At 41.2% G+C, this 71,713-nt stretch overlaps 1 protein-coding gene and 1 long non-coding RNA gene across 2 annotated transcripts; both read left to right on the top strand.

The window, feature by feature from the left end:
• The first annotated feature begins 49,468 nt into the window (after positions 1-49,468).
• Positions 49,469-60,378, top strand: LOC124973943 (uncharacterized). Its single transcript, XR_007106726.1, has 3 exons — positions 49,469-49,664; positions 50,526-50,646; positions 60,361-60,378. It is a non-coding gene; the product is annotated as an uncharacterized LOC124973943 (long non-coding RNA).
• A 71-nt stretch (positions 60,379-60,449) lies between these two features.
• Positions 60,450-69,357, top strand: LOC124973927 (ral guanine nucleotide dissociation stimulator-like). The gene is made up of 6 exons (XM_047537560.1): positions 60,450-60,571; positions 63,058-63,177; positions 67,555-67,748; positions 68,727-68,935; positions 69,163-69,265; positions 69,321-69,357. The coding sequence occupies exons 2-6, from the start codon at positions 63,085-63,087 to the stop codon at positions 69,355-69,357; spliced, it is 636 nt and encodes a 211-aa protein (XP_047393516.1). The 5' UTR covers positions 60,450-60,571; positions 63,058-63,084.
• The last annotated feature ends 2,356 nt before the right edge of the window (positions 69,358-71,713 follow it).

Below are 71,713 nucleotides of genomic sequence, written 5' to 3'. Positions count from 1 at the left end.
GATAACTAAGCATTCTGACCACTAACTGGAAATTGCCCTCTCTAGCATGAGGCGTTCTACAGAGCCCCCTCACAGAGCCAGAACAGAGATAAGGATCAGAGAGACGGCAGTATGTCCATGACTGCTTACTTTTGTATACCACTAGCCTGTCTCAGCTCTAAACCTAAAGTCAGTGCCCAAAGGCAAGGCTGAGATGAGTGAGCTTACCTAGCCTTTCCAATAAGGCCATACTGATTAAAGCCCCTGTCCTGCTTTTCACCATGACCTTTTCTGTTTGGTTTTTGGGACTAGTGTTCTGACATGGTTTGTTGGAACCCCTAGTTGGACCTCTGGCCTGGGACTTGGTAAGAGCTTCATGTTTATAAAATATGCAAGGTGAAAACCATATATGTATTATTCATATCTATGTATTAGTAAACATGGATACACCCAAATAGGCATGGATGTACATGTAATCGTAACTATGTAGGGCAAAAATAAAAACCAGGAAACCAAACTTACCAGCGAATATCTAAGAAGCAAAATGCAATGGTTTTCACTGATAAACTTCTGAGCTATTTGCAATTAACAATACTCATGTCATTTTGAAAACCCAATCTGACAAAGTAAGGAGTATAAATACTGTTACAGAGGATGAAGAGTGCAATGAGTGAGCACAAAACAGAAGCTCGTCACCGTCACCTCTCATCTGTTTAATCTGCTCATCTTACAGTCTACAAACACGGTCCAACAAGACCCTATGCATCCTGCAATTTATAACCCCACCTAGTGGCAAGCACAAAAGGAATTTCAGAACCAACAATTAGAAAGAAAATACCTACTTTTTAGGGGGTGGTAAAAGGAGGGTGCTTGTGATGGATTTCACAGCTAAATGCTGTAAAGTGCCAAGATTTGTGATAAAAATGGATCCTGGGGAGTCTCCTCACCTCATGGGGTGTTGAGGAGAAAGTGAGCCAACTGCATGCAGAGGTTGTGATTCCCAGTTGTGCAAGAGACCCAATCTCCTGGTTTTCTATAACCCAGCTAAATGCCTGTTTTGAACTCCTCTTCTAAAACCATGGCCAAAACACTTCCAAGCAATATAGTGTCACCTGTTACCTCTACACCACCCCATACATGTTCACACATACAGCAACAGAAAGTGTTCAGCAGAGGAGGGGTCTCAGAGAACCGTGATGCTGGGGTCAGATGCCCATGTGTCTTGTTAAAGGCAAATTATTCAGACATATGAAAGATGTTGAGGGGCTGGGAAGATAGCTCAGCTGGTAGAGTGCTTGCCTTGCAAGCACAAGGCCCTGAGTTCAATCCCAGTACCGCAAAAAAAAAAAAAAAAAAAAAAAAAAAGATGTTGAGGCATGGAGGCTGAGGCAGGAGGAGGACTGCAAGTTCAAAGCCAGCTTCCACAACTTAGCAACTTAGGAAAACCCTATCTCAAAATAAAAATAAAAGGGCTGGGGATGTGGCTCAGTGGTTAAGTACTAGTGAGTTCAATCCTTGGTACCAAAAAAAAAAAAAGATGTTGAGTCAGGCTTCATTCAGGGGGACACCTACAGTGGGATTTTGCAGCAGGGGAGAGCTTAGGCTCAACTCAACAGAAACAAGTGGGGACTGACAGCCAGGGAAAAAGGTGGGAGTCAGTGAATGGAAAATAGCTAAGAGAAGACAGGAAGGTGAGAGGACTCTTGCTGGAACAGAACCACAGAGTTCTGCTGAAGGCAGGTTGAAGTGATAAGATAGTGAAGGCAGAGGACAAGGAACTCCTTCAAGTTTCAAGAGTTACCAAGGGTAGGAGACTTTCTGCTAAACTGACCCAGCAGGACTTTTGATAAAACTGAACTAAGGAGGCCAAGAACCAAGCCCAAGGCCAGGGTCTTGAACACACAGAAGAGGCTGATTAGAGCTCAAGGAGTCTTTGTCAGCCTTTGCATTTTATGCCTTCAGACTCTCTTGCTTCTGAGTCGGGAAGTCCCTACAACAAGCCGCCCTCCAACAAGACTGGTCACATTATGTTTTTCTCTTGCTATTCCCTGCTGGAGGCTGAGCCCAGGGGACAGGACATGTCCACCCAGCACACTGTTCTTACCACCTCCGTCTTCACTCTCCTCCCTACTGTAGCCTGCATAGGGCTGCGGGGAGTTGTAAATCTATCCTCCAGTACAAAATGCCTGGAAGCTCCGCCTCCCAGTCCCTGAGGTGAGGAAACACAGTCCTGAGTAGAATAGGATGTAGCACTAGAATGGGGAAGGAAAAACACAAGAGGAAGCGGGAGGGCTGATGTACTGGAGGCCAAAACTGTGACGTAGTGGCTGACGATTTGGTTTGGACGTGTAATTGTCTGGATTGAGTCCCTCTCTCCCAGTGAAGCAGTGGTCAAACTACTCCACTTTTCTTCAAGGGCCATAGGGGGCCATTATGAGGATTAAGTGGGGTAATGCAAAGGGACAGCAGGCACTGAATCAGTCTACCAACCTTCCCCTCCACTTAGAGCTAAAGGCTAAGATTTGAAACTGGTCCACTGCAATTCAGTGCAGAATGCTTTACCCACCACCCTCTGCCTGGATGTGGAAATGTCAATCATCCCAGCATGAATCTCCTGCTGACATCACCAATGCATCTGAAGGATGAATGTCAGAGTGGTGTCACCTTCTACAGCTCAACCTCCATAAGGAGTTTCCAGGCCAACATCTCTTCAAGAATTACAACTTTCCCCACAGTTGAGAGAAGCAAAGGTTGGAGCTCACAGCAATGTCAGCTCCAAGTCTCCTCAGGGCTCCATCTCAAAGACCTTGCTCAAAAAAGTCTTCACAAAGAGGTATCCCAGCACTCCTTGAGCCAAAGGATAAGCCTCTCCTAAAGACAGGGAGGCAGTAGTAGTTCTCCTTACAATACATGCAGAACCCTGGAGTGTGTGTGTGGGTGGGGTGGTAAAGCCTTCTGGGCCCCCCGACAGCATCTGGTCTGGAGATGGAGTGGAGGGAGACCCCATGGACTTGCATTTCTAGCAAGCTCCCAGTTAATGACGACCTGTGGGTGGGAGACCACTCTGGGAACACAGGATTAGGGAAGTTCACTGCTCTCTAATAGGGAGGATGGGGGGGCCTCTAACTGCAGACAAGGGATTTGCATATGTGACTCATCCCCCTGGGATAAGCTCACATGAAAGAAGCTGTGATCTCTGCCATACCTTGCTCCTTGCTCAATAACTAGGGCCTCACATTTATCCACACTCATTATTCCTATTCAAATGTTAGAAGGCAGACTGCCCAGGAAATTTCAGGCCTCAGTGGGAAGAGTTCCCCCCAAATGCCCCCAAATACCACTCTAATCTAAGCCATCTTGAGGAACAGGAAATCCACTAGTTCTGTAACTTCTCCCCGCCCATCTTCAGAAGGCAACCGATGCCCTCAGCTCCCCATCACCCCTTCTGCAGATTGACTTCTTCTTGCACATGCAGCTGGACAAGGCACCCACTGAACTGCCTGTGTGCCAGCTCTCCATTTTCTTCTCTAGAAAAGTCCACCTCACCTGATCCACAAGAAGAAGGGGTGCCGCTACGTGACCCTGCTTCCTAACATTTCCGATTAAGGAGGGGATGAATTCCTGACCCAACGTCAGCCAATCATATTCACGCCTAGAAATTTGAAATTGGGATTCAGGACATCAGGCCGGTATCTACTGTTAGCTGGACTAACAATTTCTAGGTGGCCTGAATTCACCAGATGGCCTGAGGAGCAGAGGAAAGTAATCCATACAGAGAAAGAACAGATCACTGGGCCTAGGTGGGGAGAGAAGCTGTGTGTCCCCATAACAGGCCCTGCTTGTATCTCTTCCTGAGGCTTTTCTTGGGCCTTCCTCATCTCCATCTTTAGGTTCCTTGTGACACTTTGTGTCCTCATCATTACTCTATCTTTCCTACTTAAGTTAGTGGTTCCCCTCACTCATTCACTCAGTCACCTGCCATTTGTGGCACTCTCATTCTGAACTAGGTGCTGCTCTTGGTGCTGTGAACACAACAGATACCAGAGAGCCCACCCGCAACCCGTCCTGCTCCCCGTAACCAAGACAGCTAGTAAAGCCACTCACACCCCATGCAATGTAGAGAAATCCACACACAGAGAGGAAAACAGAAAAACACAATTTGCTGAGCACCTACTATGTGCCAGCCACCCTGACATGCGCCTTCTTTCACAACTCAATGAAGCAGGTAGTACTGTTGTTCCCTTTTGATCAAGGATGTGCAGGACTCAAACCTAGGAGGTCTAACTTCTCAGAGCCACTTAGAGAAAAGGGAACGCACACTCACACACACACTCACACAGATTCAGGCCCAGCTATAGCTGTGTGGACTCAGGCGTCCTCTTGCTCTCCTCAGGCAATGGCCATTCTGCTCTGTCCCTACCCTAAAAGTATGAGGAAAAGTCAACCCTCCCTCTTCAGAAGCAACCTTGAGAAGCCGCTGGGCTCCATAATACTCTAATTGGACAAGAAGCCTTCCCAATTCGGCTTCCTGAGCACAGCAGGAATGTCTTTCTCTCTGCCTTTTAGGAAATGTGCTGCCCTGGATTGCATATGAATGCTCTCAGGGTAATGCCAGAGAGCCACTTACATGCTCTCCACCAGCAGGTCAGCACTTACCCACTGGATGCCTCCCTGGGAGACCCCATTCAGGCTCCTTTTCTGTTCTGTTCTAACCTACTCCCTGCCAGGCCCAGGAGAGCGGGAATGTGGTCCAGGTAGACAGAGGTGTGGATGGCCCTTGCCAACAGCCCTTAGCTCCTCCAGCTGGACAAGCAGAGCACCCAGGAAGAGAGACCTGGGGAAGCAGGGCGCCCAGGCCCCATCAAGCTATGTGCTCTTGCCTTCCACATCTGTAAAGATGGTGCTCTCAGATCCATCCTGTAAGTGCAACAGGACGGGAGGCAGACCACGACGGATTCAGAGAAGTCTTTATTCCTTCGTGGACTCGGACACTGTTGGGGCCCATTTTCCAGATGGGGAGAATGGCCCCCAGTTACAGAGGGGATTTTGGTTTTATAGGGTACAATGATGCAATCATTGGGAGCCATGTATGTGCAGTTTTGACCATCAGGGGCTAGTTGTACAGGTTAAAACTGCAACTTAGGAGGGTGGTTGTAAAAAGGTTAAAACTCATAGTTCTTATTCTGGAATCCATTGTTTCCCAGAGTTTCAATATTTGCTGTGCCTCCATTTAAGGCTAATTTACAATGGGGAAGGTCTGAGTTTAGGGCCCATTGTATTAGGAATGGGTGCACTAGGAGAGGTTTAATGTTTGACCAATTTCTCCTCCCTCCTCCTGATCCACACTGTCCCTCTGGTTTTATTGGGGAGCTGTCTTTTAAGAATATCATTTTCCATAACCCTTCACACCCTATCTAGACACAGGCATGACTTCTTGAGGAGTTCATGAGTGCAGGCACAGTACTAAACATCATTTGCACATTATTTCTTTCCAAATTCCATCTGTTTGGCTAATAGGGGACTTCCTCTGACTTCCATTGGGAATGTAAAAGAAGCACCAGACATGCGTAGGGCAGAGTCGCCAGAAGGTCTTCATCGTTTACTACATTAAACCCAGTTTAGCTGGGACTCTGCATCCTCACCCACTCCAACCTCGGATGATCTCTAATCCAACCGCAGACTTTTTAGAACTCTTTTCAGGATCCTAAGACAGGAAACCCAACCCCAGAAGCCCTCAGCTGCCACCCAGCCCAGAAAGCACACAGTGCTCTGAAACAAATCTGCTGACAAAGTCACACCCCATCGTCACACCCAAGGACTTTTAAAAACAAAACCCAGAGATGTGCTCAGGGAGTTGAGGAGCAGGAATTGGTACCGAGTTTAGGCACTGACTGTGTCTCTAACTGCCACAGGAAATGTTAGTCTTAAAGACCCACAGAGGAAGCTTTATGATAAATTTGGGCAAACCTCTTTGAAACCTCTTTTCCCATCCTCTCTGCTAGTGAGAATCACACTCTACACTTGGTGTCTCTAGCTTTGCCCTCACACAAGTTTCAGAGTGGACTCCCTCTCTCCTCAGTACTTCCTGAATGATCACAATTCTCAGTAGAAGAAAAGCAAAGAAGGCAAACAGCCCAACATCCAGTCTTCTGTGAGAAAAGAAGTCCTCATAAAGACACATCTCAGAAACAGAAAGATGTTTCCTACCCCACATCAGATCAAGTGTGTTTCCAGTTACAAAGAGAACAACCAGTATCTTAGCACCAACTGAAACCCAGCAGTCAGCTAGGGTCTCTCTGCCCTTGTCATCCAGAGAAGGTGAAATATATTTTCATCCTTTTGTCCTACTACTGCGTCTGCAGATTCTAGAGGAGTGCAACTATATTACAGGTATGTGATACACACGTGTGTACACACAACCTGCATGCTGTATGTGGTAGGACCCTGAAGATTCCTGCCTCCTACGATTCATATCCTTATACCTTCCCTTGAGTGTGGACTTTGTTTAACAACTCACATTTGACAAAAAAATATATGGGCAAGATGATGGAACATCATTTCCATGACTGATTAGATTACGAAGGATGCTTTGGATCTCAAATATCCCCAAAAGCTCATGTGATAAAGCCTTGGTCCCCAGTGCATTAAAACTTTTGGGAAATAACTGGGTGGTGAGGCTCTGACTTCATCAATGTGTAATCCATTCATGGGTTCATAATTCAGTAGACTATAGTGGAAACCAGGTGGTAGGGTCTAGTTGGAGGAAGTAGGTCATTGGGGGCATGCCCTGGAAGGTTATATATTGTCTCCAGCCCCTTTTTTTCTCTCTCTGTCTCTGCTTCCTCGCCAACATGAAGTGAGTAGCTTTGTCCTGCCATGCCCTTCCACCATCATATACAGCTTCACCACATGCCCAGAAATAATGGAGCTAGCTTACCATGGACTGAAACCATGAGTCAAAATAGATCTTTTCTCTGCTAAGATGCTTTCCACTGGGCTGGGGTTGTAGCTTAGTGGTAGAGAATTTACCTAGCAGGTGTGAGGTCCTGGGTTTTATCCTCAGCACCACATAAAAAAAAGGGATTGCATCCATGTACAACTAAAAAAATTTTTAATGCTTTTCTCTGGTATTTTGTCACAGCAACACAAAACTAACAGAGGTGGTGATTTTTGTCTTGCTAACAAACTCTCTTGTTGACTTTAATAAAGGAACACAGAGTAGCCTTTAGCCGACAGCTCTCAAGAAAACACAGTCCTAAGTCCAAAAGCCCTTGAGGAACTAGGCATTTTATAAAAAAAAAAAAAAAAATCAATACATTTCTTCCATTCAGCCTTCAGATAAGTCCCCCAGCCTCATGAGAGCCCTCCAGCAGTTGACCCAAGTAAGCTATGCTTGAATTCCTAAACTACAGGAGTATGAGATACTGGGTTTTGCTTTAAGGTTTGAAGTAATCTGTTATAGATCAACAGACACGTGTGCCCTTGTAGTCTAGAAATCCAAAATCTTCCCCAAGATTTTTGCAAATCACAGCCTATTTATGTTCTCATGTTCTTCTAGATTAAAACTCCCAGTTTAGTTTGATTTGCAGATCATTTCATTTTTCCACTTCTTCAATCTCCAATCTGTACCCTCATAACCCAGTCAGGAACTTGTTTCTAAAAGCTGAGAGAAGAAGTACAGTTCAACAAAACAATCAAAGAGAATATTAGATATCAATAGCTGAGTATGGGGACCCCACCCAATCCCATCAGACCTTACATGGCAGAGCAAGATGGCTCAACTTCTTTGGTCAAAAGACTTCCTCTGATGGCAAAGCCAGCTCCACCTACTCCCACAGGAGGTTAAAGTACTAGAGATTTAACAGTTCCTACACGTAATCCCCAACCAATAATGGACAGGATTTGGTATATCAATGCCCCAGATCCCTCCCTTCTGGACCAGGATAATTCTGACAAATGTTCTGTAAGTCCCAGAGTTAATCAGCAGAATTAAATTTGTTTCCCACAGTAGCAAAAGTGACTTAAAATGCATTCCATGTTGGTAGTCCTTTCCTTGCCTCACTTCTCCACTCCCCTACTGATGTCCTGGAATCACATCCTAAATAAACTACTCACAGAGCTGGAGATGTAGCTCAGTATTAGAGCACTTGCCTAGCATCCACAAGGACCTGGGTTCAATCCCTAGTAACTACACACAAAAAAAATATATATATATACATATATATACATATATAATTAAACGTACTACTAGATAAACTACTGGTTTCAATGTCTATTTGTTATATAAGTTTAGCTGGCATCTTTGTTCCTGAGATTTCATTTGTACTACATTTCTAGAAAATTCTTACTGGTTACTTACCCCAGCTTTGTGGCCTCTCTTCTCTCTTCTCTGTGGGAGAGACTGCTAGTCATTCTCAATATTTGTTTTCCCTTCTTGCTCAATAATGGGATCCTTAGTTTTTACCTGGGCATATGATCTCAGGAAAGACAATTCTCAGTCTTCCATGAAATCATGTGAAGCCATATAGTATGGCCAATGGAATGAAAGAGGAAATCAGTCGTGTGCATGACCTGGGAAATGTCCTTAATAAGAGAGGCATGTGACCCTTTACCCTTCTACTTCCTGCTGGTTAGGATGTAGAGACAATGACCAGAACACCCGAAGGCATTTGAACTTGAATAAGTGGCCCCAGAATAAAAGCAAAAGAGCCTGGATCCCTGATGACACCACAGAACTACATCCATTTATACATGAGAGAAATACCTTTTTAGTTTATAGTAAAATTGTTTTTTCTGTTTTCTATTACTTGTTACTAATCTTAAAATGGCTATGGCCCTTAATCTGTCCCCTGACCCCACTTCCTAATTTCTATTTAATTTAAAAGTAAAATAGTTCATTCATTTGCTATGATGGCTTGTAGCCTTGGGATTTCACCTATTCTGACAAGTGGACTCAGATTATTTCCCTAAGGTAAAACAATTCCTTCCCAAAGAGCAACTATAGTGCCAACTAATGGAGACTTTACCATCCTACACAATCATCATTTTACTGGTCTACTTAACATTTATGCCAGAGACTATGCCCAATACTTACATGATTAAGTCAACTTAATGAATCCATATTTTCCTTTTGTAAAAATGCCAATTTATTATGCTTACTTTTTTTTTCTTTTCCATAGGGTCTCACTGTGTTGTCCAAGCTGGCCTCGACTTGCAATCCTCCTGCCTCAGCCTTCCAAGTTGCTTATGCTTACCTTCACTGAACTAGCTGATGAAGGCAGTTTTTCATTATACCAGAATTCCAAGTATGAAATTATGAATAAATGAAATCATTGGAGTATTACCATTTTGCAAGCCCCAATGAATAAACAGATGTTTGTAATGATCCACTAATAGTATTAAAAGCATTTTTTAAATGATCAGCTTCATGTGCCTCCTCTTGGAAGAAAACAGCAATTTATGAAGTAGTCTTGAAAAACAAAGCAAATATCAAAAGGATCACAACTATTAACTCACAAAATACAGGAAATTCAGAGATAGAGTAACATGTTAAGTGATACCACATGGATGCAATCAGCAAATCTAGATTTGATAAAGGAAACAATCTGATTTCATCAGCCAAAAAATACTTCAAAGATTAATGATGGTGTGGGAAACTATAGATTAAATGAAACTTAAAATGAATCAAACAACATTACCCTATGTAGATGTATGATTACACAAATGGTATGCCTTTACGCCATGTACAGACAGAGAAACAACATGTATCCCATTTGTTTACAATTTTATAATAAAAAAAAAGAATAGTAAATACATCTCTAGGTATGACACAAATTCTAGAAATTATAACAAAAATTGATTCATTCAGCTACATAAATGTCAAAGGCCCAACCAAAATTGGGCAAAAAAACCAGCAATTCACATTACCAAGAAAGTTCTGAGGTTTTGTTGTTGTTGTTATTGTTGTCATTGTTTGTATTTTATATGATGTGAATAACTCAAAGATATCAAATATGGAAATGGCAATAATGAACTTAATAAAAGACAAAGAATGTGAAAAAAAAAAAAAGGGAGCTGCTCTCAGTGAAAATAGTACAGTAAAAACCTCCAAAAATCTTCTCCATAAAAGCAACGAGAATTGTGGTGAAAATTGTCAGAATCATCTTTTTTAGAGATCTACAAATCTGCCAAAGTCTTGCTGAAATCTGAGGAGAATTTACCCAGGAGAAATCACGGGATCCCAGTAAGAACAGTAAGCTTTGTGATATTTTGAGTTGTCCTAGTTTTTCCCTTTCCCCAGTTGAGCAATACTGGAAAACCAAGAGCCTGCCATCATGTGGAAGGGCAGCAGCCTGGCAGTTCATGAAGGGGCACAATGGGGCTGGAGCTCCTTCAAAACCCCGTGCCCAAGGAATTATCATTTAAGTTTAGTTGTTCCCTGGGAGATCCTACTTGAAGTCCATCTATCTTAGTTCTGTGTTGGAGCTCACTCAGTGAACCTTTTCTCCGAGGCCTTTATCCAAGCAGTTGCTGTTTAATATCCTGGGTGCTCAGGGTAGTGGATATTAGTTGAGGCAAGTAATGGGCTAACCAAAAAGTTCAAGAGGAATAAATAAGAAATAAATGTCTATAGATAGTTATGAGGAGCTCTAATATATTGCTGTCCATTTAGAAGTCTGCATGCCAACACCAGGATGTATGCATGCTGAAGGTCTCAAGTTCTCATCTCTGGCTAATACTGAGGCACTGTTCAAAGTTAAGACTAAAGCAAAGTTTTAAACTACGTGGCTGAACATTGAAGTTGTGCCGCAGCAGAAACAGAGCCCTTCACCAAGAGCATGGACACATTTTTTGATACATTTATGAAAATCTCTAATTGTTAACTGACCTAACTAAGCTAACTGACCAGAGGCCTTGATGGACCATATATGAGAAGGAATACAAGCTTCAGAGGACTTATTTTTTTTAATAATCACTAAACAAACAATAGCAAATGGCAATAAAAACAAATCTTTGGTAAAGGGGAAGAATTGTCATATTACATTACCTTTCAACAAAGAAAATGAAACATGCAAATAAATAAGAAAACATGGCCAAACTATGGGAATAAAGCAGATCAATAAAAACTATCACCATGGATGTCCAGACATTGGATTTACTAGACAAAAACTTCAAGCAGCTCTTTTAATTATTACTTAAAAACTAAAGGAAAGTATAAGAATGATATCTCACCAAATCAATTATCAATAAAGAGATAAGTTATTTTAAAAAGCAAATAAAGATTCCAGAGATGAAAATTACAATAATCATGTGAAAATTCTCTAGAGGGCCCAACAGAAGGTTTGAACAAGCAAAAGATAATAATAATTAAATGGGAAGGTAAGTCAGTTCAGATGATCTAGTGGGAGTAATACGGAAGGGAAATGAAGGAAACGAACCTGGAGAAATGTGGGACACATCCACTGAGACATGTGACCATACTGAGAATCTCAGTAAAAAGAATGAAAGGCCAAAAGTGCTATACAGATTCAATGCAATTCCAATTAAAACCCAATGACATACCTTACAGAAATAGAGCAAGCAATAATGAAATTCATTTGGAAGAATAAGAAACCCAGAATAGCTAAAGCAATCCTTAGCAGGAAGAGCGAAGCAGGGGGTATCACAATACCAGAACTTCAACTATACTACAAAGCAATAGTAACAAAAACGGCATGTTATTGGTACCAAAATAGACAGGTAGATCAATGGTACAGAATAGAGGACACGGACACAAACCCAAATAAATACAATTTTCTCATACTAGACAAAGGGGCCAAAAATATGCAATGGAGAAAAGATAGCATCTTCAACAAATGGTGCTGCAAAAACTGGAAATTCATATGCAACAGAATGAAACTAAACCCCTATCTCTCACTCTGCACAAAAATCGACTCAAAATGGATCAAGGACCTTGGAATCAGACCAGAGACCCTTCATCTTATAGAAGAGAAAGTAGGTCCAAATCTTCAACATGTCAGCTTAGGATCAGACTTCCTTAACAGACCTCCCATAGCACAAGAAATAAAAGCAAGAATCAACAACTGGGATATAGTCAAACTAAAAAGCTTTCTCTCAGCAAAGGAAACTATCAGCAATGGGAAGAGAGAGCCTACAGAGTGGGAGAAAATCTTTGCCACTCATACTTCATATAGAGCACTAATTTCTAGAATATATATAAAGAACTCAAAAAACTCTACACGAAGAATACAAATAACCCAATCAGCAAATGGGTTAAGGAAATGAATAGACACTTCACAGAAGAAGATCTACAAGCAATCAACAAACGTATGAAAAAATGTTCAACATCTTTAGTAGTAAGAGAAATGCAAATCAAAACTACCCTACAATTCCATCTCACCCCAATTAGAAAGGCAATTATCAAGAATACTAGCAACAATAGGTGTTGGAGAGGATGTGGGGAAAAAGGTACACTCATACATTGGTGGTGGGGCTGCAAATTAGTGCAGCCACTCTGGAAAGCAGTGTGGAGATTCCTTAGAAAACTTGGAATGGAATCACCATTTGACCCAGCTATTCTACTCCTTGGCCTATACCCAAATGACTTAAAATCAACATACTACAGAGATACAGCCACAGCAATGTGCATAGCTGCTCAATTCACAATAGCCAGACTGTGGAACCAACCTAGATGTCCTTCAATTGATGAGTGGATAAATAAACTGTGGTATATATATAATAGAATATTACTCAGTCACAAAAAATAATAAAATTATGGCATTTGCAGGCAAATGGATGAAATTGGAGAATATCATGCTGAGATAAGTCAATCTGAAAAAAACCAAAGGATGAATGATCTTGCTGATAAGCAGATGATGACACATAATGGGGGGTGGGAAGGGGGCAAGAATGGAGGAAGGAGGGACTCTATAGAGGGAAAAGAGGGGTGGGAGGTGTGGGGGGAAAGGAAAAAATAACAGAATGAATCAAACACCATTACCCTATGTAAATGTATGATTACACAAATGGTATACCTCTACTTCATATTATAAACAGAGAAACAAGATGTATCCCATTTGTTTACAATAAAAAATTTTTTTAAAAGTGGATTTCACATAGCTATTTATTTAAATGTTATCAAACTAAGCATAAAATAAAAATATAATTAGATAAAAAAAAATGAAAGGAACAAAAGAATATTTGGAGAAATAGTGGCCAAAATTTGCCAAATCTGATGGAAAAGCATTGGTACCTCCAAAATTCTCAACAAACTCCTAGTGGGATCAATTCAAAGATTCCCCACCTAGAACATCATAACCAAACCACTGAAAGACAAGTAAAGAATCCCAAAGGCAGAAGAGGGAGCCCTTCTGTCACCTATAAGGAATCCTCCATAAATGAACAGCTGGCCTCTCACCAGAAGTCTTCAAGACCAGATGGCAGTGAAGTGACATCAACAGAAATTCTATCAACTAAGAATGCTCTGTGTGCCAAATCTGTCCTTTAGAAACCAAGGAGAAGTTAAGTGCTTACAGATAAACAAATATACAGAATTGGTTAGCAGCAGACCTGCCCTACTTGAAATCCTAGAGAAAATCCTTTGGGTTGAAATAAAAGCACACTAGATCATAGTTTGAATTCACATGAAAAAATAAAAGGAATGGGCTAGTGTGTAGCTCATAGGTACAGTACATGCAGGAGGCCTTGGGTTCAATGCTCAGCACAAAAATAAACAAATAATATACATATAAATTAATAAATAAGAGTACCAGTAAAGGTAATTATGTAGATGAATGTAAAATCCACCATAGAAATATTGTTCCTTTGAAATTCTTTCTCCTATATGACATAAAATACAACTGAATAAAGTAATTATAAATCTGTGTTGACAAGCATACAATGCTTAAAGATTTAATTTGTGGCTCTCTGCAGTAGCACACACCTGTAATCCCAGCAACTCACAAGGTTGAGGCAGGAGAATCACAAGTTCAAGTTTAGCCTCAGCAACTTAGTGAGATCCTGTCTCAAAATAAAAAGTAAAAAGCGTCAAGAATGTGGCTCAGTGGTTATGTACCTGTGAGTTCAATCCACGATACAAAAAAAAAAAAACTATAAGGAACAATGTTATTCAAATTAAGTTGGTACTAATACAAACTAGTTGTTTTAAATCAAGATGCTAATTGTAATCTCAAAAAATTTAAAATCAAAACTATAATAAAAGAAATATCAATGGAATTTAAATTGTACTCTGGAAAATATCTGCACCTAACACAAAAGGTAAAAATTGAGGACAAAGGAACAAAAAATAAGTAGATTTCTAGAAAACAAATAGTTAAACTGCACAAACAAACCCACTTTATCTGTAAATATGTTAGAGGCAAATATATCAAACATCCTTTTAGGCAGAGTAGATTTTTTTTAAATAAACCAATCATATGCTGTCAATAGGAGACATAATTTGGATTCAAAAACCCAAATCAGTTGAAGGTAAAAAGACTGGAAAAGACAGCATGCAAACAGCAAGCAAAAGACAGATGGAGTTTTTACATTATATCATATGAAATAGACCTTGGAACAAAAACTGTTAATTAATGTAGACAAAGAAGAACATTTCATAATTTTCATCATCTATCTAGAATGCATAACAATTATAAAAATATATGCACCTAAAAACAGAGCCCCAAAATACACAAAGAAGATAACTGACAGAATTGAAGAGAGAAAAAGACAATTTAAGAGACTTAAGGGACATGTCAACAAAATACAAAGCAATACATGTACCTCATTTGAGTCCTAATTCTGATAAACAAATTGTAAGTATGTATATAAATATGTATACAAAAAAGTCAGGGAAACATGAACACTAAATTCTCAATAATATTAAAAATATATTCTCATTTTCTGGGTGTGTTAAGGGTATTGTTACACATAGAAATCCCCTCCTCTTGGAAGTACATTCTGAATTTCTTCTACAGAACTTTATGTGATGTCTTCAATTTGCTTAAAAACCTGAGGGGAGGGAAGGGTGTGCAGACTAGATGAAACCAGATTAGATGTGATAGATAATAAATGTTGCTGAGTGATGGGCTCATAGCATTCATTTTGCTATTCTTTCGTCTTAGGGACATATTCAAAGTTACCTATAATAATAGATTAATAAAAAGCACAGCATGCCAACATGACTACTCACTCTGAGATGTACGAGGAACAGAAACACTCATAATTGTCCAACCACTCAACAAATCTTTAATGAGTATTTACTATGAGCAAGTCAATGGGGTAAACATGATCATGAGTGGGTACAGATGAAGATAATTATAACCAAAGAGTGGGACACGCATCATAAGAGAAGTCCAAAGGCAGGACCATCAGGAACTGGGAGAAAGAGGTTATGACTGATGAAGGACACAGTAAGACTGCAATTCTAGAATAACCAAGTGGCAAGAATCTTCCTGACAACTGTCTGAACTATAGCTGAAAATACTGAGCTTCAGAGAGAAGCAGCATCTTTCCCCAAATCAACATTCCAAAAAGGTCGAAGGTTTTTCTTTTTTCCCTGTATTTAAGTGACTCACCCAGATTGACAACCCAAGGAAGTAGCAGAGCTGTGCCTCAAAGCTATGCAGTTTGTATTCAGAGCTTTCTTCCTGCCCACTATCCTGGGATTGAATCCAGGGTTTCCTTCGCCACTCCATGTTGGATTATGCTGTCATAGCATGTACAGAAAGAGCAATCGATGGGAGGAAGAGGAAATGGAGGAGATTAAACTAACACTAATACTTAGTCCTATAGGGACTTTGGAGACTGACGAGCATCCTGAGAAAAGCAACTCTCACATTAATTTTGTGAATGGCTGCATTCACATGGCTGCAGAAAGCTTGCCTGCCATCACCACTTTCCAGACAGTTCCTTCAGACTCCTTGCTGTGGTTTTCTGCACTTGATAGTATGAAGCTTTCAGCCTTGCTTGTCTCCGAGCCTCTTCTGGCAATGGCTTGCCACTCCCAGCCAGGCTGCAGTGGGAGACTTCAGAGCTCCCCACAAAGGCATCAAGGAAAGCTGGGCTGGCGTCCCCACCACAGCACTAATACACTAAGTGACCACAAGGAAGCCCTCCAGTCACTCTGAGCATCAGACTCCCATTGGTCACATAAATGGGGTTAGGCCACATGAGCTTTAGACAGGCACATTCTTCCCTGACAAGGCAGAATTCCATGAAGTCAAAAGAGACCCCTCTGTGTTCTAACAGTGAGGTCAGGGAGAAAACAGTCCTGTATAAAGAAGGAGACCCTTACCAGGCATCTGACCTGCTGGTATCTTGGTCTTTGACTTTCCAGTCTCTTCTGTTGGCCATGCTACCTGTCCATGGTACTTTTGTTATAGCAGCCCAAGTTGCCTAAGACAGAACTGAAAAAGGAAAAAATATATTATTTAAATATATATACCTACACATATTTATACATATATATTCTCTCTATATATATGAAATAAACACATGTATGTTTATTTAACTAGAGAATGTTTGGCAGTGGCATTATTCTTCGCTACTTCTGGACTCATAAAGCAGACAGATGGGTTTGTACAGCTTTGTCAATCACTTGCTTTGGGACCTTATCTAATAACAATAATAGTTAATGTTCATTGAATATTTCATACATACTGCAAACTCAACAGTCTCCTGTTTCGCTCTGGGGCAGATGGCATGAGACTCAGTTGCCACTATAATAAGCTTTCTGCATCTATTCCACTATGATAAGTAGGAGTGTGCCCAGCACAGTACCTGCAACTTGACAGATTCTCAGCAAACACCTTTAAAGTTCATGTTATCTTATTTTGAACAATGTATAAACTTGTTCAGAACAATTACTCTCTAAACATCCAGGCTAGTGCAAAATTTGCAGCCATGTACATGCGAAAAAGCTATTCGAATATGTATGTCTTTACTTTTCTTGAAAATTCGTGTTTTCAAATGTCATCTTTAGAAAATGTCATCTTATATTTTCTGGGTTGTTCGTTCCAACAGCACTAGTAATGATAAATGTATTGTTTGCTTATTTCCTTTTAGAATGCCTTAATAATTTCTCACAAATTCAGGTAGCTTGTCATGAGATCCCACAAAGAACCAATGAGAAAAATAAAACATTCATGGGGAAAGTTGGATCCAAATTGAGTATTTTAAAACCATATATACCCAACTGGAAACTCCCAGGCACTCACATAGTAGTGACATTATTCCCGTGACCATTGTGCACAGGGGTTTTAGTGTGTCATGATTCAACTGTGGACTCAGAAGTGCTCATCGGCCAGCTCAGTCCCTTTCAGTTCCACCTCCCTTGGCAGAAGAGGAAAATGAGAGCTAAATGTTTCAACCAGGCAGTCCGTCTGCTCCTAGTTGTTGAGTACTTAGAATTCGTTAGGCTGTGTCCAAAGTTCTTGGGATACTTCAGCAAACAAAAGAACAGCAGAAAGAATCCCTGCCCTGGTGGCCCTCACATCCTGGTCAGGGAAGTGACCTGCCCAGGTAATGCTCCAGGACAGTGACAAAGCTGGGTCACCCAATGTCCAGATCTGGGCTTGAACCTCTCATCCACATTCAAACCACATCTTGAGGGGTTTGGTTTACCTTAGGGTTACGAATATGCTGCCCATTTTTTCCCCAATAAGACTTCAGAACTTTCTTCAGTTCCATTTCTGGAAGAAACATAGATTTCTTATTGTCAGATTACTCTAGATTGACAGCACTGCACTTCAGCCTATTTAATGAAATTAGGTAATTCAATTTTGTGGACAAAATAAATATGCCTTATAATGTGTGCAGGGCTACTGAGGTTCACAAAGATTTTTGGAGTCACATGGAAGCTGAGTGTCCATGCTACACATTTCCATATTACACCCTGCTTCTGTTATTACAGTATCCCACGTTTACATTACTGTACTTCTTTTCTATCTTCCTTTCTATGCTGTAAGCTCCGTGATGGGTTGGGGCAAGCGTGTTCCCCATTAGATTAATATCTAAAGCTCTCTGCCTGGCATGTGGTTAACACTTGATATATATATATTTATAGGTTGAGTGAATGAATGATCTATTTTCTCTCTAAATCTTCTCAATGACCCTATGGAGTGGGTAGAAATTACTATTTCATTTTACTTGCCTGAGAACTGAGACTCAGAAAGTTCATGTCACTTCTCCAAGGTCACATAGACGGTTATGATAAAATTTAATGTCTATTCATCATCCAGGTATTTTTTATGAGTTACTTAAGCACTACAACCACATTTTTTTTTCTGTCTCTAGGTCCTTTACAGAGTGGACTGCAGTATCTGGCCTATATTTAGTAAACCTAATTATTAAGAATTATTTCAACTAAGAACAATAATTTTTTTAAAGACAGGAGCTTTGGGATCAGAAGGTTCAAATCCCAACCCTGCCACTTGCTAGCTAAGAGATCTTAGGTGGTGTTCTTCATGTTTTTCTTCGTATTACAAAAGGAGATAACAGGGAGTTTGGGAGATTAAATGAGAATCATGTAAAGAGATCAGCGTACTTTGGCATTTCTCAAGTAATGCTTTCAAGTCAAGGCCCTTCCTCACAGAAATGGCAAAGGCTTCAAGAAGGAAGCAGAGCCAGTTCTGCACCAGGTGCCACTTCTTCACCACTTCATCAGATGCACATGTGCCAAACCAAGGGGTTCCTGATCTGGATGCTCACTGGACACCTAAAAGGCTTCTTTACCATCTCTACTCAGTTCAAAGTCTGATCAACAGCTCCCACAGGTCCCTGCAGCTTCCCTGTGTGAATCACTGGCCTTTCTGTTCCATTTCAAAAAGTCTAGATGTTGCTAATCCTCAGTTTGCAAATGAACAAAGGAAATGCTTTTGGTTCAGACCAAAACGTCTGAAGAAACAAGCCAGGAGCTGATGTAGGAGAACATGCTTGCAGCCAATGGACCAAGCCAGCAGCCCAGCTGTATTAACAGAACTCAGAGAACAATGCAGGGCCTGTCACTCCCCACATGCCAGAAAATAAGCAAAGCCCCAACCAAGAGCTCCACAGACTAGATGACAGGAGGTTAGAAAATGCTGCACACAAATCAATCACAGTCTTTGCTCTGTTCCCCAGTCATTTAGCAAGGGACATGCACTGTATTGGACCTCAATAGGAAAGCTACTTCCAAACAATGGTGGCCATGAGTGGGTACTCTTTGTTACAGTTTATGACTTCTACCAGGGAGAAGTTTGGAGCTTCTCTTTAAAACTCAGCACTGTTTTAAATTTTACTTTATTGTGATAAGAACACTTCATATGAGACCTCACTTCCACAAATCATGAAACACAGGGTTACTGATTATAGGCAAAATGTCATCCAGCAGGTTCCTACAGCCAATTCATCTTGCATAACTGTGACTCTGTGCCTGTCGATCTGTTGACTAGCAAGTCCCCACTTCCCCTCCCTTCAGTCACCATTCCACTCCATTCCACTCTCTGATCCTATGAATTTACCCCCCCCCTTTTTTTTTTGGCACCAGGGTTTGAAACCAGGGGCACTTAGCCATTGAGTCACATCCCAACTCTGTTTTTTTGTCTGTTTGTTTTTGTTTCTTTTTCTTTTTTTTTTTTTTTTTGAGACTGGGTCTTGCTGAGTTGCTTAGGGCCTCACTAAGTTGCTGAGACTGGCTTTGAACTCTCAATCTTCCTGACTCAGCCTCCCCAGCTGAGTTTAACTCTTTTTGATGCCTCATATAAGTGGAATCATGTCCTTCTGAGACTAATTTCACTGAGTAAAATGTCCTTAAGATTCACCGTGTTGTTTCAGGTAAAACAGAATTTGTACAGAATTTCCTTCTTTGTACAGGTTAATAATATTCCAGTGCATGTATACATTTTCCTATGTATTCATCCAGCAGTGGATGTTCAGGTTGCTTCCCATTGTGACTATTGTGAACTACACTGCAATGAACATGAGAGCAGTAATATCCCTTCAAAATCCTGATTGAAATTCTCTTGGATAAATACCCAAAAGTGAGATAGTCAGATCATACAGTAGTTTTGTTTTTAATTTTCTAAGGCCCTCCATGCTGTTTTCCATGATGGCTATACTAATTGACTTCCCCTTCAATAGTGCATAAGGATAACATTTTGTCCATATCATCAACAACACTTGCTGCCTTTTGGTCTTGATGGTTTGTACTTTCTAGTAGCCTAGACAGACAAAATCAAGTAAGCAAAAACATAATTAAAAATTAAGTTCTACAAAGAAAACAAACAAGGAACTGATGCAAAGAATTACAGTGAAGTTTGAGGGAGGAGGAGGTAAGACTTTAGATGAGATGAAAGAACAGGGAAAAAAAAGGCCATTAAAAGAGATGCAAAAATTAGAGAAATGCAAATTAAAACTATACTGAGATTTCATCTCACTCCAGTCAGAATGGCAATTATCAAGAATACAAGTAATGATAAATGTTGGTGAGGATGTGGGGAAAAAGGTGCACTCATACATTGCTCGTGGGACTGCAAATTTGGCGCACCCACTATGGTAGGCAGCATGGAGATTCCTTAGAAACCTTGGAATGGAACCACCGTTTGACCCAGTCTTCCCATACCTAGGTTTACACCCAAAGGACTTAACATCAGCATACTATAGTGATGTGACCACGTCAATGTTCACAGCAGCTCAATTCACAATATCTAAGCTATGGAATCAACCTAGGTGCTCTTCAACAGATGAATGAACGAAGAAAATGTGATACATAAACACCATGGACAATTACTCAGCCATAAAGAATGAAATTATGGCATTTGCCAGTGAATGATGAAAATGGAGACTATCATGCTAAGTGAAATAAGCCCATCCCAAAAACCCAAAGGCCAAATATTCTCTCCGATGCAAATGCTAACACACAATAGGTGGAGGGGGATGGGAGGAGTGGAGGTTCACTGGATTAGACAGGGGTACAGGGGAAGAGATGGGGGATGGGAATGGGAAAGACAGTAGAATGAATCAGACATAACTTTCCTAGGTTCATATGTGAATATATGACCACTATAACGTCACATCATATATAACCATGAGAATGGGAAGTTACACTCCATGTATGTATGATACATCGAAATACATCCTACTGTCATGTATAACTAAAAAGAAAAAATTAATAAAAGAAAACAATAATATGCTATCTACAAAAAGAATAAAAAATAAAATTTCATTGTGTATGAAAAAATGCAGGGGCTGGGGAGATAGCTCAGTCGGTAGAGTGCTTGCCTTGTAAGCACAAGGCCCTGGGTTCGATCCCCAGCACCCAAAAAAAAATGCAAAATTATTTAATTTTTATAAGAACATCCAAAAAGGCAAGTCTACAGACAAGAAGCCACATTAGTGTTTGGGGTCAGTAGGGGAGAAAAGGAAGCCACTGAGAATGAGCATGAAGTTTCTTTTGGGGAAATAGGAATGTTCTGAAATTAGATTATTGGGGTAGAGGTCAACTCTACAACCATGCCAAAATTATGGGATATACTTCAGTCATTATATTATGATATAAAACTCTCAAATCAAGAGAGAGAAAAGAAGACTCTCTGAGGTACAGAGAATAGAAGTCCGCAGATTATCATGAAGGAAGGTGTTTGGTGCGTAAGGAACTGAAAGGACACCATTGTTCAGGATGTAATGAGCCAGGGAGGAAAGTGAAGCCAACAGAAAGCTCAGAGGTCAGATCATGCTGGGACTCCCAGGTAAGAAGCATGTCACTCTCATGTCTGTAACATGGACTCTATTAGTTTCTCAAGTTATCAATGATTCAATGAAGAAGCAATAGGAAGAACACAGAGAAATGATACCTGCTTATGATTCATCACGTGCTACTTCATGTTTTGTCTCCTTTACTCTTCCCATAATCAACATAGGAGAACCCTAACTTCAGTTACCAGACAGGGAAATTGACACCCAGGAAGTTTATAATGATTTGCCCAACTGACCCAGCTATTAACATGGAACCTAGTAATTATCTGTTTTATGAATAAATTCTTCCCCGTTTTCAAATATGAGGTTTACTAAAATCCAGATTGCCATTTTTTTTCTGATTTGGCTATCTACTGCAGCACAGCAAATAATTCCAAAATTTAGTATCTTAAAAGCACTCCAGAGTCTATGGGTCAGCTAGGTGATTCTGTTGGTGTGAACCAGAACCAGTTGATCTTCACTGGGTTTGCTCATGGTCTGCCATCCCCTGGCTGGTCAGCTGGGATTTAGTGGGTCCAGCATGACAATAGTAACAAGTTGGGCAATTGCTTGGGTGATGGAAGTGACTGGTCACGTCTCTTTTTATCACGCAGCAGGCTAGTTGAGGTTATTTACATTGCAACAGCAAAATACGTAGTGCTTTTGAGTCCTATGCCGAGAACCAACACCCAACTCTCCTGCTGCATTTTTTTGGCAAAACAAGTGATAAGGCTAGCCCAGAACAAAAGGCAGGGAAATAGAGTCTAACTCTTGCTGGGAAGTGAGGCAAAGGCTGTGAATACAGGGAGGAGTAAGGGTTATCAGCACTTTTTGAATCTACCAAAATCCCATCCCCACAAATATAACAAGAAACAAATCAACTCTAAAGGACTAATGGTCAAGACTTAGTCCTGGAGTCCCACTATTTCCCCTGGTCACTGCCGCGTACAACCAAACATCTCTGGTTTGAGTAAGCATGGAAAAGATTGTTATATCTGTTCATCAGTTTGCCTGCCCCTCCACTGCCCCTCCCTAGAGTAGCTTCTTTAGGGGCGCTGGTTCAACTTTTCAATCCTGACCACAACTGACCTGGGTGGACATTAGACCCAAATGGGCCAAGGAGATTGCATTAGTTTTCTAGGGCTACTGCAATAAAGTGCCACACATGAATGGTCGGAAGCAACAGAAAATTATCCTCCCACATGTCTGGAGGCTATAAATCCAAAATCAAGGCGTTGGCATTTGTCTTCAGTCTCTAAGGGAAAATTTGTTCCATGCTCTCGCCTATCTTTTGGCGGTTCCTCGCAATCCTTGACATCTTTTGGATTGTGGAAACATAATTTCGATCTTTCTTTCACCTTCACATAACACTCTCTCCTTTGTCTGTGTGTCTTCAATTCTGTCTTTTTATAAGGATCCTAGGCCCTGGATTATGGCCCACTGTAATCAAGAATAACCCCATCTTAATGACTTACATCTGCAAAGACCCTATTTCTAAATAAGGTACCATTCTGAGGTTCCAGGTAAACATGCATTTGGGGAGACAGAAGTCACACTGCCTGGGAATTATCTATTCCAGGCACTTGGAATCCAGACTTGGAAATGCCTAGTTGTCTTCGTAGGCTCTTGAAAAGAAAGGAAACAAAGATCTGAAGTAGCCATTTTCTACAAAAGCAGAAAAAATCAGTCTTCAGAGAGAAACAATGAAGCAGATGGCTAGAGAGAAGAAGAGATGACACAGTATGCTGCAAGAGATGGAGAGACAGACAGACAAAGCAGGACAGAGACACTCTATATTGGTCTCTGTGTTTTCAGAGTCTTGGCTCAATCCCACTTGCCCTTCCTACCTCTGAATCCCAAGAGACAATTCTGTAGCCTTGCAAGAAACTTTTTAAAGGACTCTGGATTTTGTGATGTAAAGATATTCAGAATTCCAGACATGACTTTATTACCTGCCAAGATGCTTCTTGCAGCCAGCAAGGCCAAGCCTGCATCAGGAGATTATCAGTCAAAAAGTGGGAAGTTTTGTCTCAGGTGTTGCTGCTGTCTCTGTTCCCTGCACAATGTTCCATGTGATGACTGGTTCCCAGACAAGCCCACAAAAAAACCTCTTTAATCCTACAATGCTAGCTCAGTGACAAAGCAGGCATATAAATAGGTTGATGTATAAAACCGGGCAAATAAATAAACTCATAAAATCTCTTTCATGACCTGACAAAATTAGGAATTTCTCCACTCCTTATTCAAAGCATTTGTTTTGTTTTGTTAATTTTCCTAGAAACAAAGAAACAGAGCTAATCAAAATGTTTTCATCTCCTTTTAATCTCATCTAACTGCAGTACTCAGTAATGTCACTAAATGTAATTGTGTTGTTCTGAACAATGGACACATATTACAGCTATCTAGAATCCTGTGAGCATGTTAATAGCCCACCTGTGACAAGAGAGAAGCCAGGACTCACTTTTCCAGCCTTCTCTGTAGCTCAGGTTTAAGCATACAATCTAGTTTGGTCAATCAGACTTATGAGAGGTTTTAATTTGAAAATGAGCAATAGGAGGAAGCAGATATTGTGCCAAATCCATAATTTGACAAATAAGTTAATCAGAGATTTCAATTCATGAGGCAAGAAGTCCACTCCCTAACCTTCTTAGTGACAGTGCCAGTGTTTATGCTGAGTAATAGTGTCTTCCTCACTGTAGTAACCTTCCCTGAGATTCTGTGACCATCCTAGAATCTTTAATGAATTCCTTTCCTAAAATAAACAGCAAAAGTTTATCTTGTTTGTAACTAAGAACCTTCACTGATATGAAATACTTCTGGCATTGTCCCACCTTCTGGAAGGTGGGATTCTTCACCCGTCTAAGCTATCCTGAGCATGGCTTGTCTCACAAAGTAAAAGATGCAGGTATCAAGGCTCTACTGACTTCTTTCATTGCTTTCCTTGTGAAAGCAATTTGGAACCCATATTAGAATGCCCCATCAAAACTGAAAGACATGTTTCTCATAATATGCTGTAAAGACATAAAAGCAAATGAGGAAAAATAGTTAATTTCCAAAAATTATATAATCTATCCCCATAGCGAGAATGCAGCCTATCTTTCATGACGGGCACCAAGACCTTAGCAGGCTTGCTTGACAACAGTCATCACAGGCTTTTAAATATACATGTTCTCATTGGAAGGGAAAATTATCATATGCCAGTGATAGGTGACTCAGGTTCCATAAAGGATACATTTCCAGGGACCTCCATAAAGGATATATTTCCAGAGACCTCCCACTATCCACTAGTGTAGCTCTGCTTCTGGTTGTTATGAACTAAGCTGAGAAGACGTGATCTTCTGTTATGATATTCTGTCTTGGGCCCAGAGCTACAGCATCAAGTGACTGTGAACTAAACCTCAGAAACTACTGGGAATCTACAGGGATACAAGTTCATGGTAAAGACCCTGCTACTGAACTAAACCCAGCCAAAAGAGAGTACACCTTGCTCCACACACAAATTAACCACACTCAAACTTCAGATATACTTTCATACAAATAAAAGAGAGAAAAAAAAAATGAATGACCAGGTCCCAAGTAGTAATGGTAGGGAAGGGCCCTCAGGTTCCACTCAAGGACATACATTTCTACAGCAAAAAAAAAAGAGAGAGAATTAACACAAAGGCTATGGATACAACACCAATGAGGGGGTTTCAATTGAGATCATTCCAGAACACTTTGGCAAGAGAAGGCTGTGCCCTAAAAAGGCTCACACATAAGAGTAGAAGAGAAATCTATTCCAACAGATACATAAAACCCAAAACAGGAACTCAAAAAATATAAAAAACCAACCTAGCATGATACTTTCTGAAGTTAATAATTCACCAGCAACTGACTCCAAAGATATTGAAGTGGATGAAGTAAATGTCACATAAAGAAACTGAAAGCATAATTACAAAAGTGATCATTGATTTCCAAGATAAAAACAACTGAATGAATTAAGGAAGTCAGTATATGATATGAATGAGAAATTAAATTAAAAAATAGGGATATTTAAAAGGAACCAAACAGAAATCTTGGAATTAAAAGACACACAAGTCACATTAAAAGTTCAGTTCAAAGTCTCTCTAACAGAGTAAACTATTCTAAAGACAAAATCTCAGACCTGGAAGACAAAGTGGCCAGCCTTGAACATTCAGGCAGTATTAAAGAAAGAAAATAAGTAAACATGAACAGAGTATATGATACCTATGGGACAATACTGAGAACACATTTAAAATTGTTGGAATTGAAAATAAAGGGGTTTTGGATGTGGCTGTGGTTAACCACTCCTGAATTCAATCTCAGTACAAAAGAGGCAGTGGGAATCATTGGCTTTGAAGAGGATTATGACATGTAAGCTACAAGAATTGATAACCTCTTCAGGGAAATTATAAGAGAATATTTTCCAAAACTTGAAAATGAGATGAACATTCAGATACAGGAGGCATTTAGAACCCCAAATAGACAAGATCAAAAAAGAACCTCTCCATGACCCATTATAATTTAAATACCTAACATACAGAATAGGATAAAATTTTAAAAGCCTCAGGATAAAAACAAGAGGTCACATTTAGAGGCAAGCCAATTAAAACTACTTATAATTTCTCAGCACAAACTCTAAAAGTCAGGAGGGCTTGGAATTCTGTGTTCCAAGTCTTCAAAAAAATAACTGTCAACCAAGATTGCTATATCCAGCAAAGCTATTCTTTTTTTTTTTTTTAATTTATTTTTTTTTTACGTTTACATAGGGTAATGATGTTTATTATATTTTTCCCCTCCCCCTCACCCCTCCCACCCCTCCCACCCCTCCCACCCCTCTTTTCCCTCTACACAGTCCTTCTTTCCTTCATTCTTACTGCTCTCCTTAGCCTAACTCTAAACCTAACCCTAAACCTAATGCTAGCCCGTCCCACCCCCCATTATATGTCCTCATCCGCTTATCAGCGAGATCATTCGTCCTTTAGTTTTTTGAGATTGGCTTATCTCACTTAGCATGATATTCTCCAATTTCGACCATTTGCCTACAAATGCCATAATTTTATCATTCTTCATTGCGGAGTAATATTCCATTGTATAAATATGCCACAGTTTCTTTATCCATTCATCAACTGAAGGGCATCTAGGTTGGTTCCACAATCTGGCTATGGTGAATTGAGCAGCAATGAACATTGATGTGGCTGTATCTCTGTAGTATGCTGATTTTAAGTCCTTTGGGTATAGGCCAAGGAGTGGGATAGCTGGGTCAAATGGTGTTTCCATTCCAAGCTTTCTGAGGAATCTCCACACTGCTTTCCAGAGTGGTTGCACTAATTTGCAACCCCACCAGCAATGTATGAGTGTTCCTTTTTCACCACATCCTCGCCAACACCTATTGTTGCTTGTATTCTTGATAATCGCCATTCTAATTGGGGTGAGATGAAATCTTAGGGTAGTTTTGATTTGCATTTCCCTTATTACTAGGGATGTTGAACATTTTTTCATATATCTGTTGATTACTTGTACATCTTCTTCTGTGAAGTGTCTGTTCATTTCCTTAGCCCATTTGTTGATTGGATTATTTGTATTCTTCGTGTAGAGTTTTTTGAGTTTTTATAGATTCTGGAAATTAGCGCTCTATCTAAGGTATGGTTGGCAAAGATATTCTCCCACTCTGTAGGCTCTCTCTTCACATTTCTGATAGTTTCCTTTGCTGAGAGAAAGCTTTTTAGTTTGAATCTATCCCAGTTGTTTATTCTTGCTTTTATTTCTTGTGCTATGGGAGTCCTGTTAAGGAAATCTGATCCTGAGCCAACAAGTTGAAGATTTGGACCTACTTTTTCTTCTATAAGATGCAGGGTCTCTGGTCTGATTCCGAGGTCCTTGATCCATTTTGAGTTGAGTTTTGTGTAGGGTGAGAGATAGGGGTTTAGTTTCATTCTATTGCATATAGTTTTCCAGTTTTCCCAGCACCATTTGTTGAAGAGGCTATCTTTTCTCCATTGCATATTGTTGGAACCTTTGTCTAGTATGAGAAAATTGTATTTATTTGGGTTTGTGTCCATGTCCTCTATTCTGTACCATTGATCTACCTGTCTATTTTGGTACCAATACCATGCCGTTTTTGTTACTATTGCTTTGTAGTAGAGTTGAAGATCTGGTATTGCAATACCCCCTGCTTCGCTCTTGCTACTGAGGATTGCTTTAGCTATTCTAGGTTTTTTATTCTTCCAGATGAATTTCATAATTGCTTGCTCTATTTCTGCGAGGTACATCATTGGGATTTTAATTGGAATTGCATTGAATCTGTATAGAACTTTAGGTAGTATAGCCATTTTGACGATATTAATTCTGCCTATCCAGGAACATGGGAGATCTTTCCATCTTCTAAGGTTTTCTTGAATTTCTTTCTTTAGTGTTCTGTAGTTCTCATTGTAGAGGTCTTTCACCTCTTTTGTGAGATTGATTCCCAAGTATTTTATTTTTTTCGATGCTATTGTGAATGGGGTAGTTTTCCTAATTTCTCTTTCTGAAGATTCATCACTTATGTATAAAAATGCATTGGATTTATGAGCATTGATCTTGTAACCTGCTACTTTACTGAATTCACTTATGAGTTCTAAAAGTTTTCTGGTGGAATTTCCAGGTTCCTCTAAATATATAATCATGTCATCAGCGAACAGGGATAGTTTGAGTTCTTCTTTTCCTATTCGTATCCCTTTAATTTCTTTGGTTTGTCTGATTGCTCTGGCTAGAGTCTCAAGGACGATGTTGAATAGAAGCGGTGAAAGAGGGCATCCCTGCCTTGTTCCAGTTTTTAGGGGGAACCCAGCAAAGCTATTCTTAAGAATTGAAGCAGAAATAAAAACCTTCAAAGATAAGCAGAAATTAAAACCAAGCTGGCACTACAGAAAATACTTAAAGAAATATTCAACACAGAAAAAAAAAAAAAAACTAACTCCAGAACTCACAAAAGAACAAATCTCATTTCAAGTGTAGCTAGGCAAATAAGAAACAGGACCAAATTATACATTAGAAATCAATCAGAATGGTGGAAATTCATAAAGATCTCTCCATAACATTTAATATAAATGGTCTCAATTTCCAACTAAAAGAAATATACTGGCAGAATGGATTTAAGAATAAGACCCTACTGTATGTCATTGGCAAAAGACCCACCTTACAGGCAAAGATAGTCACAGATTGAAAGCAAAAGAAGGGAAATTGATGCACCAGGGAAATGCAGCATCAAAATAAGCAGGAGTGGCTACTCTCATATCAAAAAAAAAAAAAAAAAACAGAACACTTCAAGTCAAAACAACCAAATGCCACCACTGCCCTGTGGGTAGCATCTGTTTCTCTCAGCTTTGCCTTCTTGCTTCCTTTTTCATATCTATAAAGAAGAGAATTACATACCAGATTTCCTTTCATGAAAATTGGGATAATGTGGAGAAAATTTGGCTTTAGTAGGATTGTTTCATCCTCTCATAATCATTTCAATGATGTGTATATCAGTCTGTGTATAGTATCATGTACAGTCAGGTTTAGTTATGCAATCTTAAATCCCTATCAGCTGATTTCTGTGCTCTTTTATATTATTTTTAACTAATACTGAGGGATCTGATCAGAATTTGAAGCCAGTTTCCTAACTCATTGCTAGTGAGGAAGTGATCTTTATTTTTTAAAAAAAAATAATAAATAGAAAAATATATACATATATTTACATTTGCATATATGTATATATTTATTTATTTGAGAAACCGGCAGCTAGTAATTGCAAAACTGGACCATACTTCTCTTATTTAAGCAAAAGTGGTGAGTAAAAACCACTACTAATTTCTACTTTTATTTCTGCTTGCCACAGATTATGCTATGAGTTTTACAAATGCTACTTCCTTTCATGGCCTCTTGATTTCTTTGTAGTCACCCAGGGTTCAGAACAAGGAATCTTGTTCTATGCAGGTGTATCTGTAAAATATCAGAGCCTATTTGGCATGATATTAAAACTTTTGTTTCAATAATATGGCTCCCTTTGGGGAAACTACTCCAAATCAGAAAGGATGTAGAAACTATGATATAGTTCAAACTCTGGGCAGCCTCTGAATGAAATACTCTTTCTTTAGAAAAATAGTAGCTGCCTTAGACATTATGATGATGTATATGAATATTTAATGTACCATTTATTATGCCCTATAAATGTCCTCAGTGTTCTTCAGGGTAATTGGGATCTCAAAAGATTTGGTTCAGATCCAGACAAATAACATATTCTGTGTTCAGCTCAGTGTTTTTTTAAAGAAGAAAATGCCACACAACAAAAAATTGTTTACTTTGTTGGACAAACCAAATCGGTTCTCAAAAAGTGACCGGTGCTTATAAAAAGCTATTATTAAAGAGTAGCTCCAAAAAAACCACCCAAAAACATATGGCCAAGAGGGAAATTAGCCTGTGTTTAGTATTTACATTGGCTACCAATTTCATAATCACTGACTTATGTGAAAACTGGTGCAGAAATTCTTTAAACTCTGACATTTTTGATACCTGTTCTTTGTTTTTTGTTTTGTTTTGTAAAAAGATAAACTTCAGAAAATAAAATGTCAGTATTGAAAAATTTATTATTAAAAAAAAGGTCAAAATTAATCAGAAGAAACAAAGAAGGTCCCTTAATCATGATAAAGGGAACAATTCAACAAGAAGATAAAACAGTAGTAAATATTTATGACAAACATTGAGGCACCTAAATACATAAAATATACACTACTTGAATTAGATTCAGGTAGTTACCAGTAAATAATTTTGGGTGATTTCAACACGCCTCTCTCACCAATAGATAGGTCATACAGACATAAACTCAGTAAACACTCTTTGACCTGAAAAATATTATAAATCAAATGGACTTAACAGATATCTATAGAATATTTTATCAAACAACAACAATATTTTACATTCTCTTCACAGTGGTTTATGGAACCTTCTCCAAAATAGACCATATTTTAGGCCACAAAGCTATCCTTTGCAAATATAAAATAATTTATATAATTACATGAATTTTATCATGAAATGAAATTAGCAATCAAAACCAAAAACACCTTCAGAAACTATATACACATAGAGATTGAGCAATACACTTTTGATTCATGAATGGGTGATAGAAGAAATCAGGGGAGAAATTTAAAATTTCTTAGACTCGTTGAGAATATTGATACAACAAACCAGATTGCTCTAAGATGCTATGAAGGAAGTTTTAAGAGGAAAGTTTTTAGCTATGAGTGCCTATATGAGAAAATCAGAAGATCCCAAATAAACAACCTAATGATGCATCTCAAGTCCCTTGCAAAAGAAGAACAAACCAATTCCAAAGCCACTGATATGAAGGAAATATTTAAGATCAGAGTTGAACACAATGAGATAGAGAATTTTTTAAAAATACAAAGAACCAATGAAATTAAGAGTTATTTGTAAAGTTAAAGAAGATTGATAAAACCTTAGCCAAATTAACCAAAAGAGAGAAGACCCAAATTAATAAAAATTAGAGATAAAAAGGACAAATCACTACAGGCATCATAGGAATCCAGAGGATCATTAGGGACTGTTTTGAAAACTTGTACTTCAATAAATTGGAAAACCTAAAAGTAATGAATATGTTTCTTGACACATGTAACCTGCCAAGATTTAATCAAGAGAATGTAGAAAATCTAAACAGACCAATAACCAACAATGAGAGAAGCAGTAACAAAAAGTCTTCCAACAAAGAAAATTTCAGTATCAGATGGTTTCTCAGCTGAACTCTATGAGATCTTTAAAGAAGTAATGCCAATACTCCTCAAATTATTCCATGAAATAGAAAAGGATTGAACACTTCCAATTCATTCTCTGAAGTCGTATCACACTCATACAAAAACTAAATGAGGATACATCAAAGAAAGTAAACTACAGGCTAATATCCCTGATGAACTTAAATGCAAAAATACTTAATAAAATATTAGGAAATCACATTTAACAACATATTAAGAACACTGCACACCATAATTAAGCTGATTTTATCCCAGGGATGCAGGAATCCTTTAACATATGCAAATCAAAACTTATTATGGTATATAGACAACTTATAATTTATACATGAATATAAATAATAACAAGTTTTCTCTCTATATATATAGAAAAACATGCCAGTAGGCAAGAAAATACACATGATTAAAAGATAAAGCATGCATCAGAATGACACACAGATATGAAAGAATTTGGTAGTTTGAGAGAACTTCTAAAATAAGTGTGATTTATAGGTGAAGGGCTCTAAAGAAAAGGTACAGAGTATGGAAGACTAGGTCATGAAAGCAGGCAGATGGAAACTTTAAGAAATGAAAAACAAAACAAATAGAAATAAACAAAAATGAAGATTGCCCTTCATGGCTCATCAGTAGATGGGACGGTTAGAAAACAATCAGTGAACTTGAAGACAGATCAACAGAAACCCCCAAAACCACTGAAAAGCCAAGAGAGAGACAGAGACACAGGAAGTACACAATATCTGACTGCTGGGGATAATTCCCAAAGATACAAGGATCCCAAACTGGAAAAACAGGAGAAGAGGAAAGCAATCATGTGAAGCAATAATGACCAAGAATTTTCCAAAACTGATGACACACCCCAGATCACAGATCCAAGAAGTACAGAGAACACCACGCAGAAAATTGTTAAAAAAAGGAAAAAATATGTACAAATCTACACTGAGGTATATCATATTCAAATTGCAGAAACAAAAAGAAAATCTTTATAAAGAAGAGGGGGTGTGAAGCAGACAGCCTAGGAAGAACATGATAATTATAGCAGACTTCTCCAAGCATGCGATCAAGGGAGTTGACATAAGGTGTTGAAAGAAACAAATCACAAGCCAATAAATCTAAAGGAAGTGAGGATTTTTTTTGGGGGGGGGATACTTGGTATTGAATCTAGGGGTGTTCTACCACTGAACCACATCCCCAGTTGTTTTATTGTTTGTTTAGAGACAGGGATTCAACAAATTGCTGAGGCTGACCTCAAAGATGTGATCCTACTGCCTCCTTCTACCAAACTGGTAGGATTACCAGCAAGGACCACCATGCCAGGCTGTGTCCAGTGAAATTATCCTTCAAAATTGAAAAAGAAAGACTTTCTTGAAAAAGAACAGGAAGTCCATTTCCAGCAGACCTAACTATCAAATTCGTCAGAGAAAGAAAACACATAGGTCAGTAGCTCTGAGTTACGTAAAGAGAAGAAGTGTGTCTCAGGAAATGAATGAGGGTAGATTCAAATTTCTTATTTTTCCTATCTCTAAGTAATCTAAAAGAAATGTTTGAACGGTTAACAAAAAAATTATTGAGTGATTACACTATGTAAATAAGTAAAATGGATGACAATGTCAGAAAAGATGAGACAGAATCTGGGAATACTAGTATATCTGCATCTCGGCCAAGCATGGTGGTGCACACCTACAATTCCAGTGGCTCAGGAGGCTGAGGCAGGAGGATCACAAGTTTAAGGCCAGCCTCAGCAACTCTGAGAACTTGTCTCAAAATAAAGTTACAAATGGACTGGGGATATGGCACAGTGCTTAGGGTTCAATCCCAAATACACGAAAAAAAAAATCTACATTTCATGTGAAACAGCATAATATTTGAAGGTAGACACAGACTAATCTGGAAATTATCTTCCAAACCAAAAATATATACTACAAACTCTTTTCAAACTACTGTTGGCAAGCTAACAGATAAATGGCATCACCAAGCATTCAACTGTGAAAGAAGTCAGGAAAGGAGGTTCAAAAGAAAAAGAACAGAATAAGGAATAGAAAACAGTTACCAACCTGGTAGAGATTCATCTAACAATGCTAACAATCACTTTACATGTGAATGGCCTAAATACACCAACCAAAATCACCCAGGGATTTTCAGAATGCATTTAAGAAAAAAAAAGGAAGAAAAGAAAACCAAGGCCTACAAGAAACCCATGTCACAGTCACACAAAGGAAAAGGAAAGGGGTGGGGCTAGAGATGTAGCTCAGGGGCAGAGGGTTTACCTAGCATGCCCAACTCCCTGACTTCATTTGTTCACACCACAAAAAATACCACCAGCAAACAGGATCCACCAACATATAAAAGAAATTATACCTCATGACCAAGTGGGACTTGCTCCAAGTGTGCAACAATGGTCCAGCATTCAAAAATTCATCAATATAGAAGTAGGGGGGGGAATCGCAAAATAATCCCAATTGATACACAAAGCATTTGACCAAAATGGAACACCCATTCATGATTAAAGGAAAAAAAAACAGCAAATGAGGAATCAAGAACTTGTCTAACTTGATAATATCATTCACCTTCTCGCCCCTAAACCCTAAATTAATATTACACAGAGAAACTCATTACTTTCCTGATAATCAGGAACAAGGTAAAGACAACTTCTCTTATCACTCCTATTCAACATCACACTGAAGGATCCAGCTAATATGCTAAGACGAAAAGAGGAAACAGAAGGTATACAGAGAGAGAAGGAAATAAAACTTTCTTCAAAGATGACATGCTTTTCTTTATAAAAATAAAGGAAAGAATCAAGAAAAACTTAAGGAACTAAGAAGCACAGCAGAGCTGCAGGGCAGAAGAATAACAGGACAACTGCTTTCCAACACTCCAACAAAGGCCGGCTTTTTGGCGGGGTTGAGGGGGAGGGCGCGGAGTAGGCACCATTGACAAGACAGAGAAATGCAGAAGAAAGGAAACAAACCGGAGGCAAGTCCATCCTGACCCCGTGTCTCCCAAGAAATCCCCACCTCCGACTCAGCCCCGGGCTGGGAGCTGAGGCCGGCCACCCCACACGAGCTCCTTACCTCTGAGGCCACCGCCCCCCTCGCCGTGCCCGCAGCACCGCCCTAGGATGAAAGAGCCGCTGTTCCACTGGTTCACCCAGAGCTTCAGGGCGTCCTTCAGCAGCACCTCGTCGGGCTGCTTTCCCTTTCTTCTGGTGCCCCGCTTCACGTCGCCTGGGCCAAGGCCGCATGTGGCCTAGCTCGCTCTGGAGGAGGCGGCGGCAGCGGCTGCGCGGGAAACGCAGACCTGAGGGTGCCCAGCGCTCGCACTTCCGCAAGCGCGGCACAGCGGCGCACAGGCCCGCCCAGCGCACCCCGCGCAGCGCACCCGGCCGCCCAGGCAGCGTCCGCACGACCCCCGAGCCCCTATCAGCCCCGCCGACTGCACAGGCGCCTCCCGGATTTCCGGGTCCCAACCCCGGACTGGGAACGGCGGGTGCTGCAGGGAGCGAGACCCCAAGCCCGGCCCACTCCCGCCACCCTCTTACCGGTGAGATGACCGATCCCCTCGCCATGCCTGCTGCAGCCGCTGTGGCAAGAAGTACCCGCTGCTACTCTGGGCCACGCAGAGCTTCAGGGTTCTTCACCAGCACCTCCTCTGGCTTGAGCCACATCCCGGGAGATCCGGCTACACTGTGGGGAGCCGCTTCACATCGCCTGGCCACCAGCAGCACCAGGGCCAGTTCGCTCCTAAGGAAGCGGCTGCAGCAGTAGCGTGGGAACTACACACTTGCAGGTGCCCAGAGCTCACAGTTCCGGGAGCGCAGCGGGAGGAGCTCGCCCCACGCAGCCTGCGCAGCCGCGCAACGCACTGTCCAGGTCCCGCCCAGCCTCGTGGCGGCCCGCCCCAGGCCGCACGGATCCCGCCGACTCCCGCTGCGCCTTGGGGGGCGGGTTTCTGCATCCCAGCGGCCTGACTCATGGTTCCCAAATGGAGGAAGGAGGTCCCATCCCGCTGCCAGGTCCCCTCCCTCCCATGCCCACACAGATTTCGGGGAGCGCCTGGGCAGCAGTGCGGCTCCAACCACCCAGTGGCGGCTCCTGGGAAAGAGCTCAGGGTGGCGGGCGCTGCCCCCACATGCCTCATTCCAAGAGGTGGAGGAAGGACCTGGGGAAGAGACCTCTTGCTCTCCAAGCTGCGGGTTGACCAGCCCACAGCCCATTATCTCAGGAAGAAGAGAATGCACTAATGGAAACCAGTAAAGCAAGTGTGTTTGGATTTTAAAGAACATTTTGCAGTTCTCCCAAAAATAGCATGAAAAATAAAAAAACAATTATGTTCGGACTTGTTAGCACACTTTCTTAAAGATTTATTTTAATTCACACATCATACTTTCCCATATTTATGGGGCACTGAATGACATTCCACTACATTTATATGATGGGTAATGAGCCTATCAGGATAACTGGCATATCCATCACCTCAAACATCATTTCTTCGAAGGCACATTTGGGAAGCTCTCCCAAGTGAACCACCTGAGCTGCAGGAAAGGCGCTTGTGAACATACCTCATATTCCTGAATGTGCTTCTGATGCAATCCATACACATTCACCCATACTTCCAATATTATTCAGTTTTATCTGTCAAATATTCAATAGGAAAGACGCATGGAAAGACAGGAATTTGAAACTTAGTTGGGAGGGGATGGGAAGAGGAGCATGGGGTAGTACAGCCTGACTCCTCTCTTCCCACCACCCAGGCTCCTGCCCATATCTCCCATTACTCAAGTCTGACAGAAGCTCATGGGAGGGCAGGATGCTCCAGGATGCAGGTTTCAGAGGTCAGCCTTCCAGCACAGAGCAAGGTGGAGAGTGTTGGAGAGGGTAGCTGGAGCAGGGGATGGAGAGCATCCAGCACAGGTGCTGACAGCTTCCTGTTGTCACTCCTTTGCAAGAGCTCACCACCCCTTGATGGTATAATTGCATTTTGTCCCCCAAAATCCATGTGTGGAAGTCCTAAACCCCAGTTCCTCAGAATGTGACCTAATGGAAATAGTGTCATTACAGCTGTAATTAGTTGAAAATGAGGTTATTAGGGTGGGTTTTAATTCCGTATGATAGGGGTTCTTACAAAATGGGACATTTGAACAGCCAGACCTACAGGGAGAATACCATGTGCAGGTTGGAGATATGGCCAAGAGGTGCCAGAAGCTAAGAGAAAGGGCTGGAGCAGTTCTTGCCTAGCACCCTCACAAGGAACCTGTGGCGAGCCGCCTCACCACCATGATAAGATGGTGCTGGTTTCCTGAAGTGCTTTCTAGGTAAACAAGCCCATATTTGGTTGAGCCAACTGTTGCAAATGGGAGCACCTATGAACATAGGCCAAGTGGCAGGAGTAGATTGGCTATTGCAAGAGTATAAAAGTGTATGAATTCGGCTCAAGGAGAAAGAAGAAGAAAAACCATGGTTTTATAATAAAAAGGTCCTGATTAAACTGCTGAAGGAAGATTCCTGTGTCGTGCTTTCTTGCGGGCGAGGGACACGACAGGAACCAACCTGGATCTCAGACGTCCAGCCTGTTCCAATGCTGCTTCTGTGTTAAAACCTCCCAGTTTGTGGGACGTTGATAAAGGGCTGTCCTAGCAAAAGACTACAGATGCTTCCTGAATCCTGCTCACAGCTGTTCAGCAGCACATCAGTACCAACATTCAGAGAAAGATTCTGTTTGCTGCCCAGCACTGGCTGATAGCAAGATGGACCACAGTTCCTCAATGTGGTGTTCTGGTTGGGTTTTGCACGTGTCTGTGCCCGTGTAGGGAACAGAAGGAATGCTACTAGCCCATGCCATTTCGCAGCAGCAGGAGGACCCTGTTAGCACTGATGGCAGGAGGAGTAGTGGATGGAGGACGAGGCCTCAGGGTCCCTGCTGCTCTTCAGCATGATCTCTGTGGCAACAGTGAACATCACATAAGATTGTGGATTTAGATGGCTGTTCCCATGTGCCGTGGAAGTGTTAAGGAGAAACAAGTGAACATGAACTATTAATTCTCATGTGAAGCTGAGACAGTACTCAGCATACTAACACAGCTTACTTTGGGATTCATTTTCTGAGCGCTAACATCCATAATGAAAGACTATATGGAAACTTTTCAAAACAGAAAAGAGAATTATCCAGAAGACCCACCTCTTTCCCCACATAGGGACTCTCTGCTGCTTCCCAAATGGACCTAACAACAGGCCTTGCTGGGATTCCCCCTTGGGTGGATTACCATTGTGTCATGTCCTTTTATCCAATAACATTTTCAACACACCTATCGATGCTCATTGAACCTACGGTAAAAATGGGTTTTTGGATCTTTAGCTGAAGACTTCTGTGTAATACAAAACTTTAAGTAAAATTTGTCATGCATTTCTATTGTTCACCTGTCTTTTGTTTTTGAAATGTCAGTCATGAACCTTACAAAGCATCAGGATGGATCACAACTTCCTGACTCTGTATAGAATGTGTACATGATTGATCACTTAGCAGAAGTGGAGAAGCAATATGGTTTGGTTGTGAGGTGTCTGCCAAAAGTTCACATATGTGAGACAATGCAAGAAAGTTCAGAGGAGAAATGATTGGGTTGTAAGAGTCTTAACTGAATCAGTGATTTAATCCCCTGACAGGGATTAGCTGAGTGGTAACTGAAGTGGTAGGGTATGGTTGGAGGAGGTGGGAATTGGGGTGTGGTTTTGGTTATATATTTGTAGTTGGTGAGTGGAGTCTCATTCTGCTTGGACTGGTTCTCTCTGCCATACTCTTCTGCCATGATGTTCTACCTCATCTAGACTCAGTCCTGAGGAATGGAGTTGACCTTGTATGGACTAAGACCTCTGAAACCCTCAAATAAACTTTTCATCCTCTACAATTGCTCTGGCCACATGCTTTAGTTGCTATAGTGCAAAAGCTGACTAAAACAAGAGGTCTTCCCCAAAAGTTGAAATAAATATATAGCATTTATTAACATAATAATATAATGTTATTATTAGTAGTAGAAATATTATAGCTTCGGGAGTTACACTGAGTTTTACCTCTAGTTCTATTTTCAAGCTTTGTGACTTTAAGCAAGCTACACTACCTCTCTAAATTTAATTGTCCCACTCTGCCTAGATTTTTTCTAATAATTATACTCAATCAAGTAATTCACTTAGAGCTCATAGCACAGTGCCTAGAAAACATTACGTGCTCAGGAAATATTATTTTTTAAATCAAGTCTGGTGACACACACCTGTAATCCCAGAAATTCAGAGGAGTCATAGGCTTCTGAGGTCCCAGCTGACATGAGTAACTCAGTGAGACCCTATCTCAGGATAAAAGATAAAAATGACTAGGTCTATAGCTGAGTAGTAGACTTCCCATGTTTCCATCTCTAGGACTACACACAAAAATGGTATATTTTTTTATCAAAACCAAGATGCTCTTATCAGATTTTGCTAGTCTCAATAATATCCATCTCTTTCCTTTTTCTATTCTCAACTCCATTTTGTTTCTTACCTAACCTCAGAACTGTGGTTTGTCCTTCCAAATGTGCCTCAACTGGCAGGCCAATCAGAATCACTTGTGATTATTCATCTCAAACACTAAAATGCAGTAGGACTTGAAAGGATGTGTTTCAAGCCCTGAAAGAAAATAGCTGTTGACCAAGATTGCTACATTTAGCGAAGCTATCTTCAGATTTGAACATGAAATAAAACCTTCCAAGATAAGCAGAAACCGAAAGAATTCATGAATGATACTGAAGAAATAGTACACACAGAAGAAATCAAAACCAAACTCCAGAGCTCACAAATGGACAAATCTCAATTGAAGGGTAGCTAAGCAAATGAGAAACAGGACCAAGTTAAACATAATCAAAATGGCAAAAATTAATAAACTTCTCTCTTAAATCATAAATATAAATGTTATCAATCCTTCAGTTAAGAGACATAGGTTAACAAAATGGATTAAAAAATAAGAGCCAACTATATTTTGTTTGCACAAAATGACATCACAGGCATGAACATCATATGGCTCAAAGTGAAAGAAGGGAAATAGATATGCCCATTAAATGGAGCCCCCAACAAGCAAGAGTAGCTGCTCGGGGAGCCTCCAAAGAAGCAGGAATACTGATTCTCATATCCAAAAGAGAGGAGGTCAAACTAAAATTAGAGACAAAGAAGGTCACTTCATAATGATAAAGGGAAGAATCCAACAAGGAGATAAAACAATAGTAAATATTTATGCCCCAAATGTTGGTGTATTTAAACACATAAAGCAGGCACTATGCAACCTAAAGAAGACTCAGACCTCATTACAGTATTGGGTGATTTCAACACAGCCCTGTTTTAATAGATATGTCATTCAGACAGAAACTCAGGATAGACCCCTCAGACTCAAAAATTATAACTCAAATGGATTGAACAGACATCTATGGAATATTTTATCCAAACAACAGCTGAACTCACTTTCTTCTCAGATGCTCATGGAAACCTCTCCAAAGACAGATATATTTTAGGCTACAAAGTAACTCCTAGTAAATACAGAAGAACTAATACAATTTCTAGCATTCCATCAGATAATGCAATGAAATTGGAGATCAACACCCAAAAAAATTACAGAAGCTATAAAAACACATGAAGATTGAACAATACACTTTGAATAATGAATGGGAAATGGAGGAAATCAGTGGAAAATATTTAAAATTCATGTCAAACAGTAATAGTGATATAACATTCCAGAACATCTAGGACCCAAGGAAGGTGGTTCTAAGAGGAACATTTATATCTATAAGTGCCAACATAAAAAAATCTGAAGATCCCAATAAGGATTTCAAGGTTCAAGGAAAACAACAACAAACCAATTAAAAACCCAGTAGAAGGATGTAAGTAAAATCAGAGCCCAAAATAAATGAAATAGAGAATTTTAAAAATTTTAAAGAAATAAATGAAATACAGAGTTGTTTCTCTGCACAGACAAGTATAAACTCTAAGCCAAATTAAGAGAAAGATGGAGAGAAACAGAGAGAGAGAGAGAGAGAGAACGAGCAACCACATTTAAGAAAGAAGAGATGAAAAAGAAGAAATCACCACAGACATCACAGGAATCCAGAGAATCATTAGCGACTACTTTGAAAATTTATACTCTAGTAAGTGGGTAAACCTAGAAGTAAATACATTTGTAGACATATACAACCTGCCAAAATTCAATAAAAAGGACATAGAAAAACCTAAACAGACCAGTAACTAGCAATGAGATAGAAGCAGTAATAAAAGCCTAACAAAGAAAACCCAGGTCTAGATGGATTTTCTGTTAAATTCTTCCAGGACACATCAAGGAATGAAAAGTATAAATCAATGTCCTGATGGAATTAGATGTCAAAATTATCAATAAAATAGTAGCAAACATATTCAATGACATAGGAAGAAGATTGAATATCATGACCAAATTGGTTTCATTTTGAGGATGTAAGGATTGTTTATCATATAAATATCCAGAAGTATATGACAGAGGATTGGTATTCAGAATATATAAAGAACTCCAACATTTGCTACCAAATAACTAAATAAACCAATCAATAAATTGGAAAATGAGCTAAACAAATACTTCTCAAAATTAGAAATTCCAATAACCAAAATATATATAAAAGCTCAATATCTATAGCAATTAATTTGATTAGATTTGATTTGCCATTTGCAAATCAAAACCACACTGAATTTCATCAAGTATACAAAGAAAAATAAATGCTGGAGAGGATGTTGGGGAAAGGAACGCTTCTATCCTGTTGATGCAAATGTTAATTAGTATAATTGTTGTGGAAATCAGTGGGATTCACTCAAAAGACTAAGAATGAAACCACTATGTGACCTAAAGGACCCCCTGGATATTTATTCTAAGAAACTAAAGTCAGCATAGTGTGTCATTACACACATGCCAAATTTAAAAAAGCACAGTCCATGATAGCCAAATTATGGAATAAGCTGATGTATCTATCAATGATAAGTAGATAAAGAAAATGGGTGTATGTACAAAGTGATGTTTTATTCAGCAATAAAGAAGAATGAAATTGTGTCACTTGCAGGAAAATGAATAGAAGTTGAAAGCCTTGTTAAGGTGTAAACCAGACTCAGAGAATAAAGGGTCATATATTTTGTATCATATGTAGAAGCTAAAGAGAATAAAAAAAGGAAATGAAAAATACAGGGGCAGGTTTTCTCAAGAGAGAGGAAGAAAGACTAGTCAAATAGAAGTCAGGGCCCAGGGGAAGGGATAGGGGAGGGAAAAGGGAAATACCAGGGAGGAATATTGACCAAATTACATTGTTATATCATGTGCATGTAAGAGTATGTAACAATGAATGCCACTAAAATTCATAATTATAATTCACCAATAAAAATAGGGGAAGCCAAACTCACAAAGTCGAGGACAAAAACAAAACCAAGAATACCCTCAACAACAAAGCTGATTCAATGGCCATGCTGAACACTCATTCCTTTATCATTTTCTACGTCCAATTTGTGAAACTATCAAGTTGCACAGAATCCTCCATGTCCCCTGCTTTTCAGTTATTAAGACTTTTAAAACTTATGCTGTCGAGCCCATGACAGTCTTCTATGTTCAGAGCGAACCTTGCTGCCTCTTCAGCCTTTTCATTTCTCACTCCTCGATTCTCCAAACCACGTCCAGTGGGGACTAGGAAGTCTGATGCAATCCTACTGTCTGTCCGAAGTTGAGGTGGACCTTAGTGGGACTCGCTGGAAACTTTCCTATGTTCCTCTTTTTCTAAGTGGATCCACTCTTTCTCTTGGGGGGTGTCCCCATTTTCTCTTGTTCTATCCCTTCTAAAACACTTCTTTCTTTCACTAAGCTTTCTGTTGCCTGGCATCCTCTCAAGCAAGAACATAAGATTCTGGGTCTGGAACATCCATGTCTGCTTGGCTCTGGCTCCACCTGCTGGTCTCTTGTGCAACACCAGCTGTGCATGCAGATTCTGGCTGCAAGGGAATATTGTAGAAGTCCCAGGTCAGGAAGAAAGAAGTACAACAACACAGGCATACCAACATGGTATCAGGTTGTTTCTGCCTAGAGAGCCAAAGTCTGTCCAATACTCGGGGCTGCATGAGTGGCAGAATGTGAGGCAGAGGGGATTTGAGTGGCATTTGTCAAGGGTTGAGGGTTTGAGATTTTATCCTATTCACAAGTTAAGCAAGACTGCCATCGTCTCTTGGATGCTAGTAGAAGACATCAGACTTTGACACAAAGAATTTTTTAATTCATAAACATAGCAGTAATCAGGGTAAGAGTACATCCCTTCTAGAGACAAATGCTCCTCCCAAACTGAACCAGGAAGACATACAGAATTTAAACAGATCTACATCAAGCAATGAAATAGAAGAAGCCATTTAAAACCTACCATCCAAGAAAAGCCCAGGACCAGACAGATTCTCAGCCTAGTACCACAAGAACTTCAAAGAAGAACTCATTCCAATACTTCTCAAAGTATTTCAGGAAATAAAAAAGGAGGGTACCCTACCAAACTCATTCTAAAAAGCTTATATCACCCTCATACCCAAATCAGGAAAAGACACATCAAGGAAATAAAATTTTAGACCAATATCCTTGATGAATATAGATGCAAAGATCCTTAACAAAATATTGACAATCCGTATCCAGAAACATTAAGAAAATTGTGCACCACGATCAAGTGGGGTTCATCCCTGGAATGCAAGGATGGTTTAACGACCTTAAATCAATAAACGTAATCCTTCATGTCAATAGACTTAAGGATAAGAATCATATGGTTATTTCAATTGATGCAGAAAAAGTGTTCGACAAACTAAAAAACCCCTTCGTTCTCAAAACACTAGTAAAATAGGGATAGCAGGAACATACCTGAACATTTTAAAGCTATTTATGCAACACCAGCTGCATAAATTCAGTTTTAATGGAGAAAAACTGAATCCATTCCTTTTACAAATGGGAACAAGACAGGGATGTCCTCTTTCACCACTTCTATTCAACATTGTCCTCAAAACTCTAGCCAGAGCAATTACGAAGACTAAAGAAATTAAAGTGATACGAATAGAAAAAGAGGAAGTTAAGCTGTCCCTATTTGCTGATGACATGATTCTATATTTAGAGCATCCAAAAAACTCCTCCAGAAAACTTCTAGACCTCAACAATGAATTCAGCAAAAGAGCAGGCTATAAAATCAACACGCATAATCTAAAGCATTTTTATATGCAAGCAATGAAATAGCTGAAAGGGAAATGAGGACAACAACTCCATTTGCAATAGCCTCAAAAAAATAAAATACTTGGGAATTGATCCAACCAGAGGTAAAAGATCTCTACAATGAAAACTTCAAAACATTGAAGAAAGAAATTGAGGAAGACCTTAGAAGATGGAAAGATCTCCCATGTTCTTGGTTAAGCAGAATTAATATTGTCAAAATGGCCATACTACCAAAAGTGCTATTCAGATTCAATGCAATTCCAATTAAAATCCCAATGATGTACCTTACAGAAGTAGAGCAAGCAATCATGAAATTCATTTGGAAAAATAAGAAACTCAGAATAGCTAAAGTAATCCTTAGCAGGAAGAATGAAACAGGGGGTATCACAATACCAGATCTTCAACACTACTACAAAGCAATAATAACAAAAACAGCATGGTACTGGTACCAAAATAGACAGGAAGATCAATGTTACAGAATAAAGGACACGGACAGAAACCCAAATAAATACAATTTTCTCATACTGGACAAAGGTGCCAAAAACATGCAATGGAGAAATGTTAACCTCTTCAACAAATGGTGCTCCGAAAACTGGAAATCCATATGCAACAGAATGAAACTAAATCCCTATCTCTCACCCTGCATAAAAATCAAATCACAATGGATCAAGGACCTTGAAATCAGAACAGAGACCCTGCATCTTATAGAAGAAAAAGTAGGTCCAAATCTTCAACTTGTTGGCTTAGGATCAGACTTCCTTAACAGGAGTCCCATAGCACAAGAAATAAAAGCAAGAATCAATAACTGGGATCGATTCAAACTAAATAGCTTTCTCTCAGCAAAGGATACTATCAGCAATGGAAGAGACAACCTAAAGAGTGGGAGAAAATCTCTGCAACTCATACTTCAAAAAGAGCACTAATTTCCAGAATCTATAAAGAACTCAAAAAACTCTACACCAAGAATACAAACAACCCAATCAACAAATGGTCTAAGGATATGAACAGACACTTCACAGATGAAGATCTACAAGCAATCAACAAACATATAAAAAATGTTCACCATCTTTAGTAATAAGAGAAATGAAAATCAAAAGTACACTAAGATTCCATCTCACACCAATTAGAATGGCGATTATCAAGAATACAAGCAACAATAAGTGTTGGCGAGGATTGGAGAAAAAGGTACTCTCATACATTGCTGGTGGGGTTGGAAATTAGTGCAGCCACTCTGGAAAGCAGTATGGAGATTCCTCAGAAAGATTGGAATGGAATCACCATTTGACCCAGCTATCCCACCCCTTGGACTATACCCAAAGGACTTAAAATCAGCATACTACAGTGATACAGCCACATCAATGTTCATTGCTGCTCATTTCACCATAGCCAGATTGTGGAACCAGCCTAGATATCCTTCAATTGATAAATGGATAAAGAAACTGTGGCATGTATATACAATTGAATATTACTCTGCCATAAAGAATGATGAAATTATGGCATTTGCAGGCAAATGGATGAAATGGAGAATATCATGCTAAGTGAGATAAGCCAATCTCAAAAAAACCAAAGGATGAATGCTCTTGCTGATAAGCGGATGATGACACATAATGAGGGGTGGGAGGGGTTAGAATTAGGGTTAAGGTTAGGTTTATGGTTAGGGTTAAGAAGGGGGGCAAGAATGGAGGAAGGAAGGACAGTATAGAAGGAAAAAAAGGGTGGGAGGGGTGGGGGGAAGAAAAAAAATAACAGAATGAATCAAACAACTTACCCTATGTAAATTTATGATTACACAAATGGTATGCCTTGACTCCATGTACAGAGAAACAACATGTATCCCATTTGTTTACATTTTAAAAAAAAAAGGAAGAAAACTTGGAATGGACCCACCATTTGACCCAGCTATCCCACTTCTCAGCCTATACCCAAAGGGCTTAAAATCAGCAAAATACAGAGATACAGCCACATCAATGTTCATAACTCTCAATTCACATAGCCAGACTGTGGAATCAACCTAGATGTCCTTCAATTGATGAATGGATAAAGAAACTGTGATATATATATATATATATATATATATATATATACACACACACACACACACACACACACACAATGGAATATTACTCAGCTACAAAGAAGAATAAAATTATGGCATTTGCAGGCAAATGGTTGAAATTGGAGAATATCATGCTAAGTGAGATAAGCCAATCTCCAAAAACCAAAGGACAAATGATCTCACTGATAAGCGGATGATGACACATAATGGGGGGTGGGGGGGCATGAATGGAGGAAGGAGGAACTGTATAGAAGGGAAAAGAGGGGTGGGAGGAGTGGGGGGAGGAAAAAATAACAGAATGAATCAAACATCATTACCCTATGTAAACGTATGATTACCCAAATGGTATGCTGTTACTCCATGTACAAACAGAAACAACATGTATCCCTTTTGTTTACAATAAAAATGAATTAAAATAAAAAAAAGAAATAGAAAATGTGGCATATAAGAGCAACAAAGTTTTATCCAGCCAAAAAGAAAAATGAAACAATGTCATAGATGAATCTAGAGACCAGTATGTAAACAGAAATAAGCCAACTTAGAAGGTCAAGGGTCATATGATTTCTCTCATATGTGGAAGCTAAAGAGGAAAAAGGAAAAGAAATGTGTGTGTGTAGCAGGGTGGACTCTTGAAAATCAAAGGAAGATCAGCAGAGGAAAGAGATCAGGGTGTGGAAGGAGAGTGGAAGGGTAGAGAGCTGGGGAGTGATATTGCTCAAATCACGGTGTTATTCTTTAGCTACTAAGTGTTCCCCAAAAGGTTAAGTGTGAGGGCAAGTTATGAGAGCCTTAACCTAACTAGTGCATCAATCCACTTTAGGGATTAACTGGCTGACAACTGTAGGCAGGTAGGGAGTGGCTGGAGGAGGTGGCTCCCTAGGAGTTTGCCCTTAGGGTTTATATTCTGTCTTGGTGAAGGGAGTTTTCTCTCTCTCTCTCTCTCTCTCTCTCTCTCTCTCTCTCTCTCTCTGCTTCCCTCCTCCATATCCTTCTGTGGTGATGTTCTCCACAAATCTCACTCCTAGCTAATTATCCTAGAGAAATAAGAACTTAGGCCCACACAAAAGCCTACACATGAATGTTCAGATGACTGTCTTCAGTAATCACCCCAAAATGGAAACAAATTCCCAAGTCCTTCAACTGTTGAATTGGGAAAACAAATGGTGATACATTCATACGAGTACAGGCAGCAATAAAAAGGAACAAATTACTGATAAGTGTAACATCTTGAATAAATCCTAAAGGCACTGTGCTGAGTGAAAGAAAACAATCTCAAAAGTTTACATGCTGGTTTTATTAATGTCTGTTCAAAACTATTGTAAAGAAGAATAAATCATGTTTGCCAGGGATTATGCAAGCAATAGGCTTACTGCTAAAATGCTGGATTGTGGTGGAGTTTGGGCAATAACAACTTTTTCTGTAACCTTATTGTGCTGCTCGTTGCATGCATCTCAATGTACATTGGAATTCAAAGAACTGTAAGCCAAAAGGAAAGTTCATTTACAGTAGAAAAATTGGGGAAAAAAAAAGGTGAAGAGGACAATAGCTGTAAAAAGTGTTAATTTTATAAAAGATCAAGAAAGGCTGTGGAAAGGTCCAGGTAAAGGAGCCTGAAGAGACATGACTAATGCAAAGGGGAAAACCCACAGTGAAGGGAAACAATGACATCATGCCCTTTATATGAACAGATAGAAATATAGCCCTGATGTTTCAGTTCCTACCTTTCTCAAAACCTGGAAAATGTTGTCTAGTGATCTTGACTTCTGTTCCGATTATCCTTTTTTACATTAATTAGTTGATTCCATTAAGTATCCATATACATCAATTATGTCCTCTCATATTAAATGCAATGTACTTGTGGATATAAGGCAGAAGAAATTCCTCTTTTCCTTTAAGACTACTGAATACTTCATACCAAACCATTTATCCACTCTTTTTAAGACTATTTACTATAGTAAAAGTATGAAAAATTTTGGTGGCTCTTCGTTTTCTAAATAATCATTTGAGATTATTTTTCTAATCCCACAGGAAAGTTCACACAATGCAGAATGTCTAGCTTTGTGAACATTTTTTCAAACAGTCTCACTATTGAGAGATCTTTGTTTTGCAAGTTGGAAAACTCTTCTTCCCACAACCTTCTATACACTGACCAAGGAACAGGAAATCCCACTGCTAATTGATTCACTTACCAAAAGGAATTTATTGACTCACTGATCATAGATGGACATGGACTGCACCTTCACGCCTCTGTGGTGGTCTTTTCCCTGCCTTATTTCTCTTAGAAATTTTGTCTTCAGTCTGTCTTCTACTGTAGTGGCAAATGTATACTAGTGCACAGAGCTGCTGTGTTTCTTCGACCATATCCAAAGGGCAAAAAACATTATGTCTAAATCAAAACAGTAAAAGAAGTCCTGCACCTCACTGTCTGTATACCTTACAGCATGTGTTATCCCTGAACCAACAACAGCCAAATACACACTGTAGAAGACAGAAGACGATATCAGGGAGGGCACCATCATATCTCTCTGCAGGAAAAATCCTTTCTCTTAGTTGACACTTCCTTTTCCTGGAAAAGGAATCAGCTACCATTTATTTGATCCCTACTCTGTGCTGCCTCTTTGCATCCTTTGGGCCATTTCAAACAATAGGGAACTGAGTTGTCTTTCCGGGTTCCCTTAGTTGATGGGAGTGTAAGGGAAACATCAGTGGAAGGTCAGGGTGACAGCCAAGCCTTGAGCAGTAGAGCAGGTGGGCTTCTGGGGAACTGGAGGCCCACCAGGGCACAGCAGCAGCTCTGACCAATCCAAGGCCAATCTCATGGTGTGCCTGGGGAGTGAGGGTCCTGGTTGTCTCTTGATGCAGGTTCTCTAGGTGCTTAGTGCCAGCACCCTGGCACAGTGTCTGTTTTCTACCACATGCTTGTCAGTACAGGGCCACCACTGGGCAGTGCTACCCAGAGAGAGGTGCCTGCTTGAGGGAAGGTCCTACTTCCGACCTGAGGCTGGGGCTGAGCTGACAACCTATGCCCAAGAAAGCCCTCCCAGCACCTGGCTGTGCCACAGGCCTTGGAGGCGGTCCCTGCACAGCCAGCAGATTGGCAGGCGACCTTCCAGGCACCTGTCGCCTGCACCCATCTCACCACCCTGACTGACAAGTTGCTCCAATAGGAACCTGAGCATCGGGGTGTCCACACGATCATACCCACCATGAGGCAGCCGCAGGACTCACACCGACCGAGTTTGTGTCCAGGCAGGAGGCCTGATCCTGTCGCACCCTGAGTCCGCCTGCTGAGCTGAGAGCCCGGCAGGCGGGGCGCCCCGGGGAACCGCCCCCGAAGGCAGAGGCGGAAGTGGAAGCGCGGGGAGCCCTCGCCACGGAGACGGGAGGGGCGGGGCCTAGCCCAGGTCGCGAACTTTGACCCGCAGTGGCGCCTGGTCGAACCCAGGTGGTGGGTCTGCAGGCGGCTCGCAGGTCCTGGCGGGCAGCGTGGAAGGTGAGCGGCGGGAGCGGCCACGGACTCAGCGCCGAGACCCCCGCGCCAGGCCTGGGGACGGGGTGGGACCCGGGAGGGCGCTGCGGCCGCCTTGGCAGGCTCTGTCCCAGGCTGCCTGTCCCTCAGGCCCGTCAGGTGGCCTCCGCACCGAGGGCCGCCCGGTCCCGTGCTGTCCTCGTTGTCCCGAGGGCGGGTCCTCCGCGGGGACTCCGCTCACAGCCGGGTGTGGTCTGGGCTCCAGGGTCCTGTCCAGGGCGGCGTGGCCGCAGCAGCCTCGCCTGGGACCCGGACTCCAGGTGAAGAGGATGCCCGGCCAGCAGGCGCCCTGGAGAGTGGAGGGCGACGGAGGAGGACCCTCCGCCAGGGCGAGGGAGGCCGCATGGAGAGGAGCCGCCTCCAGGTACTTCGGTGTCCACTGACGGCCACCAGCAAACTGCCACCTTGTTTCTCTCGCGCGACTCTCTCTCTTTCTTCCCCAACTTCCTGCCTGGAAACCCCTCCTGCTTTCTTCCTGCTCCTGGCTGACAGCCAGGAGACCCTCCCGTGTTTCAAGCATTAAGTGAAGTAGTGTAACATAGGAAGGTGTCTCTAGTGGAGCAGCGGGGAGAGCAGTGACTGAGGGAGGCAGCAAGGCGCTCGGTCCTGTGGGCTCCAGGTTCCACACTAGGAGAGAGTTGGATCAGATCACTTTTGGCCCCATGTGATATGTAACATGGACTGATTCCCAGTGACTGGGCCTTATCGCTAAAATGTATTGTTTGTATGCCACCTTTCAGGCTAGCCTGAGCACTTGGTTCCTTTATTAGACTTCAGGAAACCATGAGATAGTCCTGTTGCACTTTTTGTTTTACAGATGAGAAAACTGAGCCCACAGGGGTTAAGCAGTTTCCAAAATGGCGAAGCCTATGTTTTCATTGAAAACCTAAATGTTTGCTGATGCATGGTGTGTGTGGAAATATGCTCACATTGCCATGTGAGCAGGGATTTGTATTCAGCTTGGATGAGAATGAATTTGACAGCTCTAAGGAATGTGAAGTAGCATGTGTTAAAGAAATGAGGATCTAGGAAATGTCAGTCCTAGATCACAACAGTGTGTGTAAGAGGTTATGCTTGCTTTTTCCCTAATAATGAATACTTTTTGAGTTGAAATTGCTTTTGCTAATTTTGAAATATGGATCAAAGTATGGTGTTTGGTCCAGTTCAAGATTTATTCAGTAGAATATCAGACACTTTTTTTTTTTTTTTTTTTTTTTTGCGGCAGTGTGGAAATGTGAGAGCAAGTTGGTGACATCTTTCAGCTGGATACATTGCCCAAAGAAGACCTCAAATGTGTGCCAAGAAGCCAGTGATTCTATTGCAGAGAACTCCATGGAAATGTACAGGTATTGTGTTGAAAATATTCATCTTGGTTAAAAGTGAGGTACTTTAAAATAGTATATTGTACTTCTTTTTTTGTTGTTTTCCAGTGACTCCGGATGCATCTTGGTCACTGTGGTGGAATCTCACTACTTTACTTTCTGTTTACCTCTGTCTTGTTTTGTGTGTCTGTGTGTCTGTGTGTTTTAAATTTTATATGTCTAAATTGCAGTTACCTTTATGTTGAGAGAATAAAATCAGGGAGACCTATTTAAATTTTTTTTGTAAAATTAAGCATTTTCTCCTGTTCATATAGATTGTAGATTGTTTTAAGTGTTGTCTCTAGTGGAGTCGAGTTGAAATGTTACAAAGTTGTATGCCCAAAGACATTAGAGTCCTGCAGTAGAGTAATAAAAGCATACCATTCCTGGAAATCAGAAGTGTATACATTTTCCTGAGTTGGTTGATTCTCTATTGCATTTGGAGTTCTTTCTATCTTTCTTTCTTTCTTTCTTTCTTTCTTTCTTCTTTCTTTCTTTCTTTTAACCTAGAGGAAATAGATGATAGTGTTTTATACTAGTGTAAAAGGGTATTCTATTTTTGGGGCTGGGGTGCATACCACGAATTGATCTCAGAGTCACTCAATCAGTGAGCCACATCTCCAGCCCTGGTTTGTACTTTATTTAGAGATAGTTTCTCACTGAGTTGCTCAGCTCCTTGCTTTTGCTGAGGCTGGCTTAAAACTTGCAATCCTCCAGCCTCAACCTTCTAAACCACTGGGATTACAGGCAAGGGTCAGCATGCCTGTTTGTGGATAAGCTCTTGAAGAAAAGAAGATAAGAAAACATTTTCCTATGATAGAGGAATAAAGTAGACCCTGATTCCAGGAGAACGTGATGCATAGTTTGCCATGGATTCTGCTTCCCAACATCCAATGTGGTGTAATGGATACCTTTTTCTAGCACCTTGTCATCAAATTTCTTTCCAATCAGTTCTGCCATATTTCTTCCAGCTTCTGAATTTCATTCTCTGCACTCTATGATGAGAGTCAAGAGAAAAGTGAAGTTGTGATATAAATTGGTGAGTGTGGAGAATATAGAAATGGAATAATGACAATCACTGGTAATGTATCATGTGTTAGGAATACAGAGCACTTCTCTCACAAATGGTCAACTTTCTATTTCTCTTTAGACACTGGAAATTGAAAACAGAGGGGCCTTTACCACTGAGCATATCTCCAGTCCCACCCCTCTTTTTTTTTTTTTTTTTGAGACAGGGTGTCAAATTGCTTAGAAACTTGCTAAGTTTTTGAGGTTGACGTGGAACTTGTGTCTCATTTTTAACATGTCATTGGATGCTATTTTGTTTTTATTAATTGGGAGTAAGTAAGTACCTTTTCTTCTTAGTATGTAAGCATTAAGCAGGTAGGGTCATTGAAATGTTCACCAGACATTGCTGTACAGTGCCTGGTGAATGTTTCTCTATGAAATTGTGTCCAGTGCTCTGTCTAGAAGTCCTGCTCTGGCCAGGGCATCTAGGTCAGCTCTGCATCTAAGGGGTAGATCCCTTTGACTGATTCAAAGGAGGTTGTTATGTGTTTCTGACTTTGATAGAAATGTCCACATACCATGGAAGTAATCATGTCATGTGGTGTCAGGAGGCAGGGGGAGATTTTCATGTCTCACAAGCACCCCTGGTTAGAGACTCTGGAGTCCAACTTGATGTGGTGTTGAGGTGTTGTGTGGGGGTTAGTTCCACCATAACCACTACTGGGTCCTCAGAGGGATGCACAACTGCGTGACACAATGTGGCTATCGGAATCCCCTGAGGAAAGGGAAAGTAGGAAGGCTCAGCCTGAGCACTGTGTCTGTAGTGGGCTTCTGCTCTAAACTGTGAATATCAAATATGCTTAATTTCACTGGGCTCCCAGAATGAGAATCAAAATGAGTAGTGTCACCTGTGAGCCATGTGTGAACTATCATCAAGGTACATTTTAGATGTGATCACAGCAAGAGTTTGAAAGGTGTTATGGAATCAGAGTTTAGGTTTCCTATTGTAATAAAAGTTTCTTCTGGTACTCATAGTGAGTTGCATATATTCCTAAATACATACCCTCTCTCTGACACTGCTCTGGTGCACAAGGGAAGGTGGACATTAACTGCAAATTGTTTTCTTATTCTAATTTTCATATGTAGACTTTCCTTGCTGACATCGTTGATCTGGGACATCTAGTCATAGAAGAAGAAAGTGTGGTAGTATCTTATAAGTTGCCAACAAAGTAGTCTTTAATCTGCAACCTAAGCTGTGATGCTTATTCAAATCCCTGAGAATGTATACAACTCCAGATTCTGACTTACCAGGTCTGGATTGGTGCCAACCGCCCATTCAGCCATTGTGTGAAGCACCTGTAGACTGTGAAGACTTTTGATGATGAGTTCATGTATGGAGGCTGAAATTCTTCATAGGTCTTTGCATTTGGCAAGTCATGGACAGTATCTGAGAAGGTAATCATTTACAACCATGTCCACAAAAATCTCCTGTAGTAGGCATAACAGCTCTTGGATGGGTAAAGATTATATTTCCTGTTTTTGTACTTCACAAAGCTAATAATGACATAGTATTATATCCTTTTTTCTTCCTTTTTTTTTTTTTTTTTTTTTTTTGCGGTGCTGGGGATTGAACCCAGGACCTTGTGCTTGCAAGGCAAGTACTCTACCGACTCAGCTATCCCCCAGCCCTGAATTCAGGAATTTTACTGGCATGTTTTAATCTCCTGTTTCTAAATGATTATTTTAACATATGAAGATTTGCCTCCACTACAGTTTTAGCTGTTGACTTTCCCAGCAGTGGGCATCCAGGTCATCCTCATCTTCCAGTGAGCACAGGTGAGGCTACTGCAGGGAACATGAGCATAAATATCCCTCTGCATGTTTCCTTCTGAAACTGCTTAAGCATCATTACGTTGTGTACCCACAGGTGGAATTTCTTGGTCAAAGAATGTATGTTTACTTTTTTTTTAATTTGTTTTTATTGTACACAAATGGAATACATACTGTTTCTCTATATATGAAGTAAAGTCCTACCATTTGTGTAGTCATATTTTTACATAGAATAATAGGGTTTGATTCATTCTGTTATGTTTTTCTTCACCCCCACCACTCCCAAATCTTTTCCTTCTATATAGTCCCTCCTTCCTCCATTCTTACCTCCCTACCCCCCACACCATGTGTCATCATCCACTGATCAGGGAGATGATTTGTCCTTTGAGATTGGCTTATCTCATTTAGTATGATATTCTCCAATTTCATCCATTTCCTTGCAAATGCCATAATTTTATTCTTCTTTATGGCTGAGTAATATTCCATATATATATATATATATATATATATATATATATATATCACAGTTTCTTTATCCATTCATCAATTGAAGGACATCTAGGTTGGTTCCACAGTCTGCCTATTGTGAATTGAGCAGCTATGAACAGTGATGTGGCTGCATCTCTGTAGTGTGCTGATTTTAAGTCCCTTGGGTATAGGCCAAGGAGTGGGATAGCTGGGTCAAATGATAGGTCCATTCCAAGTTTTCTGTGGAATCTCCACACTGCTTTCCAGAGTGGCTGCATTAATTTGCAACCCCACCAGCAATGTATGAGTGTACCTTTCTCCCCACATCCTCGCCAACACGTGTTGTTGCTTGTATTCTTGATAATCGCCATTCTAATTGGGGTGAGATGGAATCTTAGGGTGGTTTTGATTTGCATTTCTCTTATTACTAGAGATGTTGAACATTTTTTTATATATCTGTTGATTGTGTGTAGATATTCTGTGAAGTGTCTGTTCATTTCCTTAGCCCATTTGTTGATTGCGTTATTTGTATTGGTGGTGTAGAGTTTTTTGAGACCTTTATAGATTCTGAAGATTAGTGCTCTATCTGAAGTATAAGTGGCAAAGATTTTCTCCCACGCTGTAGGCTCCTTCTTCACATTGCTCATAGTTTCCTTTGCTGAGAGAAAGCTTTTTAGTTTGAATCTATCCCAGTTATTGATTCTTGCTTTTGTATATTTACTTTTTTGACTAAGCACTTCCAGGTGACTCTTCTGAATATCTCAAAGTGTCCACATGTCACCTGCATTCTATCATCTAGCTTTCTACCTTTCGATGTGTAGTGGATACAAAGTGACAGCACACTGTTTTCACTGGTATTTTTTCTTAACATGTCTCAAATGCTTTTCACTTTGGGGGGATTTTCTCTTGTGAAATGAGGTTCCTCTTGATCCCCATGTTCATTCCTCTACTTGACTACTTTTTTCTTTCCGCTCATGAACGTTGTCTGGAGTATGTGGGATAGTTTGTCCATCACAAGCCCTATCAGGTCCTCTAGAACTTTCAATTAGTAAAATTCCTAAACAGTAAGTAAGCACAGTAATTGGTGTACCAATATGAGAAGAAAAGTGTTGGATGATAGATTCAAAACACAAAGTTATACTTTATTATTTACAAAATAATAACAGTATTTACAAAATAATAAAAGAATGAAGCCATGACATAGACTGAGATAAAATATATCATCAGGACCTTAGATATTCTGTAATAAATCTGTATCTCTTGAAGTATGGAATTGATCGTCTTTTGGTAATGAAAGGAAGCAAAGGTAGCAAAGCAAATGATAATCTGTTTACAATTTTCTGTGATTTGGTTGAAGTGGTAAAGTTGTATGTATTGATTAATGGGTCAAATAAGTTGATAATTGTTTTAGGTGCCATCAAACTGAGGTTTGTTGGCTGTGCATCAGGTTTCTGAGGAAAGCTAGGATTGTTCAGTGACATGGAGCCATCACTGTTGGGATAGCCATTTCAGACTCCTGCAGCCTGAGTGCAGTCTTGAACAGTCAATGTATTCATTCCTTTTCATAAATGTCAGGCTATATGTGAACATTTAAGAATGATTCCAAGCCATTTTCTCATCCTTTGGGTCATTCCTGCCATATATTTTGTGAGGCATTTTATGTGTGAGGCTTAAAAAATAGCAGAATATTTTCTAAAGAAAAACCTTGTGACTTTTGTCATATAATATTTAATAGGTTTGTTCAGAAATCAAAAATTCTATTCAGAGTTATTTGCATCTGAGCCAGTTAAACATATTTGTAGGCATCCTGGAGAAGTGGAAAGTTTTATCTTTAGATCTGTCATCGTGTTTTTTTTTTTTTTAAATTCACAAATTGGCAGACCATTATATCAGATGTGTAATTGGACGCCATTTAAATGACCCACTTTAAATTTTAGGTATTTTTCCATTAATGTTGGATTTTTCACCACTTTGAAAAGCAGAAGATCTAGGGCCAGCCTACCAATGGTTAGCTGGAACCTGGTCTTCAGTTTGGCATATCCCTCCCTCAGTATCCCAGAGGTCATCTGCCTAGTCAGCTTCCTTACTCCTATTACTTCCCCGGCTTCCATAGTTACCACATACCATATGTGAATCGGGGAACCACGTGTTACAACATTGCATTCTATTATTATCACAAGTTCACCTTTCACTTAGCCGTGCCTGACACAGCCAGTAATATTTACAAGCAAATGTTAGATTTTAAAAGATTCTATTTTATGTGCTCCTTTCTAAAAGAGAATTAACACACATAATTATTTGTTAAAGTACACTGTGTTGATTGCCGCCCTCTGACTCCAGGCTCCAGACGGATGCTCAGGGGCCCCTTGGCTCCGCCTGCAGGCGAGATGCTCCTGGGGAGTCGGCTCGGCTCCCAAGTGCCCGGAAATGCCACAGCTTCTCATCATCATACCCATGAATCTCCACCAGAGCAGGGAATACAATATTTATTTCAAAAAATGATGAAAGGAAGGTATGGAAATTGGAACTTTGACTATTTACAACTAAGAAAAATACAGGAAATTTTAAGTGTGAGTGAAGGTTAACAATCATATTACAGGGACAAAACCAATTAGCAGTGACTATTCATAATGAAAACTTCATTGCCAGCAGACATGAAGACCATTTAATTCTCAGAAAAGAGTTCAATTTATGCCAGTTACTTTTGAGGAGCTATGTATGTCTTTAAGTATATATCCACAGCACTTTTCGAAATCTATCCTCTGAAAGGAAATGTGGAAATTTGAAAAGAGATCTAGTCCATGTTTCAATTTTTAACTTGACCAATTTCAAATGTAGCATTGAGTTAAACTTCTGGTCAAAAATTTGTATAGCTAAGACATTTAAAAGTAAAGGACAAGTTTCTAAAAGTGCTCCATTTGAGAGCGTCTTTACAAAATGTCCATTATTCTTCAATTAAAAAAAATTTCCTCTTGTGCCCAAACATAACATTTTAATGATTGTGGGGAGGTTCTTACCCACTATTGCTTAATAAATATTTGGATATAGGTTTCTGGGAAGTATGCTACATGTGTAATTAAACTTCTCTAGCCAGGTCTCTACCCTGATTAGTTACCAGTGTGTTTATATTGGTGGTAAAAATATGAATATAGGGAAACTCATCAAAACCTTAGTATTGGTTGCAATGCCAGAAATCATCAATATGCTCATTTTTCAAAGAACCCTTACAAAGATGAACAATGGGGGAAAGTGTTATTTTAATGCTGTAAGCTTAACTACCATCCAAATAATTCATAGGCAAAACAAGCCTTGCAAGTATAAATTATGTAAAGGAGCACTTAATGAAATTGCAAAACTTACTCAATAGAAGAGAATTCATCCTGGAAGGGAGTCCTATGAATTTAAAAAATGTATTAAAGCATTTCATTGTTCAAACCTTTCTAAACCTCATAGATACCATGATAGTGATAAGCCCTACAAATCTGAAGAATGTGGCAGAATTTTTAAACAATGATCACCCCCTGTTAAGCATCAGAGGATTCATGTTGGGGTGAAGCTCTGCAAGTGTAAAGAATGTGACAAAGCCATTAACAATTGCTCAACACTTTCTAAACATCTCAGGTGGCATAGCAGTGACAATATAAAAAGCTCATGTGATACTCAACACCAGATACTTTGTACTGGAGAGAGATCCTACAAATGTACACAATGTGCCAAAGCCTTAAAGAATTTTTCAGTCCTTACTCAACACCAGAGTACTCATGCTGGAAAGAAGAAGTACAACTGTGAAGAATGTGGCAAAGTTTTTCATATAAGATCATTGCTTACTGGACACCAGAGAATTTGTACAGGAGAGAGGCCCTACAAATGTGAAGAATGTGGCAAAAGTTTTTTTCAAAGCTCAAAGCTTACTCTGCATGAGAGAATTCATACTGGAGAGAACTCCTACAACTGTGAAGCATGTGGCAAAGGTTTTCATTACAGATCAAACCTTTTGATACACAAGAGGTTTCATACTGGAGAAAAACCCTACAAATGCAAAGAATGTGGGAAAGCTTTTAGTCAAAGAGCAGGCATTACTGTACACCAGAGAATTCATACTGGAGTGAAGCCCTACACATGTGAGGAATGTGGCAATGGTTTTAACCAAAGATCATCTTTTAAGGAACACCAGAAGATTAATATGGGAGAGAGGCTCTACACATGTGAAGAATGTGGCAAAGGTTTTAAATGTAGATCATATATTAAGAAACACCAGATAATTCATACTGCATAGAAGCCCTACAACTGTGAAGCATGTGGCAAAGGTTTTCATTACAGATCAAATCTTTTGATACACAAGAGATTTCACACTGGAGAAAAACCCTACAAATGCGAAGAATGTGGCAAAGGATTTAAGCAAGGAGCACATCTTAAAGAACACCAGAAAATTCGTTCTAGAGAGAAGTCCTACAAATCTAAAGAATGTAACAAAACTTTTAATGAAATGCAAAAACTTATTCATACTGGAAAGAAGCCCTACCAATGTGGAGGATGTGGCAAAGCTTTTAATCAAGAATACTACCTTATTTACTACCAGGAAATTCATACAGGAAATAATCCCTAAACATGTGGAGAATGTGGCAAAGGCTTTCATTACAGATCAAACCTTAGTGTACACCAGAGAATTCATACTGGAGAGAAGCCCTATAAATGTGGAGAATGTGGCAAAGGTTTTTGTCGAAAAGCAATCTGTAATAGCCACCAAAGGATTCATACTGGAGAGAAGCCTTACAGATGTAAAGAATGTGGTAAATGTTTTTCTCAAACATGGCAACTTAAAGTACACCAGAGAACTCATACTGCAGAAAAGCCATAGAACTGTAAAGAATGTGGCAAAGCTTTTAGTCAAAGATCAAAGCTTGCTGAACACCAGAGGATTCATACTGGAGACTGGTCCTACACATGTGAAGAATGTGTCAAAGGTTTTTCTTACAGATCAAACTTTATTCAACACCGGAAAAATCATGCTGGAGAGAAGCCCTAGCAATGTGAAGAATGTGGGAAAGGTTTGACGAAAAGAGCACATCTTGAAGATCACCAGAAAATTCGTACTGGAGAGAAGCCCTGCATATGTGAATAATGTGGCAAAGGTTTTAAAGGTGATATTTTGAGAAACATAAGAGAATTCATACTGGAGAGCAGCCCTTCAAATGTGAAGAATGTGACAAAGCTTTTTGTTGTAGGTCAGTACTTGCTCAAAACCAGAAAGTTCATACTGGAGAGAAACCTTACAAATGTGAAGAATGTGGCAAAGGTTTAATCCAAAGATTATACTTTATTGATCACCGGAGAATTCATAGTGGAGAGAAGACATAGCATTGTAAAGAAAATGGCAAAGATTTTGATTGAAGTTCATGTTTTACTCTACATCAAAAAATTCATACTGGAGAAGACTTTTGTAAATGAAACATTGTGCCAGTGACTCTAAGGATATTTAAACCATTATTCCACACCAGAGGAATTATAGCAAGTAGAAATAGAAATGTTAAAAAAAGTGACAAAGTTCCCCACAGTTGTTTATTCACATCTTATTCCACCCCTGAAAATTCATACTTTGAAAGTATAAGTGGAAAAATTATCACAAAACTTTTAGGCATCATTCAAGCATTACTAATAATTCAAGAATTCATAGTGCATAGAAACCCTAAAATTGTAAGTAATGTGTCCAAGCCATTAATCAAATTTCAAACATTCTTCAAAATATGAAATTTCATACCTGTAGTGAACGTGGAATAACATTTGTCCAAAATATATACCATTGATACAAAATACTTAAAATAAAAATCCTTTTCAAACATAAAAAAAACATTAAAATTAAAAATAAAAAAAAGAACACCGTGTTTTAAGTGTCCTCCATTGAAAAGTTGACATGTCCCTGACACACTTTTTATTCGGGGGGTATTATTTATAGGGAATTACAGCAGGTATGTGATAGTGAAATAAGAAGTCTTCTATCCATTTTACTCTTTTCCTCATCATTTTTGTGAATGATGTTTCCCACTGGTATGAATGGATGTTGGGTGTCGCCTGCTGCTTGCATGTGTGCATATTATGCTTGACACTAATATTGTACTTGGTGAGTGGCAGGAAGTCAGTACTGAAGTTGAGCTCTTATTTTCTAGCAGCTGTGCTCAAGATCTTTGGTGTGCCTTCTGCAGTTTTGGCCGTGCTCTTCAAGTTCTTCAAGGTGACTTCCTGGTTATCAGAATCATGGCGTCTGCCCTTAGAGCATGTAAAGAATTGTTTCATGAGTGTGGAATGTTCATGTGGAAGGTTCCTGGGAGGAGAGATCGTTGATAATGGACTCTGTGTGCCTCACCAATGAACTGTTTTTTCTTCTTTGGTTTTCAGGAAGAAAGTGCCTTCAAATACCTGTGCACCTGGGAATCCAGGCATCTGCTTCACTTCAGAAGAAGCATTCATGATTCATTTCAAGAAGGCTTGAGCAGGAAGAACTGAGCTTCAGGTATACCGCAGGTACCTTGCATTGCAGATGGGTTAGAAGAGAGAAGAGCTGCTTCATGGGATTTTATCACATTTTTCCTGAAAGTCCCACACACAGGTGAGTCCCCAACATATTTAGAAGTCATTTTCCAACCTTTTTAATGGAATTGAATCAGAACCCCTGATGCTGTGTAAGAGCCATAATTAGTTTGGATGTTAATTATGTACTTTATTCCTGAGCTCATTGCACAATCCAGTCTTTCTGCCTTGAGTACGTGAGCTTCTATCCAAATTGCAGGCAGTGCTCTTGCTTTGTGAGAACATCACCCTGATTCAGTGAGCCTGATGCAGGCTGCAGCCACTCAGTGTTCTTGTGAAGGCCTATTTGTGTGGCTGGTCTCTGGCGTCCTCGTCCAGCCCTGCTTAGAGTAGGGGGTTAAGGGTCCAGGCAGGTACCTTGTTACTCTTGACCTCCATTGCCATTGGGCCTCTCCAGTGTCCCTGGACTATAGCCTGCTCTTGTGGCCTGGGCTCAGTGAATCTGAGGTTTGGAATCCCACTGTGTGTCCAGATTCCAGGCACTCCAGCAGTCTCATAACTGGTACAACCTTTCTTAATTTTGTTTGAGTGTAAGAATTCTCCCACCCAACCTCCTCCATACTTATCACACATTTTATAATTTCACACATGAGGACCTTTATTCATTGACTTAGTTCTTAGTGATGATGGTTGCTAAGACTTTGTCACTCATTCAAGGTCATACCACTTGCATGGTAGGTCTAGAGCACTGATCTTCCTAATATAGTTTGCAGGACTCTCTCATTTAGGCTATGACTACCTCTGAAGCACACACTACATTTGGAGTGTCAAAGCTCTTGACACTGCCTCTTTGGCAAGTATGCGTTCTCTTCCAATTTGGAATGTTTTAAACATTCCTGTTTGGATGTTTGTGGAGGTAATGCAGGAGAAATTTCATTTAAAATATAGAAAACACAACAAATAACAGTCCTATTTTTTACACTAAGCACCTGTAATTAATATCCCTTTCTTTGTGCTTCTATGAGTTGCTCCTTTGAATTTTTGAAGACAAATTTGCTGGAGAGCAAGGTCTCAAGAAGTAAGTCAAGTCATTCTCAGTGTTTTGAAGTGAAGAATATGTTCAGGATGTGAATGCTTTCCAGCCAATACCCATCTATGGCTTCATCACAGGTCAATCAGAGGGTTCTCTCAGGTAAACTGTTTGATCCCAGTAACAAAGGCACCAGTCCCTGCAGTGTGTGCCTAGCCATTTCCCCACATGGGCTGACTTGGCACTTTCCATGCCTCATGACTGACACTGTGTAGTCATTAGAGTGTCTGTGGCCAGATGTGATCTGCATGGCCAACATGCTACAGGCCTGGTGCAGGCAGGTCCTAGGCTGCTCCAACAAACCCTGCAAACTAGGTGCCATACAGCAGAAGAGAGGCCTTCTGTCCAGTTCCAGAGGCTCCAGGCAAGAAGTGTGGGCTCTCCCAGTGCCACAGTCCCTCACATGGTTCCCAGGTAGTGTCCTCCTCAACTCTCCCAGCTCTTTCCCACTCTCCTGATACTGCCCACAATCTGTTTTCCTTTCTGGGCTATCTAGTCTCTGTCTCAAACCTCACACAGCCATTTACCCGAGCCTCCCTGGGTCTCTTTGTCCAAACTCCCATTTCTACAAGAATTGCAGACATTGGATTTGGGACCTGTTTAAACTGTGTTCCTTCATGTGACCTCTCCTTAGCTTCATCAGTGTGTAAAGACTGTTTTCCCATAAGCTTGCACCCACTTTTGGATGAATGAGAATTTTCAGGGGACACTCTTCTCTCAAGTACACTGACCTCCCCACTGAGGCTTCCTGGTACCCCTTGTCCTAATTGGTGTCATGGTAGGTTTCGTCTTCCTGACTGAGAGGATCTAGTGACCTGGCAATTCACTCTCTCTGAAAACACCAATACTCTGCAGTGTTCCCCAAGGCCTCTGCAGAGCTTTGCATTTGAGCTATTCTCTGATGTATGCAACGTATCCTAGAAAGTGGACTCACCCCCTCCCTCCTGAAAGCCCAATGCTTGATACTCTTTGAAGTAAGTTGTTATTTTGGATTCTTTCTTTAGTGGGCAGGTGCTTGAATCCTCTCCTTGGAGGTTTGCAGGCCTAAAGACCAGATGTGTCCGGATGTCAACTTGAAGGATATCAGCTCCTATAAGCCCTCATCTTGGTGGTAGTTGTTCCTCCCCTGAATGCAAAGCAAGAAAATGCAGTTGGCCCTGTGTCCATCCTTTTCCTTCCACAGACCCAGAGCTGCAAATCAAAAGTATCAGGAAAGAAATTGTGTCTCTGTGGACATTTACTTGTCATTGTTTCCTAGATCATACAGGATTATGGAGAATTACATTGCGATTTTATTGTATTAGGTGTCAGAAACATCATTATGGGTAGAAGATATGGAAATACTCTGGCATTTTTAAAAGAAACTTGAGCATGTTTTGTGAAATTTTGCACACATTCTGAATAATTCCCATTCATTTGGATGATCTGGGAAGCATAGGTTTCATTGTTTTTCCTCCCATATGATGTGTTACCAGGTGGGAACTTGAAGACATGATCAGGCCATGGAGTCTCCTCTTTTGGGAAGGGGCTACTCAAAGAAATCCTTGTTCCTGTTTTACCTTCTGCCACAGGAGGACACAAGAAGGTTTTCAGATGTGGGTACCTGACTTGCAGCCTCCAGAATTTGAGAAATAAACCTTGTGGTATAAATCACGCAGTTTCCTGTATTCTGCCATCACAACACACACAGTTCTTTGAGAGTCGATCAGCAATTCCCTTATTTTTAAATTCTGGTAAAATACACCAAACATCCCTTTTTAATTCAGAGGCTTTAAGCATAGGCATGTTGCTGTCTAGACATCACCACCGTCCCTCTCCAGAACTCAGGTGGACATACTGACCAGACTGACTTCGAGTCCCTTCCGCAGGCCCAAGAAAGGAACATTCTTCTTTATGTTTTTATGAACAGGATTATTGGGAATCTGAGTTAAATCCTACAAAATTTGTCTTTCTTGGACAATGTCATTTTCAAAAGGGTCCAGCTCACCCCCACTCCTGGGGATCCAGGTCCACTGCCAATTCTGCAGGCGTGTCAATCTCGGTCTCAGTGTCAGGCAGTGGTAATTGTGCATATGAGCTGTGTGTCCAAGTCAGTGGGCAATGTGACCCCAGGATCTAGGCTATTGGATCCCAGCCTGTCAGTTCCCCATCCTCCAGGTCTTTGCAGACCGATGTGCACCAAGGCCGTGTGCATGGTGGGTTCAGGAGGTGCTTGTAAGATGAGTCCTGAGGTGGTAGAAGGGGCCATCCCAGTGGTGGAGAAGACCCTTTTGTCTAGCCAGGTGTTGTGTCGTGGGTCATGTTAGACTAGAAGTATGAGCAATGCCTAGATTGTCCTGGTCTCTGTGGGCCCAGCCTAGGAGCTGACAACTGGTGTGGCCTCCTAAATACTAAGACTCAGGAATCCCAGAGTAAAGGGCTAGTCCAGAGCCAGTGGAACCTGAGTGTCTTTAAGAGCACTTTTGTGCTGGGAGGCAGGGAAACATTGTTGTGATGTCACCTGAGGCAGATATGCGTGCTTCAAGTCCAGGTGGAGTTGCTGAGGAGCAGCCTGGGATGGCATGTGACTTCCCCACCTCCACACACCTGGGGCATCCCGGGGCTCTGAGAAGCACAGCAGCAGGATGAGCACTGAGGGAGTCCACTGTCTCTGCAGAGTGAATGGGCTGTCTTCAGGGCCCCCAGCAATTCCATGTCACACCATCTGATCCCAGAGTCCTGAGCATCTTGTTGAGGCTCAGTCTGTTGCCACATTTCTCTACCTTGCAGAACCCTCTTGGCTCCCTCTGCACTCATTTCCTTGAAAATCAAACCATGTAGGGTGGGCTACACATCATCCAGAGCTACCCAGACATATTCCACAGTGTCACCATCTCTTTGTGGGACATGAACAGTTGACCATAGCAGATTAGGGTGGGCCACAAGCACCCGGGGATCCATGTTCAAATCACATCAGGACAATCAAGAAACTAAGGAAGCAGAGAGGGAAGATTGATCAAGGCAGATGACTCGGGAGGTCAGAGTACAGAGTGGAATGGAGAGTTGTGGCAGGGGCAGTTTTGAGGTTTAGAAATGATGTGCTGGTGGTGGCTGGGGTGTCTCCATGCTTCTCAAAGCCTTCACAGGTGGAAGATGCCCCAGAGTGTTCATGAATAGATACATTGGGATGTCCTTCGGTCACCTTTTTCCTTTGAAGTATGATGCCTCATTTGTGTTTAGGAGCATTCTAAGCGAAAGCCTCACTTCTGTTTAAAAAAAAATTGTGGGGAGAAAAAAGATGCATGAACCTGTGACCCAAGGACATACATGTTCCCAGAATTTTCTGGTGGACTTAGTTGTCCATTCGTCCATCCATCCATCACCCACTAATCTCCTTGGGTCTTTCGAAAGTGCTCTCCTTTTCCTGGGTTTCCTGAAGAGAAATCATCTTAGCGTCTCGGGGGAAAAGGGACATGTGTTCAGCAGAGGGTGTTGGTACACTGTATCTCAGAGGCAGTCCTTTTTGGAACCCAATGGTTCTCATTTTGGAATGGGCTAGGGTACTAACCATGGTTAGGGTGAGGACACCCTGGGACCTGCAGAGGGAAAGAGGGACAGTGGAGACTGATATTGCCCCTGGATTTGAGAGGACTTAATTTTGCGCCTGGGAACCTGAAACCTCATTACCTTAGGACACACACTCAGGTCAAGGTTTTGAGAGCAGTGTCCTTTCTGGGGTACAGGGCTGGTTTTAGCACCAGGAATTTCACTGTTCTCCATTGTAGTGGAGCAACTGGACCCAGGGAAGAGAGCCTGTGGTCTTGCTTTGTCCACAGCAACCCATGTCATGGGTCCTCCCATCACCAGCATTTCTGGATAAAAGAAGCCATTCAGACAGGGCTTTCCAATGAATTCTCTTCTGTTCACTCATTACTGTGGTCTGGCATTTACCCATCCAAGGGTCCTGTCAGCATGGACATGACTCAGTCACCACCATGAGTTCTACCCTACAGTGGCTGCAGATATGCAACATCTGAAAGCAAATGCACATGAAAGAAAAGAGCAATATCCAAGGCCAAAATAGGATCAGGTGTGACAAGGAAAGCAGGATTCACTGGGGTGTGGGGGAAGGGCTCAGTGGGGTGACATTGCCTCTGGAACCAGAATGATATGAGGTAGTCAGCTCTGCTCATTGTGAGAGCAGTGTGTTGGGGAAGGTGTGGCCATACAGAAATTGGGAAACAGGATTGAATTTGGCCACAGGAGGAGGTTGGATTCATGGCCAATGTAGCTTGGAGGGCACAGGCAGACAGGGATAGGCTAATGCACACCCCAAAGCATGGAGGCTCCCTTGATGTCCATGGTTCTGAAACACCAGCCCTCTAAGCCACGACTAACGACTACAGGCATTGATGAGGTAAGTTTCTGTGCACCTGCATCCAAGGGGCTCAGCTGGACACCTGTTTTCAGGAGGCTGAAACTTTAGCCTCCTTTGAGGCTCAGCTGGGAGAATCTGCCTCTGGACTCATGCCAGTGTTCTTTGGAGGATCCCATTTGACTGAGACTTAGTGGTTCTCTGATGGGAGGATGGGACACTGTCATGTCTTTCTCACAGGACAGTGTCCACAGGACACCTCATGATGGATAAATGTTGACTGCCTGGATCAAGAATGAAAATGAGACTGGGAAGCAATACTGGAGATAGGGATCCAGACAGAAGCCATAGGCTTCCCAAAACTCTATCCTGGAGATGATATGCCATCACCATTTCCTGCTTCTAGTCCAATGGATCCAGAGACAGAGTCTGATCCACCTCCAGGAGAGGATGTACTGGCTTTGGGCAGCAGGGTGCTGTGGTACCACAGAGTATCTGTGAGGCCCCCACCTCATAGCCTGAAAAGAGGCACTTGGGCAATTTGAAGTCTCATGAGAGCCCTTGGGTGGTCTGTGCCAGAGAGGTCCACCTCTGAATCTCCATCCACTCAAGCTTGTCATGGTGTAGAGTGGGAACAGCAGCCAAAAGGGACTGACGTTGTCCAGCATTCTATGTGGGACACAAGCCTGATTGAGTTGGGGCGCATTCTTTGTCTGTCCCATTCTTGTGATTGTACCATTTCTAAGTTTGTGCCTTCATAACCTACGATTCCTGTCTATTGTTTTCAGAGATAGTACAGGTATTTATAGGCAAATATATCCAATGACAACCTAGAAATTGAAAGCTACATCCATACCCTGAAATGTTGGGGACACTGGGGAATCCATGAGAGGCACAAAGTTTGGTCCAGTGTCACACAGCTGGTGAGAAGGAGGGTCTGCTTGTGAATTCAGATTTGAATCCTCACACTGGAACTCTATTGGGAGCCAAGGTGGGTAGGGTCTGGTGGGTGAAGTTGTTGGTGAACATGTGTTCAGTTGTGCACTTGATGTGTGTTGAGGTGGGAGCAATCAGCAGCCCTTGCGGTTTTGGGAGTAGTCTTGTGTGAATATGAGGCTTGGGTAGAGGCAGCACAGGACGTGACCTCAGTGCCTTGACGATGGATCAAATGGAACATGGAACCCTGGTAACCAGGCACCCACTTCACTGAGCAACCCGTCCCAGCTCAGTCTGTTGGAGACACTGGAGCGAGAGGGATGTTCTCTTGTTGTTTCAAAAAATGTCGAGCCTTAGGCCCCCAGGAATCTCAGGGGGACCACTATGCTCTTGTGTGGGAAGAGGGGGTGAGGTTTCGTCCTAGACGCCAGAGTCTGGGGACACTTTCCCAGAGAAGCTCAACAGCAACACTGAGCAGCACAGGACAGGTGAGCAGAGTAGGCCCTCTTTTAGGATCCCTCATGAATGGCCCACCACTCACACTCTGGCTCTGTGTGTGTGTGTGTGTGTGTGCCAATGAGAACTGTCCCATTCTGATGTTACTTCATTATATTGGGATAAAGCATTTTTCTGTTTGCTACCATTTCCATTTTTGATCCCACCATTCTTGGTCCCAAACCAGGGTGAAAATGATCTGTTTCCGAACACGGATGAGCCCTGTGGGATAGAGACACTTGAAGGTAACAGAGAGGCAGAGCTCATGAACCAGCTGGTGCCTGTCTTTTTTGGTAGGAACCCCGACTGGGGCAGCACCTTCAGGCCTATTTACTCAGGTTTCATCACCAGCCAGCAGGTGCTGGAGCTGCTCTTCCCAAGGTAAGACCATACCTCTGAGACCAAGTGTACCATCACCTCATGCTTGGGTCTTGAGGAAGTCATGTATCTCTCAGAGAACCAAACGCTTTGTGAGACCTAGGGGGATCAGAGGACCAAGCTCATAGTATACTGTCAGCACCAAGTGGGTGGCGGTGGGGAGTTACCTTGTCTTCTCAGGCAGAAGAAACCACCCTCTCTCACCACCTGGTCCACAGAGGTGTGTGGAGCAGCCTACACACATTGGGTTCTGCTGTTTGAGGCTGTGTACTCAGCTCAATTCCAGGCGGGCTCAGTGAGCCCTGGGGTTTCTTTCTGGTTGCTTGTTCCCTTCCTGCATGGAGAAGCTCTGTGCTAGGGGCCTGACTTTCCTTAGGCCTTGGGGAAAGCGCTTTTGCTTTAGAAAGGATGTTCCAGATTCCATAGTGCTACAGAACTTCCCTTCTTAGTTACAGCCAGACAGGAATTGGTGGCTGGAAGCTCCCATGCCCAGTGAGATATGTGCAAAGTAGATGTTTGGTCTCCCTCTTGAATGAATATACAGAAAGCACCCACTGTGGGAAGACATGTTGAAAGGCATTATGACAATTCAGTTGAAAATGTGGTAAAAATCTGCTATCTTGTCTCTTTTGATGGTATCAGAAGTAGGCTATCTGCATGTGTCACCACCCATTCCTCCTTTAGACAGGACTGCATCTTGTCCTACCCCAATGAGCATAGTAGACCAAGACACCATCGTCAACATGAGGTGGAATGTGGCCAAAAGTGAGGGCTGCTGTTTCCATCTTAGTAAGCTGCCAGGTTGTAAGTTTTTTGTACAGTGAGTTGTCCTGTCACTGTGTACAGCCACAGTGTATTGGCTGTGGTGGACTGTCCTGTGCAGAGACAGTAAGGCAGAGGCTGCCAAGGCCAGTTTTGGTGGTGGGGGCTGTGGGGAAGAGCGTCCAGGCTTCTGCTGACTGCACACCTGCTTGTTCACAGTGCCGTGCCCATCAACCCGGGTACCTGGATGGAGCAGTACAGCGAGGCTTTCCATCAGCCTCCAGGCCTCATGATTCTCCAGCTGCTGCTGCCTTACCTTCAACTGTACATGGGTGGCTTGAATCTGGAGCGCCAAGCACACCACCTGCTGGCACAGCTGGAGGATGGCAAGTCCAGCGAGGCAGAGCCTGAGTTCCGGGAAGCCCGGGGTGTGTACATAAGGGTCTTCATAGGTCAGAGTTTGGTCCCAGAGGGTGGAATGTGTATGGCTGCTGTTGAGCTGGGAACAAGGAGAAGCCATTTTCCACTCAGGCCATGCCCCTGTCTGGGAATAGGTCCAGCATGGGCTCAGGGGCTGAGATCTTCGTGGGAGACAGTGTGGATTGTCTGTTTTTGTCACGTCCAATCTGTCATGTTGGAATCTTTTCTCCTCTAGCTACAGACTCACTTCCAATGCCCACCCCAGGGCTAGAGCCTCATCAAGGAGCTGCTCTTGTGGCCAGTGAAGGAGCAGCACCATCACCAGAGGCAGAGCTCAAGTCCAGTTCCCCCGAGGTCTCTACTCTGACCTCCACAGTACCTCTGTACAACCAGCGAGTGGGAGACAGCTGCTCCATTCATGTCCATCTAGAAAATCAAAGGCGAATGGAGTATAAGAACATCGTGGTGAGCCATTCAGCAGGGGATCCCTGGGTGCCCTCACTGGGGAAGGCAGAGAACATAGCTTGGACTAGGCCTGCCTTCATGAATTAGAGCTTCTGGAAGGTAAATAAGATTGAAGAGGATGATGAAGACAGAGCTCAGTGTTAAGAAACTGACCTGAGATGAGGGAGAGCAGCTGCATGCCCCAGCTCCAGGTGTGAGTGGGCCTGCAGGGTGTGGGGTTTGCAGTATGGAAGTGCAGGGATAAGTGCTTGCTCAGATGAGGTCAGAGGAACGCATAGGGTGCAGGCGGCACTCTGAAGCCTGGTGTCTAGAGTGAGTTGGACCATTGGAGGTTTGTGCAGAGGATGCAGCAGTCATAACTCCTGTGTGCTGGAAGGCATATGTGGAATGGAAGGGATCCTCCTTAGCATAATGAGTTTACGTTATTGCAGGTCACAGACAACTGGGGTTTTTCAAGAAAACATATGTCATACTTTGCACAGACCTAAATAGGGAGCTAGCAGCTCCCTTTGCACAATTTTTCTGGATGTGGGGTTTAAGCCCTAACTCTCCATGTGTCCAGTGACAGAGAAGTCCTGTTCAAACATTGCCTCAGTGGGGTCCATACCGCATTACAACACATCAAGGAATGAGCCCATGGAGCCCAAAGGTCTCCTGGCTATCATAAAAGAGTCACAAGCATACTCTAGTTGCTGAGTCTGTTTTATATCCTGTCTGTCAGAACTAAGGGGTCTAGGGTCCTGCCTGGACTACCTACAAAGGTATCATGATTCTCAGAGCAGAGATGGGATACAGGAGCAAACTCACCATTCCTCCCATCTTGTTGGGCCAAGTGTGTCTTTAGAAAGGCTGTTAGGTATTTGCACCCTTTTTATCAGAAGGACATAGCAGGGCCAACCTGACTGTTGTACCAAGATGGGGCTAGAAGCATATAGGAAGATCCCACATGAACTCTCGAAGGCCCCAGGTAGCATGATAACACATGGTGCCCTTATCTTAAGAGCTAAGCTGTCTCCTGAATGACTGACCAGTCACCCAGTGCTCTGGGTGGCTACTCCAAAACTCATTCTCTGATGAGTTTCTCCAACCCTGATCAGGTGACCTGCCAGGATAGGGCACCCGCGGTCATACGGAGGGCCTTACAAGAACACTTGCTCAATGAGGAGGATCCAGAGGACTTTGAGCTGCTTCAGATTGTGTCGGAGCATAAGAGTAAGTGGGTCCACTCGATGGTGGGGAGAAGTGACTTCCTGTGGGCTCAGGACAACTCAGCAGCCAAAGAAAGTGCTGTGGCCTGAAAAATAACCAGAGTGTGGTGGGTCATTTGTAGAAACAAAGTGCAATGATGGGAGTGTAAATCATTTCACCCTGGGACTGCTGGGTCTCCCTATCCAGTGTCCTTCCCTGGACCTGATCAGGCTTTGTAAACTTCATATCCATGAGGGGGAGAGGAGATAAGCAATGCCTGGCTGTCTATTTAGGCAGCCTTTCAGGACAGTGACACATACTTGAGAAAAGTTCTTGAATGAAGAAATCTTGCTTTAGGCACCTGGCTTCCAATCTTTCCATTTGTGTGAATGGACACCATTTAGGTGTTTTGGGACAGAGGTCATATCTGGCAGAAACGTGTGAAGCAATAGAACACTTCACAGATTGGCAAAAGGGCATTAGAGAGAGATAAAGGAAGGACGAGAAGCAAGAAGAAGAGGAGTAGGTGGACATAAAGGAAAAGGAGTTGAAGGAGGGAAAAATGAAGAAGAAGAACATGAAGAAGACCACACCCAGATGTAGAAGATGAAGAACAAGAACATCATTAAGTAGAAGAAAGAGAACAACAACAACAACACAAGATCGAGAAACACAAAGAGAACAAGAATATAACAAGAAACAGATTGAATATATGCATTGTTCAGTTCTCTGAAGGAGCCTATATTGATGGTATGAACTCCTGTACATTTCTCACTTCTGTACATTACCAAACAAGATCTCTGTACAATTTTATTTTCCTTTCACCTTCCTGATATCAGTTGCCCAAAAGTAGTTAGTAATCTCATGAAGACTTGTTGTAAGTCATCACAATTGAAAATTTCTCAAGTGTTTCCTTTCTTTTTCATTGTTAAATTAACTATTTGGGGGTAAGTGTATGTTAGCAAGAAGCTATTTTGGTTGTTTGTCAGAGGAGTCCTCTTCATTTGTGTTAAGTAATGTTTACATGAGCAAGAGGTGCTGATAGAATAATTGTGTTATAAAAAAAAAGGATAATAAGTTATTCAAAAAAAAAAAGAATAATTGTGTTATTCTTCCCACTTCATGATTTCTCT

Source organism: Sciurus carolinensis, unplaced genomic scaffold, assembly GCF_902686445.1.
Source record: "Sciurus carolinensis unplaced genomic scaffold, mSciCar1.2, whole genome shotgun sequence".
NCBI classification, from domain to species: Eukaryota; Metazoa; Chordata; class Mammalia; order Rodentia; family Sciuridae; genus Sciurus; species Sciurus carolinensis.
The sequence above is the reverse complement of the archived record's forward strand: the minus strand, read 5'-3'. Positions and strand labels throughout refer to the sequence as shown.

Bases quoted from the DNA above. Each gene is read 5' to 3' on its own strand.
- LOC124973927 (XM_047537560.1), top strand. From the start codon at position 63,085: ATGGAGTCTCCTCTTTTGGGAAGGGGCTACTCAAAGAAATCCTTGTTC. The intron at 63,178-67,554 runs GTGGGTACCTGA...GTCCCAAACCAG, and splicing joins ACACAAGAAGGTTTTCAGAT to GGTGAAAATGATCTGTTTCC. The intron at 69,266-69,320 runs GTCCAGTTCCCC...CTGTACAACCAG, and splicing joins TCACCAGAGGCAGAGCTCAA to CGAGTGGGAGACAGCTGCTC.